The 70,095-nt window shown below is 48.2% G+C and overlaps 2 protein-coding genes and 3 long non-coding RNA genes across 6 annotated transcripts; all 5 read right to left on the minus strand.

Moving 5' to 3' along the window:
* Positions 1-342: 342 nt before the first annotated feature.
* On the minus strand, positions 343-2,942 carry LOC140897613 (uncharacterized). Its single transcript, XR_012154764.1, has 4 exons — positions 2,703-2,942; positions 1,314-1,978; positions 532-776; positions 343-427 (listed from the first exon to the last, which is right to left on the minus strand). It is a non-coding gene; the product is annotated as an uncharacterized lncRNA (long non-coding RNA).
* Positions 2,943-4,698: 1,756 nt separating this feature from the next.
* LOC140897782 (maestro heat-like repeat family member 5) lies at positions 4,699-6,801 on the minus strand. The gene is made up of 3 exons (XM_073310823.1): positions 6,730-6,801; positions 5,878-5,982; positions 4,699-5,498 (listed from the first exon to the last, which is right to left on the minus strand). The coding sequence occupies exons 1-3, from the start codon at positions 6,787-6,789 to the stop codon at positions 5,304-5,306; spliced, it is 360 nt and encodes a 119-aa protein (XP_073166924.1). The 5' UTR covers positions 6,790-6,801; the 3' UTR covers positions 4,699-5,303.
* Positions 6,802-7,262: 461 nt separating this feature from the next.
* Positions 7,263-9,960, minus strand: LOC140898122 (uncharacterized). The gene is made up of 6 exons (XM_073311570.1): positions 9,939-9,960; positions 9,317-9,634; positions 8,791-8,888; positions 8,313-8,435; positions 7,888-7,967; positions 7,263-7,449 (listed from the first exon to the last, which is right to left on the minus strand). Exons 1-6 carry the CDS (start codon positions 9,958-9,960, stop codon positions 7,263-7,265), a joined length of 828 nt encoding a protein of 275 aa, XP_073167671.1.
* Positions 9,961-10,534: 574 nt separating this feature from the next.
* LOC140898299 (uncharacterized) lies at positions 10,535-40,428 on the minus strand. 2 transcript variants are annotated; one of them, XR_012154949.1, is made up of 3 exons: positions 39,787-40,389; positions 25,914-26,126; positions 10,535-10,692 (listed from the first exon to the last, which is right to left on the minus strand). It is a non-coding gene; the product is annotated as an uncharacterized lncRNA (long non-coding RNA). The 2 variants fall into 2 exon arrangements; XR_012154948.1 differs by lacking the exon at positions 10,535-10,692 and having other exon boundaries at positions 25,772-26,126; positions 39,787-40,428.
* Positions 40,429-50,121: 9,693 nt separating this feature from the next.
* LOC140897838 (uncharacterized) lies at positions 50,122-60,415 on the minus strand. Its single transcript, XR_012154827.1, has 2 exons — positions 59,258-60,415; positions 50,122-50,664 (listed from the first exon to the last, which is right to left on the minus strand). It is a non-coding gene; the product is annotated as an uncharacterized lncRNA (long non-coding RNA).
* Positions 60,416-70,095: the final 9,680 nt, after the last annotated feature.

Below are 70,095 nucleotides of genomic sequence, written 5' to 3' on the forward strand. Positions count from 1 at the left end.
GACACTGGAACAGCAGAAGCAAAAGACCAAATTGTGTTCAGAATCTCAAGTCAGATGAGTCACCCTGAGTCCAGATGCCAGGAAATCAAGCCTGGGGAGTGGGAGCAGGAACAGCCAACACACGGTCCAGAGCCGGGGAGGATCTCGGCTGTTCAGACAGCTTCTTGTTCCTGCTGCTGGTTTAAGGAGGTCCCGGGGGCCGATTAGCTGCTCTGGGACTCTGCCAATAGGAGCCTCAAACTGGGTCTGGACTTCGTCAGTCCTAGGTAAGCAGTTTTTCGTAGGCTTCCAGGTGGCGTGCTGGAGGGTGGCTGCTCCCAGGAACCCTGCAGACCCGGGTTAATGACCCAGGGGTCAGGACAGTGAGTGATCTCTCCCTGCTCAAACCTCCTGCACGAAACAGTCTCCAGGGTCCCGGGCGCATCCTCTGAGAAGAAAAAAACACAGTCATGAGGACAAATAGGCTATGGAACAGGAGCCCCCTCTTTCTTGCAACAGCCCCAAGTGCCCAGAAGGGTGGACGGTTCTTACCTCCAGGAGATGCCTGGGATCTTCCATCTAAGCCTCAATGGGACCCTGTTGCTTGGTCCGACAGAAGGAGATCATCTGTCCCCACTGCTCCCTGCGCTGGGCTGGCTGCAGCACACATCTGTGTAAGAGGCTGGGCCAGAGAAATGTTACAATCAGGGTCCAGGCAGCCCAGAAGGAGAACAGAGGTTCTGAAACCAGAAGACGAAGCAATCAAATCAGCGGATTCGACAGAGAAGTTTTCTACCCTACAGGGACATCAAAGAAGGTCTGTTAGGAAAGCTGAGATGTTAGTCTGGAAACTGCTAAGGCAAAGATTGTGACTTGTTAAGATTCAGTTTTAGTCACTACAAAGTGTGTTGTGTTTTGTTTCTCTCTTTGAAATTTGTCTCTTTCTCTTGCTTAGTATCACTTAAATCTCTTCTTTGTTACTATACTTCCCAAACCACCTCAGTGTTGTGTGTTCGAGTGAAGTGTGATTCTCCAGCCTACCCAACAGGCTGAGCTGTGCCCTGTCTCTCTGAAGGTAGCGAATAATTTCTGAGCGGTGCTGGGCCCAGAGTCCAAGGGCAGTTTACCAGACATCTTGAGGGAAGCCCAAAGAGACCAAAGGAGCAGGAGAGATTCTGGCCCCACTGACCCATGGGAAATTCCCACAGAAGAGCTTACCCAGGGCTCTAGACACGGCCACTTTGGGTGTGTACCAGAGTTCACTCACCGCTAGATGCTGGCCAGGCCTCGTGTCATTGCTCTCTCGCTGGGCTAGCAACCCCGCTCATACTCACTCTTGCAGTTTGTTGGCTGGGAACTCAGCCCTCCAACCAGGTGACTGTCCTTTACTCCACTCCTTCCTGGGTCGTGCTCCTTGCAAACAAAGTCCCAAAATGTCTTGAACAGAAACAAGGCCTTCCACCCTCGTGGGGAGTTCTTCCTCAGCCTGATTTCGGTTCGGCCTGCCCTTCTTGGGTTTCTATGGTCTTCTATGTCCCCTTCCTTAGGGACGGTGAGAGAAGCCAGTCCTACCCTGGACTCCAGGGTTTGGCCCAAGGCTATCTCCTGAACAGCTCGCTCTGCTTCTGGACTTTTGCTGCTGTTTTCCCTTGTTTCCTCTCAGGTGGGGCTCACTTGATCATCAATTTGGCCTAGCCCCAGGCTAGGCAGCCATAGGCCAAGCCACCCTGTTAGATACCCTCCTCCTTCAAATCCGGTCCAGCCCGGCTGACAGGTTTGCTGAGGGGATGGTGAAACCCCATTGCTGATCAGAAGGAGGTCACAGTCTGTTCCCTACGAGCTGAAGGTCCGTTTGTCCTGCTGCGGCAAGTGGAGCTGGAGAGCGGAGATGTTAGGTGAAAGAGACTTCATGATGGAGTTGGAGACTGAGGGACAGGAGCCTCCTCCCAGAAACGCTCCCAGGAGAAGAGGTTTGAGGAGGAGTTCTCTGGGGAGCCTCCTGCTTGGAAAAAAACAAGGGTGGCACACTGATGAAGATGTCTCTGTCCCAGGGATGGGGGAAGCTCCCAGCCAGGCTATGCAGCAGGGATCCCATTTCTCCCCCAAGAAACCCATTTTGCCCAAAGAAGTCAATGACTCTTACCTCCAAGAGGGAGTGGGCTCTTCCCTCTAGGCCTCTTTGAGAACTACTACTGCTTGGCTTCCTAGGACAAGGGACCTGTCCCCACTGCTCCCTGAGGTGCTTCAGCTTCTGACTGCACCCATCTGGGAGGCTGTCACACACCCCAGGGCCTAGAAGACATGCGGGGAGGAGGCTCCTCTTCATGTCAGACTCTGAGAGCCCAGAGAAGGGCCAAAGGAAGAATAAAGGGCAGGAGATGAAGCTAGCCCTGAGCCTCTGTCCCATCCTCACCTCCTCAAAGGTGGAGCTTCCTGAGCTTCAGTTGGGCAGACAGTCTGTAGCCCTGACCCAAAGGTCCTTCTGCGCCATATGGGGCAGGAAGATCTCTGCCTGGGAGCACGGGAAATGGAATGGGGGTGAGATCAAGGAAAGAGGGGAGGGATATGGGTGTGAGGGAAAGAGCTCCTGCCCCAGATGAAGGTATCTGGGGGGCCGCGGGAAGGACACAGCTCCACAGAGAGGGGAGAGAGTTCCTGTGAGTGCCAGGGGCCTCCATTTCTGCTTCCACTAGTCCCCCATTTATAGTGAGACACAGCAGTACCTGCAGCAGGGAGCGGGACTTGCTGAAAAGGGAGGGGAACCTTGAAGAGCATCAGATGAGCCACAGCCCTTGCAGCGCCTCGGGCATCTGGCGCAAGTGCCGAATCATGTGAAGCTGGCCCATGACCTTGGCTGTGACATCCTCATGCTGCAGGGGAACGAGAACATGTCAGAGACTGAGACACTCCCCAGGAATCAGGGAGGATGAAGGGCACCTGGAACCAGCACCATCATTTCCACGCAGCAGCTGCTCATGTCTGAGTGGTAGATTCACCCTCCTGACCCCCAGGATGGAGGCTTGCTGTCCTCTCTAGTGACCTTCAGTGCCAACCCCCCTCCTTGTAGGGTGAGCTCCTGCCACTTCCCCATCAGTGCCCCTGACAGCTGTTCCACCTCCAACCCACCTGGGGACACCGCTCAAGTTCGGAGAACCCTCTCTTCCACCCCTACCTCCATCCCCACCCAGGTAGGGCAGGGAGGGGGCTCTAGAAGGGTGGCGGTGGGTGGGAGGGATTCTGGCAGCAGTGAAGTGGAATGGGGAGAGCTTGAGACCTTTCCCCAAGACACCCCAGTGACAAAACCTGAAACCACAGGATGGCAGCCCTGGTGAATGGAGCAGGTCAGCAGCCGCTGACGACTGAATCCTCCCAATCTCTCGAGAGCGGGTCCAGCCCTACCAGCAGCAAGACCAGCTTCCCACGCCCATGTGCCTCAGTCAGTCACCATCACCAGTCAGTCCTTGGCCTCCCAGGATGCCAGGGATGGGAGCAACTCTCGATGGTGGCTGGGGTGACATGGACACTAGGCCATGGGGAAATGGGTGCAGCTCTGTGGGGCAGGAAAGGTTCCCAGAGGGCACTTAGGGGACTCTCCTGTCCTTCCCAGGAGTGATAGCAGAGCACCACATCCTAAGAACAGAAGTCCATGAAGGCCAGAAGTCCCCATGAGGCTCCTTGCTACCAGGCCAGCAAATGGCGAGAGGATGGGAATCATAGAATCATAGAATCATAGAATATCAGGGTTGGAAGGGACCCCAGAAGGTCATCTAGTCCAACCCCCTGCTCAAAGCAGGACCAATTCCCAGTTAAATCATCCCAGCCAGGGCTTTGTCAAGCCTGACCTTAAAAACCTCTAAGGAAGGAGATTCTACCACCTCCCTAGGTAACGCATTCCAGTGTTTCACCACCCTCTTAGTGAAAAAGTTTTTCCTAATATCCAATCTAAACCTCCCCCACTGCAACTTGAGACCATTACTCCTCGTTCTGTCATCTGCTACCATTGAGAACAGTCTAGAGCCATCCTCTTTGGAACCCCCTTTCAGGTAGTTGAAAGCAGCTATCAAATCCCCCCTCATTCTTCTCTTCTGCAGGCTAAACAATCCCAGCTCCCTAAGCCTCTCCTCATAACTCAATGAGGAATGAGGCCCTGGGTCCCACCCCAAGCTTCTGAGTCGATTGCAGCTGCTTACCGTGTCCCCCATCAGTTGCTGGGCTTCCCCCAGGAGGGAGTAGACCAGCACCAGCCCAGCCTGGCTGACACGCAGCAGGGGGTCGTGGATGGCCAGCAATGCTGTCTGTACGAAGGATCTTCTCTGCCCGACGGAGAAGAATTTTTCAAAGACCTAAAACCAAGAGGACATGAGGCTCGAGTAGATTGCCCAGAGCCAGCCTCCAAGTCCTGGCGGTACAATGGCGTCTAGTGCCCCAAAGGGCGGGGAAGAGAGCTGCTGTGGCCAAGGCAGTTCATTCCCCAGGAGGCTTTCAGGGTCCCAGGGCTCACGGAAGCCCCTTTATTAAAAGGTCGCAGATGCTGAGGGACCAAAGCCTCCAGTGGCTCTTTCGGGAAGGCAATTTATGGCAGGGGCCAGGATGGGCTGGAAATGGATCTCTAATGTGGGTGAGCAGGCCCACTCTGCTGTGCAGGGCACAGAGACGACAGGGGACTCTGTCTTGCTTCCAGCAGAGAGATCTCCTGCACCTCAGCGGCTAGAGGAGTGTGCGTGTGTTGTTGAGGGGAGGAGGGGGTTGGAGCTGACAGACCAAAGGTCTCTTCCCCGCAGCTTAATGATTTCTCTCCTCGCTGGGAATGGCCTCTGCAGCTCCTTGGTTTCTTCAAGGGGAATCCAACCTGCAGCCTGACAAGAACAAGGAGACTCCTGGCCCAGTCCCAGTGTGGGACCTTTGGCACCAGCGTGTCCCACTGGTTGCTGGATGAGGAACTGTGAGCTGGAAATAAGGAGCAGGCTCTTTTCCTGTCTTCAGGAGGCCTCCACTGCAGGGAACCCAGCCAGCTACACTCCCTGAGCTGTGTCATGCCCTGGCACAGTGCCCTTACCTCCCCCACTCTGGCTGTATTCTTGTAGCCTAAGAGCCTTCTGTCCTGGTGCCAGTCATAGCACCAGAGATCCTCCACGTCATGTATGGTCAGACCTGGAAGAGAGAGAGAGAGAAAGAGAGCGACTTTTCTCCTCATTCTGGTTGCAGTTTCTGTGTCCTTCCAATCCCTTTGGTGGCTCCACAGTAGAGTGGAGAAGAACAGAGGCAGAGAGAGACTTGTCCTCCGGCTGGGGTCAGTCTGAGAGAAATGGTCTAGGGTCCCATTATCAACATATGGTCACTCTCAGTCCCCTATTGGGTTCCGTGTCCCAGCTGGGTTCCTTACCCTTCTGTTGGAGCAGCAGTTGGTAGAGCCGGTAAGTCCCCTCCCTGGCCTGCCGGCTGATGTCCTTGTCTGGATCGCTGACAAATAGAGCCAGCTGGGCCACATGGCGACCCATCTGAAGGAACTCGGCTGAGATCTAATGGAAGGGAGAGCAGAGGGGACTCCATCAGCATTTTCCTCTCAGCTCCCTGTCTGCCCTGGGCCAGAGGGCTCCTTCCCCTTAGCCCCTCTACGGGAGATGCTGGGGGAGAGGAGCTTGAGATCGAGCCTTCATTTGCTCTGCTGCCAAGGGAGCCCGGGATGCCAAGCAGGGGCTGGAGCATGGTCCCCTTAAAGGAACACTGAACCAGGACAAGAAGAACTTGACTCAAGCTAGCTCAGTCCTGCTCTGACTCTGCCTCCCCATGAAGAACCCTCCTAAGCCACAGCCCCGGCAGCAGCAGCAGATCCTGCAGCCCGCTGGAGCCAGCCCAACTCCGCCTGGAGCCAGCAAGCTGGGCTCGGAGCTCACTTACGTCAAACTCAGGGAGAGTGACTGTGTATCTCAGCAGGGCTGTGCTGCTCCTGATGGCCCTGGCTCGCTCCTGCGACACCCTGGACACGACCCAGAGGTTGACATGCTGTGGGGAAAGGAGGCAGGTCAGACTCAGTGGCCAGCTGCTCCTGCTTTACAAATGAGCTCCCCACGCCTCCAGCCCCAGGGGCCTGAGACATTCTGCGCAGGGGGGAATAGCTGAGTCCTTGATGGCAGAGCTTTAGAAGGGGATTCTTTCCCCCAGGATGCAGCTTGTACCCTTCAGGTCACAACTTCTCCGCATCTCTCTAGATTGGGACAATCTAGGGGCTGGTCCCATCCTCCCAGAATCCCTGATTCCTGAACAGTTCACCAGAAAGAAGACTGAACCCTCGGCCCTTCCTTGCTATGCAAATCCTTGGGGGGAAGTAGGGAGTGACTGAGAGCACAATCCCCCCAGGAATTTCAGAGCAGATCAGAGGGAAGGGCTGATTCCCTGGGGCCCTCCTGTTTCTCTAGGAAGGAGCATGTGCCTCTTCTCTGAGAAGTAGCTCCCTAATCTCATGGGCTCTGTGTGTTGGAGGGGAGGGGGAAGGGTGGATTTTCAGACTCTCTCTCCCCAAGACAGCCAGGAGCCCTGTGCTTAGTGCTCAGCAGAACCAGGCAGAGCTCTGGCTTGGAGTCCCAGCTCCTTCCTCTGTTCCTCAAGAAGGAAGGACCTGACACTACATTGCACTGACCCACCAACCAAGGACGGCCCACTGGGGACCCAGCTAGGAGGACAGAGTAGAAAATGGATCTTCCAGTTTCTCCTTACCAGTCCCCCAAAGAGTTACGGTGAAATGGGGCTCACCTCCAAGATGAAGTGGAGCCTGTCTGTGTCTGGGGACTCTGCCAGCAGGTTCCCCAGCATGGCATCCAGGACCTCTGCGATGACTTTCTGCAGAGTCTGCAAAGCATGGGTCAGAGTTAGGGAACCTGGGCCTACACCTGCCACAGGATGGGAAGAGGGGTCTCTGGGAAGCACTGGGGAGACTCCCAAACACATCTCCTGGCCTCTCTCCTTCACATCCCACTGCAGGCAATTTGCAAGAATTGATGACCCCTGGAGCTTTAATCCATGAGCTTAGCAGGTCTCTGCAGAAGGCCTTGTAGGCAGAAGAGTATGAAACAGCCAAGTTGCTATGGATGGAACCTGGGCTTCTGGGCCAAACACGGCTTAGGAAAGAAAGAAAGAAAGAAAGAAAGAAAGAAAGAAAGAAAGAAAGAAAGAAAGAAAGAAAGAAAGAAAGAAAGAAAGAAAAATCCCCCAGGGAGGGGTAATCTCTTCCCTGCTGGAGGGAAGGATCCAAGCCTGCAGCTTGTTCCATCTCCACTACCCCACCCCTAAAGATGGAGCTCCAGCGAATATAGGGAGTAGGGACCAAGGACTACTCTGGAAGAGGAGGAGGATGGAGGAGAAAGTACCTGGATGCCGGTGGTGTCCTTCTCTGTGCCTAGGGTGAAGACGGAGTGAAGGGCAGCTCGCAAGAGGTGGGTCTCTAGGGCTGGCTCCAGGGCAGGTTTCATGGTGCTGGCAAGAGAGAGGAGCTGCTATTAGACTGTGCAGTACTGGGTGGGACTGTCGCCAAGACAGACACCAAGCCACAGGGATAGAGGCACAGTCTGGCGAGAATGGAAACTGAGGCACTTCGCTAGGGAATGACAAGGCCAAGGTGTCCCAGACAGACAGTGGCAGGACAGGAATAGCTGCTGTTCCCTGGAGCCTGCTGCCCCTCCTGTATCGGAGCCCGGGAGTGAGCCCCTCCCCAAGGCCCCTGTCATGTTATGGGAGTGAAAAGAAGAGCCCTGCCAGGAGAGAGTGACCCTCCCCACCCCACCATCTCTGCCAGAGGCGCCACTCTTGGGAGGTGACTTGGGAGGGACAGTGACGGTGACTCCCAGCCTTGGGCCTGAGCAGCACTGTGGTGAGGGGAGCCGGCAGGGTGGGGGGGTGGGGCTGTCTCAGTACCAGAGGTAGCCCACTGCAGCCAGGGAGTGGGCGAGGACGGCGCTGGGTGACGAGTCATCGGGAAGCTCCTCGATGAGCTCCTGTGAGACGTGAAAGAGACAAAGGAGCGTGTGAGATTCAGGCCCGACTGATGCCTCCCAGTGAGGAGATGACACAGCCAGTGCCCCACATGGCCAGCAGGATCCCCCACCACCTCCCGCTCCTCCAATTCCTTCCTGCCCATCCGACTTGTCCCCCTTCTCGGATTCCTGCCCAGCTCACTCCAAATCCCCTTCTCTCCTCCTCCCTGTCAAAACTGCCCCCATTCAGCCCCATCCCGACGACTGAGCTGGGACCATGAGATTCCTTGTCCCCCACTCTCAGCTGCCCCCCAGCCCCACAATTCTCCCCCTCCCTCCAGCTGCCGTATGGCGTGTCTCACTCACCACGATCCTCTTCACCACAGCCGCCTTGCAGCAGCGCGGCTCCATCGTGTCCTCCCCTCTCTCCCGTGCAGCCAGACATGCGGGGTAGGTGGCCTGAAGGAACAGGAGCTGCTGCCCCTCATCCTGTACCCACCGGGAGTGGGGTATAGCGAGAGACAACCTGTTAATGAGGGACCTTCCTGCCCCACCCACACCAGCTCCAGGGCTCAGGCCTCAATGGGGGATTGTGGGGACCCACCTATTGTCCAAATCCCCCACCACTCCTACACAAGCAGGATCAGGAACTGGGACAGTGCCTGTGGGGGGAGATGACTTTGGCTGTTGTGGGACACCCCCATCTTGGGGGTCCCACATCATGGATGTAAAAGGGTCCCATTGGGGGTGGTGGATCAGGAGGCACAAGACCCTCGGCAGGGGGTGGGGATCCTGGGAAGGGACAGGACAATCTTGGTTCCAGCCCAGTGGGGAACATTTGTACCTTATCTCTGCACTGGAGCTGCTCTCGGATGACCTTGAGAGCAGCTTCATCTTTGGCCACGTCCACCCCTTCCTCCTGCTCCGAATCCAGGGGGGTCCCTGCACCAGGGAGGGAAGGACAGGGGCGTGGTGGGCAGAGCAGGATTCAAGACCCCCCCTTCCCACCTCAGGCACTCAGAGCAGATGGGGCCCCAAACCTCCCTCTCAGGGATGCCTTCAGCCCCCAACAGCTGCAGAAGCCCAGAGAAGAACCCCCCCTCCACTGGCCAGGACTCCAGGGGAGGTGCCGATTCCCCCGGCCCTGGAGCAGCAAGGACCAAAGTGGCAGCAGCTCTTCATGCCCCCACCCCCAGGTCCCCGTGCGGAAGGGGCAGCTGTGTGATGGCTGCTGCTGTCCGTGGGGTTCGCGGGGCTCAGGCCAGACACCTGGGCTGGGACCCCCCCCCCCGTATCCCTGGGAGAGCATCTGGGCCCAGGGTGTTCACATCCCGTCCTCAGCCCTCCCGGAGCCCAGCCCGGCTCCTCACCTGGAACAAAGCAGTGGCCTCCATTGGCCTGGCTGCTGCCAGATGCCCAGGTGCTGCCGCTGTCCCAGGCTGAGCTGCCCGTGCTGGGACAGGGACCTTCCCCCTCCTGGCCTGCAGGGGCTGGAAGGTCCTCAGAGACCGGGCAGGGCGATGCCTCCTGATGGGAACGAGGTCTGGGCTCCTGGGGCCGCTGCTGCCCACACAACAAGCCCCAGAGCCACCCTGCCCGGCGCCCCTCCTGGGCTGGGTCCTGTCTGCCAAACCGCAGCCTGGGCCAGCTCCATTGGGGCCTGGTCGGGGCCTCTCCCAGCTCGGCGCCTGCGCCGGGAGCCGGGGTCCTTTTCCAGAAGGCCGGGCACTTCCGCCGTCTGGCCTGGACGGGAGCTGCTTCCCCGCCAGCAGGGATGCAGGGGTTGCTCTGCCCCTTGGGAAGACGGCAGCTGCTTCCCTCAGGCTCTGGGGCCACCTGCAGAGCCTTCCTCCGCAACATCCGCAGGAGCCTGGCCATCCTGGAACCGAGCGGGGAGCAGGGGTGAGACTGGGCTCAAGGCAGCCTTTCACTCCTGGGCCTTTTCCGTCCCTCCTCCTCCCTCCTCCAACCACAGCCGCCCCCTCTGCCCACACAGGAGTTCAGGGAATGCCATCTACACACACGGGCAGGAGTTCATTGCATGATCCGCTCCCAACGTTCCCCCTCCTAATCCCTGCTGCTGCAATAGCCAGGAAGTCTCATCCTTTTCCAGCAATGAGGTCAGTCCCAAAGACCATCGGTTACTCTGGAGAAGCAGTCCCCTCCTGTCGTCCCAGGCCACTCTCCCACCCAGGCTAGAGAAGGAACAGAAGCCAGGAGTCCGGACTTCTCCTGGGAAATCATTCCTCACATCAAAGTCACAAAGGCCCTCGGCACAGGAAGCACAGAGCCCTCCTCATTCCCCATTGATTTCCAGGCTCAGCAGCTCACAGGGTCTGGCTCACCTCAGAGACTCTCAGCCTGGGGAAGGGTTGGGAGGGAAGGGCTGGGAGGGGAAGGGCTGGGAAGCCCCATTGCTGGAACCTTTCCAAACACACTGGAGACGGCTCTGGAGAAGCCCCTGCCTGGCCTAAGAGTGAGGGGCTCTTGGGGGCTGTTTGCAAATGAAATCCCCCTTTGGAGATAGTCTCTCCCCCAGACAGAGAGGGGAAGACACCGAGGAACCCGAATGCCACTCACGTGCTCTCAGTGATGGTACAATGGATGGCGGATGTTCAGGGTCAGCAGACGTCCCTCACCCTCCTCCTCACTCTCCAAGCCCAAGGCAGGCTGGAGAGGGTGGTGACCTCAGGAGTTACCCTGCCCAGCCAGCAGGCAGGGTGATGACACGAGGGCGATCGACTGGCTGTGAAAACAAGAGTCTGTCTGATTGCCAAGGGACGGAGAAACTCAGCCAGCAGCAGGGGGTGCAGAACACGGCCCTAGGGCGGAGGTGACAGCGCCTCCGGGATCCTGACATCCCAGCACTTTACTCACCTTCCTGGAGCCTCCCAAACCCACTGGGCTGTAGCCATGGGACCCCAACCCTACTGACGGCAAACGGGCCTCAGCTGCGACCACAGGGTCACACCGAGTGTCAGAGCCATGGATGGACCCCTTCACTGACCACTGCCGCACACTCCCTCCCACAGCTGGCAATTGCAACCAGGCCCTAATGTCTGGTCCCCCTGCCTTTGAGAGAGAGTGTCACTCCTGCTTCCATTGCTGCCTCTTGATCTGTGGGACTTTGGGCAAGTTGCTCCCCCTCTCTATGGCTCTCTGGGACTCACATTCCTGAATGGGCTTTATAAAAGACAATGGTTAAAGTTTGGCCCCAACTAGTTCTTGTTTCTCGAGACTATCCATTTTAGCAAAGTTTAGAGTTCTTGACATTCAACACCTGGAAACATCCCTTTCTCCTTCGCAGATGGCCTTAACATCCCTTATCTCACCCAGGCTTCCTGCTGCCTGGAGTTAGAGAATTGACCCTGTTCCCATTGGACCTACCCAAGGTGTCACACAGCGAAGCGGTGACGGAGCCAGAAAGAGAAGACAACTGTCCTGATTCCTGTTCTAACTAACAGACAACAACCCCCCAGAGGCAGGGATAAGGCCCAGGAAATAAGGTGTGAACATTTTCATGGAAACCTTTTTCTGTCAGAAAATCCATTCAAACGAAACCACTTTGTTTCTTGAAATCATAACAAGTAGGATGAAAATTCTTTGCAAAAATATCTGTTTGCAAAACAAGAGCATCTCCTGTCCGTCACAGTGCATTCAACTGTCTCGTCATACACAAAGGGGAGACACTATGCTCTAGAAAATTGGATGAGATGCTTCACTCTGAGCTAAGTAGTTGCTGCTTTTCACAATTTCAAAACAATAAAATACAAATCAAATTGAATATCAGGTTATAATCTGATATGGCTCAGTGTGATAGGACACCCCCTAGTCTGCACTGCTCCGAGTGACACTGTTCAGTGGATCCCCAGCATCCACCCATGGTGAGGTAGGTGGGAGTGGATTGTTATTCATTCTTGACAGAAGGAGAAACGAAGGCTGAGAAAGGAGCAGGGACTTGTCTTAGCTGATGCAGCCAGTCAGTAGCAGAATTGCTCTCAAATGAGCTACAGACCAACAATTGTTCATAGTAATTATTCAGCAATTATTTCAGAAGAACTGGAATGTTCGAGAGGATCATGAACTGCTCCGAGACAATGAATGGAGAGCAGCATCCACATTGGTCAAACGTATAACTGATTGTGACTTATTTGCTTGGTCATAAAAGAGAACAACAAAGACCAGAGTTTCCTCCCTGTCAATAGCCCCCTCCTCAGCCAATCAAGGTTGAGACTTTGAGGGGTGGGAGGCTAAGGGTTCTCATTAAATAGCCCAAAGAATGGCCCCGGTCACCACCGAGGGGATCACTCTCGGAGCACTAGTCCAGTCTCCACTCTCTGTGAGGGCCTCCCACAACCCCCCCGGACCCCGCTCCACACACAGAGCTCCTGGTGGTGGGAGGAGAGCAGAGGAAAAGGACAAAGAAAGCAAGAAGAGAAAGGTAGGAGGGACAGAGGAAAAGGGAAAACAAAAAGGAGAAACCCCAATGTCCCCAGTAATTCTAAGGGACAAAATCCTAGGTCGGAAATAAAATACTGCCCCCACAATCTAATGTTTTCCTTTCCTAAAAATCAGCCAGCACCTGATGGATCAGACTGAACAGGTTCCAAACCTCTCCGAGGCTCTTACCTTCTATACAGGAACGTCTGTTTTCGAGCAAATCCACTAAAAGAAAAGGAGAAAACTCCAAAGAGGGTCCTCCTTGCGCTCACGTACGTGCAAGTGAATGCTCTCTCAGTCCTCCAGGAGAGACCTCGAGAAGGAGACGTGCTGAAGCAAAGCCACAGGGATCTCCGAGCTTGCCCCTGTCCTGCACCCCTGTCCTGCCTGGCTGATGTCAAGTTCTCTCTGTGAGGTCATCGCCTCCCTACCACCTTTGTCCAATAGGCTGAGGTCCTGCCAAAGGCTCTTGTGATGTCACTGCCACACCCACCACTCCCCTGCAGTGCTGATGTCCTGCCCCTGTCCAGCTACATTGGATGTTTCAGCCGCTTCCCCTGGATCACCCCACTCAATGTCACTTCCTTGTGAGGTGACACCGACTACATAGTAGAACACAGAAGTTCTTACCCAGGCCGCAATTAGGTTTTCACAAGTTAGTTGACTTTATGGCCAGAAGGAACCATTCGAGCATTTAATCTGATCCCCTGCGTATCCTAAGGCCTCCTGTATGTCAGAAGAGCTGGGCTTTTCTTTTACTCAAACATTTTCCAGAAAGGCATCTAGTCTTTATTCGAAGAGATCAAGAGATGGAGAAGCCATCATTTCTCTTGGTACTTTGTGCCAATGACAAACCACCTGTTAGGATATAGATATTCAGGCCTGTCTGTAAAGGCCTATACTCTAAGAATTTAGGTGTATTCTTATCACTTGGCTAGTGATAGAGGTATAAAAGAAAGAATCAAAATCACTGTCTGCTGGTGTAAGGGCCTTCTCTTACTGTCACAGTCTGAGGCCCTGTTCTTAGGCTAAGGCCTTTGGCTAAGCAGCAGAGGCAGCCATAAACTGGGAAGCGAACGGTCACATCCTCACATTCCAAACTAGTCACATTGAAATAAGGTGCTTTTGGGCTGTTAGGCAGTATCAGGACAGGATTGTATTCCTATCACCTCCAGAGAAAGGGAAGTGCCTAGAAAATGTGAAAGGAAACTTAGTTTGATAGCATCCTGTCTGGCAAGAACTCACTTATCAATAGCTGGGATGTGAAATCCTCACTTCTGTATTGTTTTGTCATTATAGTTCCCACTTTGCTGTTGTTTGTCTGTATAATCTCTGTCTGGTTCTGTGATTGTTCCTGTCTGCTGTATAATTAATTTTGCTAGGTGTAAACTAATTGAGGTGGTGGGATATAATTGGTTACATAATCATGTTACAATATGTTAGGATTGGTTAGTTAAATTTCAGGAAAATGATTGGTTAAGGTATAGCTAAGCAGAACTCAAGTTTTACTATATAATCTGTAGTCAATGGGGGGTGGAGGTGTGGGTGGGGGTGGGCATGTGGGTGTGTGAGATGGGAACAGGGAATGAGGGTAAGAAAATTGGAATCATGTTTTGCTAAAGGGGGAGATGGGAACAGGGAATGGGGGTAAGAAAATTGGAATCATGTTTTGCTAAAGGGGGAAATGGGAACAGGGAATGGGAGTAAGGAAGTTGGAATCATGCTTGGCTAAGGGCAGGAATCGGAACAGGGACATAGGTGTAAGACTCTGTGGTGTCAGAGCTGGGAAGGAGGATACTAAGGAAGGAAACTGGAATCATGCTTGCTGGAAGTTCACCCCAATAAACATCGAATTGTTTGCACCTTTGGACTTCGGGTATTGTTGCTCTCTGTTCATGTGAGAAGGACCAGGGAAGTAAGTGGGTGAAGGAATAAGCCCCCTAACACCACCCTCTTACAAATCTGGGTCTTATTGTCATTATCCTTTTTCTGATTTCTGCTTCCATAATGGGGTTTTGTCATGCCTTTCTCTGAGACATAAAAGAGCCCTTTTATACTCAACATTTTCTCTCCATGAAGTCAAGCAACTCACTTCTCATTCTTCTCTTGTATATACTAAGCAGATTGAGCTTTTTCAATGTCTCATAATAGGGCATCATCCCCATCACTCAGTTATGAATCTTTTCTGCACCCTCTCCAATTGTTTTAACATAATATTCAAAATGTGGAAACAAGAACTGGATTCAACATTCCAACATCAGTCTCACCAATGCTCTTTCACTTCCCTTTCCATCCTCACTACTCTATCCAGCCAAGAATGGCTTTAACCTTTTTTAACACAGTTTCACATTGACAGCTCATGTTGAACAGCTTGTCCACTATGACCCCAAAATCCTTTTCAGGGTCACTGCTTTCCAGCGGATTGTCCCCAATTCTGTAGGGTGCCGCCTGACTCCTTTGTTACTGGAGGTATGGGGTTGCATTTGGCTTTATTAAAACCTAATTCTTTAGTAAGTATTTTAGAAGAACTAGCCCATTAGAGAGAGAATCGTGAATTACTCCAAGACAATGAATGGAGAAAAGCGGCAAGAGCAATCAAATACATGTTTGGTTACGCCCTATTTCCTTGGTCTTAAAAGAGGGTCACAAGGACCTGAGCCTCCTCCCTCACAATAGCCCCAAACTCCCCCAATCAGCATTGAGACTCTGAGAAGCAGAAAGCTGAGAGTTCTCACCAGATGTCCCGGGTCACCACCGGAGGGAGTCACTCTTCGAGAACTATTCCAGCCACATGTCTTTGGGAGGGCCTCCCGCAATGAGAGTTGGAGTGCAACCCCCCCTCCCTCCCTCCGTCCCCAACTCCACACGCACAGACAGGTCCTGGTGGTGAAAGGAAAGCAGGGGAAAAGGACAAAGATGCAAGAGAAGACGAGAAAGGAGGGAGAGACAGGAAAAGGGAAAACAAAAAGGAGAAACCCCAATGTCCCCAGTAATTCTAAGGGACAAAGTCTTAGGTCGGAAATAAAATGCTTCCCCCGCAATCTAGTGTTTTCCATTCCTAAAAATCAGCCGACACCTGATGGATCAGACTGAACAGGTTCCAAACCTCTCCGAGGCTCTTACCTTCTATACAGGGACGTCTGTTTTCGAGCAAAACCACTAAAAGAAAAGGAGAAAACTCCGAAGAGGGTCCTCCTTGCGCTCACGAATGTGAAAGTGAATGCTCTCTCAGTCCTCTAGGAGAGACCTCGAGAAGGAGACGTGCTGAAGCAAAGCCACAGGGATCTCCGAGGTGGCCCCTGTCCTGCACCCCTGTCCTGCCTGGCTGATGTCAAGATCTCTCTGTGAGGTCATCGCCTCCCTACCACCTTTGTCCAATAGGCTGAGGTCCTGCCAAAGGCCCTTGTGATGTCACTGCCACACCCACCCCTCCCCTGCAGTGCTGATGTCCTGCCCCTGTCCAGCCACATTGGATGTTTGAGCTGCTTCCCCTGGATCACCCCTCTCAATGAGCGTTCATTGTGGGCTCAAGCCGAACACAGTAAAACATCAGAGGCTTCTCCCCATGCTACGCTCATTTTTCATCAATTAGCAGACTTTATGGACAGAAGAGACCATTAGAGCGTGTCATCTGACCCCCTGCATATCACATGCTTTCTGTAGAGCATAGGAGCTAATTTTTGACTACACACGTTCCAGAAAGGCATCTAGTCTTCATTAGGAATTCCCACCTCTTCCCTTTCTAGTTTCTTCCTTTGGTGATTCGTCCTCACTGTTGAATATGTGTGCCCTCTTTCTAATACGAATTGGTCTCTTTTGAGTTTCCAGCCACTGGGTCTTGTTATGCTTTTCTCTGATAGATTAATGAGCCCTTTAATACCCAATATTTTCTCTCCATGAAGTCACTTCAACACTTCAATGATGTCACCACCCAATCTTTTTTATAATCTAAACAGGCTGAGCTCTTTCAATAGCTCACTAGCATCTGCCAGGAAGGGAGTCCCCACAGAGGGACACCATAATCTCCCAGGGAGGGAAAAGGCTCTCACTGCCATTTCTTAACCTCATGGGGTGTTCTCCTGCTCTGCCAACCCCACCCCTTTTTCAGTATCTCCAGGTGCCTGAGGGAGCAGGAACCAGAGGCCATCCTGCAGCTGGGACAGAGATGGAGGTTGATGACCTACCTGCCCGTGGTGACCATGGTGCAGGACAGCCCTCAGGACATGCGAATGCAGCTCCAGATCTGGGAGCAGCTTCCCTTTGCTGGCATGAGACCTTGCAGGTTGCGGTGGGTGAGACAGGCATTAACTTTTGGAAACCCTCAGTGGGATCAGAGGGTAATGGTTTGTAGAAAGTGGTGTTGGAGAGCTTTACAAAAACTAGACAAGAACGGTGCATGTTGCAGGGCAGCTCCAGCCCCGGTGCTGTCAGTGAGACGTGTCCTCCCAGCCCTGCCTGACGGGTCTTTCTGTTTCAGACCCTCCTTGGAACTGCAAGAAAAGTCCAACCTGTAGAGTTGTGGTTGCAGTGATAGTTGTATGGTCTGCGTTGATTGCTGCCATCATTGCTCTGGCAGGTGAGTTCCCAGCTTCCGCCCCGCTCCCTTCCCCTCCATCTATGATCTCCGCGCATCCCATTCCCCCGTGACCTGCCACACTCACTCTCTCCTCCCGGCCTGTCCGGCTTCTGCCCCTGGGGCAGAGGATTCCTGGGGGATCTTCCTCCCAGACCCCTGCACCTGGGCACTCTCTGTGTCAGGACGATCTGACTGACATTAGCCCCCCCAGCCCATCTCTGAGCACTTTGGACCCAAGTCACCTTTGCCAGGCGCCATGAAGCAGTCCCTGACCAGGGTGTCCAGTGGGACAGGATGCAGTGCAACCCTGAGCCCTTTGCCTTCCCTGTGTTGCTCTGAGGTTACCAGCTTGGCCTTCCTGGATCTTCAGGTCACGCCTGTGGCCGGACGGCAGGTGCTGCCGTGTTATTGAAATGAGCCATAGAATTAAGTCAAGACCCCTCCACCAGCGCAGTGTGGAAACCCCCCAATCGCTGAGCTTGGCCATGAAGGGTCCCTTAGCAGCATTCACTCCCCCGGGCTGCCCAGACAGCGTGTGCTCATGCAGAGGGTGTCTGTTTGCGATGAACATGAACCCTGTTGTATCCCCCCGTTGTCAGGGGCAGGGCGTGCTGGGGAATGTCGGGGGTGGGATTTCTCTATTGTCCTGGTATCCGATCACTGGGCCCCAGGAGGGTTTAGCAGCTGGCAGAGGGGATTGAATCCAGCTCCGTCTGCATTAGGAATCCTCTGTGCCGATGTCATGACGTCCGTGTAGTTGAATTGGTGCAAACCGCTAAAGCAGACGCACTGCACTGGTGCACAAAGGAGCTTGCCTTGGTGCAGTTCGCTGCAGGAAGTTACCAGAGCGAGCCGCACTGCTCCAGCGCATCTCCAGGAGGTGTTTGCCCTGATGTCACTGTGTCACTGTGATTATACTGGTGCAGATTGCTCGGATACAGATGCGCCCTGAATCCCAGCTCCCTGCTGTAATGGCAGGCTGTTGCAATGGGCAGCATTGGTTCTCGCTGTGTAAGGTGGGAATCTGTGAGCTTAGGGTTGGTTACACACCTGCAGGTGCAGGGAGCTCTGCAGAACATGTGGCATCTGAGCTGGAGATGGATGGTGGAGACAGCCTGTGCCATCAACTGTTCGTCACTGACTTCTCTGCTCAGTTCAGTAGGGCAGGGGTGTGGGCTACCGTGCACTGGACAGTGAAATCTACAGGGTCAGACATGCCTTGTGAGTGAGGTGAACACATGCTCGCTTTCTGATCACCGCTGCCATGTTTCCTAACTCTTCCCAACTTAGAGTGTCTGTTCCTCGCTGAGCGCCAGCCACATGGGAAGGCTTGAAAACCAGCTACCGAGTTACTGTGGTGCAAACAAAAGTGACGTGCTCGAAAACATCTGGAGGGGTTTGAGTCCAACTCCTCTCAACTAGACAGGCCTTTCAAATCCTCTTTGGTGTCACTTATGGGTGACCCCACTGCTGCTCTTTCATGGCTCTGAAAGGGTTACACTGCCATGAGGGCTTCCAGAAAGTGCCTTTCTTGCTGCTGTGTTTGGGGAGAGAAAAGTCTGCAGGTAGGAGGTGAATTAAGTTCCATCATTCCTGGCCCACAGTGCAACAGGTCACTTCCCGTGGCTGTGGTTTCTGGCGCCCCCTTGTGGCTTTCATGTCCCTGAGTGAAAGTTCCCACATTCTTCTCAGTTGTTCACCTGCTGTTTGTTGCTAGGTTGAACGTCCAGCTGTTGATCTTGTGCCTGGGGTGAAATGCTCTGAGCTGTGTCAGTCCCTCGCAGGCTGGGAGTGTCCCTGGAATCCTTCTTGCCAGGCAAATTTACAGTGACAAACGTCTCCGTCCCCCTGCATCTGATTGCAGTGGACCAGCCCCAGCTGGGGGTCCCAATGGGCTTGGCAAGCCGGTCAATTGACTGCCTGTTTGGCCGCAGTCAAATGCTCCAGCGAGAGCCCTGGGGGTAGGAGGCAGCCTGCCTTTCGGATTGCGTCTTGGAGCCTCACTGGTGTTTTCCAGAACTTGGTTTCATTGTTTTGCCTTTTTTTTCTGAGCTAAAATAACTCAGTGAAGTACATTTTTTAAAAAATTAGGTAGATCCATATCTATCGAAAGCTAAACCTACTGGAGACAATGACGTCTTGCTCTTTTTTCTTCCTGGCGGGAGGTAACCAATTCTGATAAATTGGTATTTTAAAATATCTGACCACTCTTTGACAGATTTGACTGGTCAGTTGACCAATTTTTGTACCAGTCAAATGCCCAATTCTCGTTGCAATTCTTACCCTCCATGTGACTGTCTCATTCTCAGCGCTGACCTCTCAGCTTTCATCAGCTGATCTGTGCCCCCCTGCGAGCCCCTCGTGCCCGGACGGCTGGATGGGATACCGAGGGAAATGCTACTATTTCTCAGAGACGGAAGGGAGCTGGACCGACAGCCGAAGCCGCTGCTCTGCCCCGGGTGCCTCCCTGGCTGGGATCGACAGTGAGCAGGAAACAGTGAGAGACTCTCGAGTTGCCAGACACTAATCTGGGCACAGGGATGGCTGCTGCAGCAGGACCTGGGCTCTGCCCCGTGGGGTGAGGAGCAGCTGTGAGCCCTCCCGTGCTGGGAGGCCGGAGTGAATGAACTTCCAGCCGCTGAACGCCAGCCCTGGCTGGGCCCAGGGCCCTACTGTCTGTGTGTGATCACAGGGATTGCCCATTCTCCGCTGCCCCCCTCCCCAAATAGGGAGACAGCTTCTGTCTAGGGCAGGGCTGGCTCAAGCATCTCCTGGCCTGCTGGCTGCTGGAGTGGGACTGAGAACCCAGTCAGTGCTCCTGTTGCGGGGATGGGAAAGGAGCAGCCAGCTGAGGAGGCGGGGGAGGAGGGGATCCTTTCACATTGACCCCTCCCACTTCAGCTTGCCTCCCTCCCTCCTCCTGCCTTGCTGGGGTGAGCGGTGGCTGCTCTGTGAGAAGAGACGTCTCTGCAGAGAGCTCAGACCCAACAGCTGCCCCCAGCTCAGGGGGACTTGGGGTGTGGGTGACTGGGAGCACTGGGGTGGGCCTGCTGTGTGCGGTGGGAGGGTTAAGACTGCCCGGGGGATCTTGTGCTTTGCAAGAGGGAGGGGAAAATCCCCCCTGAAAATAAACTGAGCACCCTTCAATATGTGACTGGGATTCTCTGCAGCACAGAGCCCTGGAGGGGCGGTGGGGGGGAGCATGGGAGGTGGGGATGATACCTGCTGTCCCTCAGCTTTCTTTAAGGCGTTCCTGCTGCGCCATAAGGGTGTCTATGACCACTGGATCGGCCTCTGGAGGGAGCAGGGTCAGCCCTGGAAATGGGCCAATGGCACCAAATTCAACCACCTGTGAGTCTCTCTCACCCCTCTGGACTAATTCCCTGGGCTTGGGGATTCTGGTGTCTGAGCGGTTTGAGCTCAGGTAGATCCACCATTCAGTGCTAGTGAAACCACCAGACACGACCCTGGTCCGTTCGCGTCCTGCGTGTATCGGAGACCGATGGGAGCCGGCGTGTCCCTGAACTCTCGGCTCCTCCCCGCAGCACGGTGCTGGGCCGGAGACAGAGCCCGCCATAGCCAGAGATGCCCTCGCAGCGCGCTGGGATTTCAGCTGGGACACTCGCTGTTCTCCCCCAGCCCTCTTCAGCAAGGTCCCTGGGGTGTCTGACCCCCCCTGGGGAAAGGAGGCAGCAGGGAGCTCAGGTTAACAGTGGCTGCTAGAGAGGGCAGCATGCCGAGCACTGCATGGCAGGTGCAGGTCCCGCTGGGGATTGCAGCCGGCAGGTTTGAGTGACTTGGCTGGTGAGGCCTCTGAATCCGCAACAAGGCACCGATGTTAAAGGAGCCTGCGGTTCACAGGTGCTGGACGCCTGGGGCTCCCACGGGAACGGGGTACAGTAGTGATGGCTGCCCAACACCCCGCGATGGGTTTCAGTGGGCTCCAAGTGTGATCACAAAACCAGCGCTGCTTGAACCCTGGGACTTCAGCAGTAGAAGCATGAGCCTCTGCCATAGGAGCGAAAGAATCCACTTCTTTAACTGAAACTCCCCCCCGGTTGATAAAGCTCTTTTGCAGGCCAGCCATTAGAGGGGGATGGAGACCCCCCCACACACTTCTCTGGTCTGGGTTACTTCAGTACTTTGAAAAATCAGGCTCTTTTGGCGCTGGGTCAGGGCTCCCCAATGGACAGTCCCCATTCTGCTGTATTGGACCCAACCTTTGGATCCCACCTGCTTCCAGCCTCACTGGGTCTGAAGAGCTACCAGACACTGTCCTGAGTTCGAGCCTCTGTGGCATTCTCCTGGGGTACAGACTCCCTGTCTGGTATGCTCCTTAGGATGTGGGACCCTGCAGATCAGCTGCTGTAGGATCCAAAACCAGTGCTGAACCCTCCCAAATCTCCCGAGAGGCATGTTGTCCCTAGAGCTCCACCCTCCACACCAGATGAACTCTGGGAGACTTACGTGAGGGTTACAAACAAGGAACACATGCTTTCACAAAGGAACTTCTTCAACACTCTCTTTTTCCCCCATGCCCAATGGAAAGCTCAAGAGTTATAGATCAACCGAGAAGGAAACCCCTGAATGCAATTTCTTCTTTCAGTGTCATCTTGGTTCTGCTCCATGTGTTTCAAGGAGGCGAGATCCTTCCTGTCCCCCGCTTTTCCTGCTCAGTCGTCTGGTTCTGGTGATGGTCTGCCCCTCTTGTTAGAGGGCCGGTCCCTTTTGACAATCAGTCTAACAAATTCTCTCTGTCCTGCTGGGGACTGTCCATTCTTCAGCACCCCTGTGGGCTGCTCAGCATAGAGGGTCAGGAACAGTCAGCGGTTCTGCAAAGCCCCTGCTGTCCTGAGCTCTGCTCCTGAGGGGCTGGGAGAGTAGCTGCTCCGCACTCAGGCCTGCACTGTGGAGAACGGCTCCCCTGGCTGGGACTGGTGTGAAATGCCCAGCCTCTGCCTGACTGCAGCTCCCTGGCTTCTGTGTGGCAGGTTTCACTTAAGAGGAGGAGGTGACTGTGCGTATCTGAACGACGAGAAAGGGGTCAGCAGCTCACGGTGCTACATGGGAAGACGGTGGATCTGTAGCAAACCTGAGGTGTATGTGATGGTGTCATAAATATAAAGGGAAGGGTACACACCTTTAAAATCCCTCCTGGCCAGAGGAAAAATCCTTTCACCTGTAAAGGGTTAAGAAGCTAGGATAACCTCGCTGGCACCTGACCAAAATGACCAATGAGGAGACAAGATACTTTCAAAAGCTGGAAAGAGGGAGAACATCAAAGGGGTCTGTGTCTGTCTGGGTGAGGCTTTTGCCAGGGACAGAACAGGAATGGAGTCTTAGAACTTAGTAAGTAATCTAGCTAGATATGCGTTAGCTTATGATTTCTTTAAATGGCTGATAAAATATGTTGAGCTGAATAGAATGAATATTCCTGTCCGTGTGTCTTTTTGTAACCTAAGGTTTTGCCTAGAGGGATTCTCTATGTTTTGAATCTAATTACCCTGTAAGGTATTTACCGTCCTGATCTTACAGAGGTGATCCTTTTCTTTTTACTGTTTCTTCTATTAAAATGTTTCTTTTCAAGAACTGAATCCTTTTGTCATTGTTCTAAGATCCAAGGGCTTGGGTCTGTGGTCACCTATGCAAATTGGTGAGGATTTTTACCAAACGTTCCCCAGGAAGTGGGGTGCAAGGTTTTGGGGAGGATTTTGGGGGGAAAGACGTTTCCAAACAACACTTTCCCAGAAAGCCGGTTAAACGTTTGGTGGTGGCAGTGGAAGTCCAAGGGTCAAATAGTTTGTACCTTGGGGAAGTTTTAACCTAAGCTGGTAAAGTAAGCTTAGGAGGTTTTCATGCAGGTCCCCACATTTGTACCTTAGAGTTCAAAGTGGGGAAGAAACCTTGACAGATGGGAAAAGAGACCGCACTCGAAAGGGGCTCAAAATGAGACTCCTAGAAGTGACACTTATACAACTCACACCTACTTGAACAAGCCAAGATCTCAAAATCAGGCAGTGGGGCCCTCAAGCAATAAGTGTGTCTCGTTTAAACTCCGTATGTGCCATCTGCTTTTGAACCTTTTAAACTCAGGGTTATGTTGTCAAGCTTTTCTCTGCAGCTGAGAGGGAGTGATCTCATGAGAAGGAGTCTTACCTCATTTCCCCTGCATGTGGCTAAGGGAAGGCCTTGTTCATTTAGACTCCAGAACAGCATTTCTCAAATGCAGCCAGCAGCTGATTGTTTTGCAGCCACAAGAGCCTCCAAAGTGCCCCAACAATCGCTCAGATGTTAAGTATTAAAGGTGTCTTCTAAATGCCATAAATCCTCATGCGTGCTCCCTTTTAAATAGTACCATGCCGGCAGAGCTGAGCTACATAGGTGTGGTTTTCTTTCAAGTCACAAAGTGTATTCTTTGGCTAAGAACATAAGAACGGCCATACTGGGTCAGAGCAAAGGTCCATCCAGCCCAGTATCCTGTCTGCCAACAGCGGCCAACGCCAGGTGCCCCAGAGGGAGTGAACCTAACAGGCAATGATCAAGTGATCTGTCTCCCGCCATCCATCTCCACCCTCTGACAAACAGAGGCTAGGGACACCATTCCTTACCCATCCTAGCTAATAGCCATTCATGGACTTAACTTCCATGAATTTATCCAGTTCTCTTTTAAACCCTGTTATAGTCCTAGCCTTCACAACCTCCTCAGGCAAGGAGTTCCACAGGTTGACTGTGCGCTGTGTGAGGAAGAACTTCCTTTTATTTGTTTTAAACCTGGTGCCCATTAATTTCATTTGGTGGCCCCTAATTCTTGTGTTATGGGAACAAGTAAATAGCTTTTCCTTAGTCACTTTCTCTGCACTACTCATGATTTTATAGACCTCTAACCACTGTGTTTACATCTCATGTTATTGTAGCTCTGTAAGTGGCTATGGGCCATCTCACTGCGTGGTGTTTGGGTAGGTTGCGATTGTTCATGGGGGTGGGGAGGGAGAGGTGAAAGTGTTATAAATGTGACTGGGTATCAGAAAGTATTTCAGGTAATCTAGTGCCAGAAAATGACCTTGAATGTGACAGCAGGTGGCTCCTCTGGGACCTTCTGCTAAGAAAAGCAAAACATAGAAAGAAAAAGAAACACTTCAGCACCAGGGGGAAAGGCAGTTTCCTGTGTTTCCGAAGCCATCTGACTCCATTTCTGAACAAGTTGAAGTGTGAGAGAGAAATTCATCAAATTGAAATGTATGTCGTGCAACGTCCCTTCAGCACTTGTGCAAGGGAAGTTGAACCAAATTACTACGGTGAGCTTCAGAGGCGCAAGCTGTTAAATGATGCAAAAACCAAGCTGAAAAGACAACAGCAACGGCTCAGATTTTGTTGTTACTGTTATCATTATTATTACTGGGCTATGTTGACTATGTTTTTTTTTGTGTGAAAGAAACTTTGGACATATTGGCAGATACATTCTTTCGTTATTAGTCATTATCCTTTCTATTATGTAAAGCATTTTTAAATTTAGTTCAGAATTGTTGTACAGCCGTCCACCTTTGACCAAAAAAGCAAAAGAACAACAAAAAAGACAAGACTGTGCAAAGCACTGGTTTGTTCTGTGTTTAGGTCCAGTAAAGATAAGACACAACTGTACCTTATATTTATTATTGAGTCTGCAAAAAGTCCCTATGTAAATATGCACATGTAATTTATTTGTTTGTTTTTCCTACAGTTAGTTAAGTATTGTCAGAGCCTCATTCTGAGGCTGCCAAAAATTTGTGAGAACCCCGGCTCTAGAAAGTGTTAGAAAACAAAATCCTATGTTACCCATTACTTTCCAGTATTTGCAAAAAGAAAAGGAGGACTTGTGGCACCTTAGAGACTAACCAATTTATTTGAGCATAAGCTTTCGTGAGCTCCAGCTCACTTCATCGGATGCATTCAGTGGAAAATACAATGGGGAGATTTATATACACACAGAACATGAAACAATGGGTGTTACCAGTATTTATTCACCCTCGCTTGCATCTCTGTTCTTTGATAATAAACTCATTCCTGTTTTCTGTATATCTAATTGCTGTGTTCTCAATAGAGTGGTTGGCCTGAATTGAATCTTACAAGCTGCTGTGGACCGCGCCTGTGGGATTAGAGTCACAGTTCTGCATGTGCTCCGGGGAATGGGCTGAGCACTCCCGAGGGACGCTCAGAGGTTTTGGGAGTGTCGATCGCTAACCTGTACACAGAGAGCGAGGCCTGCAGGGGGCTGGAAGGTCAGGCTTGCGCTGCCAGGGGTGGTGGTTTGAGAGAGCTGACCCATGGCAGGCCTGGACAAGGCTCCCCCAAAAGTGCCTCGTATGCCTGCTATGGATCACTCAAACGGGCAGACGTCCCCGGCTCATTCCACCCCTGCACCCCCCAGGTACAACCCACACAAGGCATTCGACCAGGGTGAGGAGAACACCTGCAATGCCCTGTCACCTGACGTGCTGAATTTGCCTCTGAGCCCATTTTCCCTTCCAGCTTGGGACTCCAGAACCCTGCCTTGTTGAGCCAGACATGCTTGCCAGCTGCAAACACAGACCCAGGTCTGGGCCACACCCCCAACGCTGCAGACTTTAACCCAAAACTGCTCAATAGGTCACCTGTCTCCAGCAACTAGCTCCCAATGGGATCCAAACCCCAAATAAATCCGTTTTACTCTGTATAAAGTTTATATAGGGTAAACTCAAATTGTCCACCCTCTATAACACTGATAGGGAGAGATGCCCAGCTGTTTGCTCCCCCAGGTATTAATCACTTACTCTGGGTTAATTAATAAACAAAAGTGATTTCATTAAATATAAAAAGTAGGATTTAAATGGTTTCAAGTAATAACAGACAGAACAAATAAGTTACCAGGAAAAATAAAACAAAACACGTAAGTCGAAGCCTAATACATTAAGAAACGGAATACTGATAAATCTCACCCTGAGAGATGTTCCAATAAGCTTCTTTCCCAGACTGGACTCCCTCCAGTCTGGGCCCAATCCTTTCCCCTGGTACAGCCTTGTTCCAGCTCAGGTGGTAACTCGGGGATTTCTTATGACTGGCAGCCTCCTTTGTTCTGTTCCACTCCCTTTGATATCTTTGGCACAAGGCGGGAATCCTCTCACGGTCTCTCTGGGTTTCCACTCCTCCTTCTAAATGGAAAAGCACCAGGTTAAAGACGGATTCAAGTATCATGTGACATGTTCACATGTCCTGTGAGCCCCCCTCCATTCTTTCAGGACTGGCCCGCACGTATGCGGTGAAGGCTTGCAGGTGAACAGAGCCATCTACAGTCAGTTGTCCTAGCTAATGGGAGCCATCAAGATTCTAAGCCACCATTAATGGCCCACACTTTGCATAACTACAGTAGGACCTCAGAGTGATATCTCATATTCCTAATTTCAGATACAAGAATGACACATTCATCCAGATAGGATGAACACACTCAGTAGATTTGTAAGGTCTCATTACAAAACTTATAGAGACCTTTTGCATAAAGCATATTCCAGTTACATCGTATTCACACTTAAACATTTTTATAAGGCTTATGAAGTGCAATGTCACAGGGTCAATACCCTCAGAGGATACCTGCAGATAGAGGCTTCCCTGGCTGGTGGAAAGGCCTCAACTGCCCTGCTTCCCATGGCCAGAAGGCATTGTAGTACAGCTATTCTCAGCTTACCCGGGCCTATGTGGAGCAGAATGTACATTAGAGCAGCCCCAAGGCTGCTCTGACTTAGACCTGGTCAGCACAAAGCCTGACGATCATTTGTCTACTCTGCGATCAGCACTGGCTGCCAGTGAGTTGGCCACCCAGGAAGCGTAGCCCTTGGCCCTTCCCCTTGTGCCTGAGGTCCCGCCACTCCCCTTCTGCCCCCCTCCCTCCCCTTCTACCTACCTCTCCCCCGCAGGAGCCCAAAGCACCCTCACCACAGCCCACAGCCCCAGCACTGGATGGCAGAGGTCGGGGGGCGAGACCCCAGCCCCGGGGCACTGCAACCTCAGTGCCCACAGCCCCATGACACCTGCTGCCCATGCTGATCACGCTGTCTGGATTGAAGAGATTTGATGCACGTTACCCTACTGTTCCCGTATCGTGTCCGAATCCCAGAGCTGTTGGCACCACTGGAAACGGAACATTTATTCATTCCTAAATCTGCTCAAAGTGTGTAAGTGCAAAGAAGAAAGGAATAATAAAATATATATAAGAGAACCCCTGAGATGCCTAGCTCTGTAAACAGTGAGAGGTGAGGAAGCCCCTCTCGTGTGGGTGCATCGTATGGTGCCATATGCACACCCAGCACTTCTCAAATCCGAGATGTTCTAATCCACATCCATCTCCTCGCCCTCCCATTCTCCCATCTCCTCCACCTCCATCTCCTCCATGTCGCTGCTGTCAGGGTCGTGTTGGGGCTCCATCGGAGCCCTGGCTTTTGTGAGGATTTTGTTTTCTATGTAACCATTACTTTCCAGTATTTATTCACTCTCGCTTGCATCTCTGTTCTTTGATAATAAACTCATTCCTGTTTTCTGTATATCTAAGTGCTGTGTTCTCAATAGAGTGGTTGGCCTGAATTGAATCTTACAAGCTGCTGTGGACCGCGCCTCGGGGGTTAGAGTCACAGTTCTGCATGTGCTCCGTGGAACGGGCTGAGCACTCCAGAGGGACGCTCAGAGGCTTTGGGGGTGTCTATCGCTAACCTGTACACAGAGAGCGAGGCCTGCAGGGGGCTGGAAGGTCGGGCTTGCGCTGCCAGGAGTGGCCATTAGCCTCTTAAGTCCCCTTGTGAATCCAGCCCTACCGTTCATTGGGACAAGTCCTCAGCTCCCTGAAGCTGTCCCGTTACCCAGGTCGCACGGTGCAGGTTTCCTCTCACCCATCAGACTTCGTTTTTAAAGGAAAGCTGAGATGCAGGAGATCAAGGTGGCGCTTCCAATGAACAAGTACCAGGTCACCCACCCCATGGGATTCAGCCTCGTATGGTCCTTGCTCCAGACCCCCAACTCTGTGGGTCTCAAGCAGGGGTACACGTATCCCTGGGGTACACAGAGCTCTTCCGAGGAGTAGGTCAACTCATCTAGATATTGGCCTAGTTTTACAACGGGCTACATAAAAAGCACTAGCGAAGTCAGTGCAAACTAAAATTTCAGACAGACACTGACTTGTTTACACTGTTCTATATGCAATACACTGACATGTAAGTACAATACTTATTTCCAATGGATTTATTTTATAATTGAATGGTAAAAATGAGAGTCAGCCATTTTTCAGCAATAGTGGCTGTGGCAACATTTGTATTTTCATGTCGGATTTTCAAAGCAAGTCATTTTTAAGCCACGTAAAACTTGGGGTACGCAAGAGAAATCAGACTCCTGAAAGGGGTGCAGTGGTCTGGAAAGGTTGAGAGCCACTGCCCTAACTCATCTCACAGCCTGGGACGTCTTCTCGACTGACGCTCCGCAGGAAAGCTAGAGATGAAAGACAACACCAGAGCCCAGCTTCCCAGTACAGGGAGGGGGAGGAAAGACTCACCCCTGGGCCTTTCCTTGTTACAGGGACCCACAGTGACACGGACTCTCTCTCACTCTGCAGCTTCTCAGGCTCTGCAGATGGGAACAGCTACGGGTGGATAAAAGGCAGCCAGGTTCTGTCTGAGACGTGTGCCGCGGAGCTCAAATGGATCTACCAGAAAGAAGCGGCCATGATATAAACAGCGCAACTGAGGATCCACATTTGTGTATCTGTAATGTGAATTACCCCCCTGTGAAGACTCCTGGGTAGGGCCCTACCAAATTCACCCATCCAGTTTGGTAAATTTCACGATCATGAGATTTTTAAAAGTCTTTTAAATTTCACAGTTTTAGCTCTTTCAATCTGAAATGTCACCCTGTTGTAACTGTGTGGATCCCATCCCAGAAGAGAGTCATGGGGGGTCTCAAGGCTATTGGGGGAGGGGTGTCACGGTATTGCGACCCTGACTTCGGCACTGCTCCTGGCAGTGGTGCTACCTTCAGAGCTGGGCTCCCGGTCGGCGGCCACAGAGCTTTCTGCTGCTGGGGGAGGTTCCTGGAGGTGGCTCTGATCTGGCCCTGGGAGCAGCCCATGCAGGGGACGAGGTCCTGTTCCTCCCCAGCCCAGCCCGAACTTGCAGCTAGTTCCTGGCACACGATAGGAGCCCCTGCCCGGGACGCTCCCAGCCCTGCCCCTCCCCCGTTCCAGGGTCCAGCCCTGCCACTAGGATAGTCCACTAGGATGCTGGCAGGGGGGTAAGCCTTGGGCAACAGGGTCAAAAGTGGCAGAGAAATAAGCCACTGGGCGTTTCTTTTCTCCGTGCATCTGAGTGAGAACTCCAAGTGCACACCTAGATTGTACGTGGCAGAAAAGGGTAAAAGGCTTAGAATAGTCAGGCAGCCCTAAGGCAGGGGCAGAAGCCAAACCCTGTTTGAGGGAAACAAAGACTATCCTAGCTCTGTATCTAGTTAATGTTCACCTGAATTTCCCCCAAATCGAGCATTTGATTCTTGACAATGTTTCATACAGAGAAACTCCAGGCAGGGAGTGAGAGTCCTATGATGAGCACATTTCCAATGCCCACCCTGGTAGCTTACTAGCTCTCTCCATTGCTTTCTATGCCATTGTGTAATGTCCTACAAGGCTTCCTCAGGGCTTCAAGGTTTCCTTCTTGAAACTTGAAACTTGATCAGGTAACAGGCCCCTGATCTGATTACCCAAAACCCCCAACCAGAACCTACCTACCTGTCTACTTACTTATTTTTTAATGAATTAACCCTGAAATTCTTACCATGCTGTATCTTTGGTCTGGGTTTGTTGCTAGAAGGAGCTTCTCAGTAATATGAAGATGGAATAAAAACATACCAGATTGATGACAAAGTTCAAACATGTTGGCCTTGTCTTGACACAGAATGTAATATGGGGTGATTATTTCTTCCCTGCATGGGGGGCAATGTTTAAATGTCCATGGCAATGCCATAAAATTATGAAAAAAGGTACCAAGTGGTAATATTGCACAAAATTACCCCCTCCACACAAAAAATTAATAGTAAATTATAAAAATACTGTAAAGGCACATCTGTCTCCAACATGTGTCTTAACCACAAAATACAGGTTGTGTGTCAATGCTCATAAAAATTAAAAAAACTTACACATATAAAAAAATTGGGATCCCTTTAGTTTCCAGGAAACGCAAACCCATAAAAAAAGGTTAACACTTTCATAAACATGCACAAAATGTAGGTATCAACAAAATCACATTATTTAAAAAAAATGCCCAACATGTAAAAATTGAGCTCCCTATGGAAGACTCCAGCAGAAACCATCCCTCTACTAATAATCAAGCCATAAAAGACCCATTCAATCCCTAACACTCTTAAGAAAGTATAACTATATTTGTAACTTGTGCAGAGGTCTGTATAAAGTTTCTGTATGCTTGGGTAATTATAACTTTAATAAAACTTATAAAATAAAATAAACCTTGCATTGGTAAATGTATGTGTGGTCACTACCTTTGGTCTTTGTGTTCCTAAAAACTCTAAATCTAAAGCAAGTAGCAAAGGTAACTTTCACTGTGTTAAGCTTAAAACTGTAGCTGCCAGAGCCGAACCCACGGTGGTGTAATACCACATTGCAAAATTCACTTTAAATAAAATTAAAGGCTACCCCCTGATAGCTGCAGCCCTCAATACCAGCTCCAGCACCACCTTCAGCACCATCCCCACTGCCTGCAGACCGACTTCCATGCTACCACGTCCAGCAGCCACTGGAAAACTCTGGGGTTGGGTGGGCTCTGAGCAATGCATGGAGTGAAATGGGCAGATGTACCATGTGCATTCCACCCCCATAAAACAGCATTCAATAAGATCAACATTTTGACTAGGGGGAAGGAGAACTGGAGGTGCCCTTCTGACTTCCAGTTCCACTATTAGTGAGCCCATGGAGCTTGGACTTTAGCTATTGGTCCCCTTTTGCACAGGAAGAAAAGGAGGACTTGTGCATGGGGATAGTGAAAATGGGGATAGTAAAATGGGGATAGTGAAATTTATGTCCATTGTAAAATACTTGAGGTCCAATGATGAAAAGACAGAAGCTGACAGGCATGAGATTGTTTTTCAACATGAGTGACTGGATCAGTTTCAGAGGAAGAAGAAGGATTGCAAGTGCTTTGGAGAATAGGATTAAAATTCAAAATGATTTGGACAAACTGGAGAAAGGTCTGAAGTAAATCAGATGAAATTCAATAAGGACAAATGCAAAATACTACACTTAGGAAGGAACAATCATTGCACGCATACAAAATGGGAAATGACTGCCTAGGAAGGAGTATTGTGGAAAGGGATTGGGGGTCATAGTGGATTGCAAGCTAAATATGAGTCAACACTGTAACGCTGTTGCAAAAAAACCAAACATCATTCTGGGATGTATTAGCAGGAATGTTGTAAGCAAGACATGCAAAAAAAAAAAAGGAGGACTTGTGGCACCTCAGAAACTAACAAATTTATTTGAGCATAAGCTTTCGTGAGCTATAGCTTACTTCATTGGATGCATTCAGTGGAAAATATAGTGAGGAGATATATACAGAGAACATGAAACAATGGGTGTTACCATACGCTCTGTAACGAGAGTGATCAGGTAAGGTGAGCTATTACCAACAGGAGAGTGTGGGGGGGGGGACTTTTGTAGTGATAATCAAGGTGAGCCATTTTCAGCAGTTTACAAGAACATCTGAGGAACGGGGGGGAGGGGGGAACATGGGGAAATAGTTTTACTTTGTGTAATGACCCATCCACTCCCAGTCTTTATTCAAGCCTAAGTTAATTGTATCCAGTTTGCAAATTAATTCCAATTCAGCAGTCTCTTCTTGGAGTCTGTTTTTGAAGTTTTTTTGTTGAAGAATTGCCACTTTTAGGTTTGTAATCAAGTGACCAAAGAGATTGAAGTGTTCTCCGACTGGTTTTTGAATGTTGTAATTCTTGACGTCTGATTTGTGTCCATTTATTCTTTTACATAGAGACTGTCCAGTTTGGCCAATGTACATGGCAGAGGGGAATTGCTATCACATTGGTAGATGTGCAGACATGAGAAGTAATTCTTCCGCTCTACTCTGTGCTGATTAGGCCTCAGCTGGAGTATTGTGTCCAGTTTTGAGCGCCACATTTCCGGAAAGATGTGGACAAATTGGAGAAAGTCCGGAGAAGAGCAACAAAAATGATTAAAGGGCTAGAAAATGTGACCTATGAGGGAGGATTGAAAAAAATTGGGTTTGTTTAGTCTGGAGAAGAGAAGACTGAGGGGGGGCATGATAACAGCCTTCAAGATATAAGGTTGTTATGAGGAGGAGGGAGAAAAATTGTTCTCCTTAACCTCTGAGGATAAGACAAGAAGCAATGGGCTTAAATTGCAGCAAGGGCGGTTTAGGTTGGACATTAGGAAAAACTTCCTAACTGTCAGAGTGGTTGTCAAGGTTCCTCCCCCACTCTGAACTCTAGGGTACAGATGTGGAGACCTGCATGAAAGACCCCTAAGCTTATTCTTACCAGCTTAGGTTAAAAACTTCCCCAAGGTACAAGGTTTGCCTTGTCCTTGAACAATATGCTGCCACCACCAAGCGTTTTAAACAAAGAACAGGGAAAGAGACCTCTTGGAGTCATCTTCCCCCAGAATATCCCCCTCCCCCCCAAGCTCTACACCCTGTTTCCTGGGAAAGGCTTGATAAGAATCCTCACCAACTGGTACAGGTGAACACAGACCCAAACCCTTGGATCTTAAGAACAATGAAAAATCAATCAGGTTCTTAAAAGAAGAATTTTGATTAAAGAAAAGGTAAAAGAATCACCTGTGTAAAATCAGGATGGTAAATACCTTACAGGGCAATCAGATTCAAAACATAGAGAATCCCTCTAGGCAAAACCTTAAGTTACAAAAAGATACAAAAAGAGGAATACACATTCCCGCCATCACAGCTTATTTTACAGGCCATTAAACAAAAGAAAATCTAACGCATTTTCTAGCTAGATTACTTACTAACTTTACAGGAATTGTAAGGCTTGCATTCCTGGTCTGTTCCCAGCAAAAGCATCACACAGACAGACCAATCCCTTTATCCCCCCCTCCAGATTTGAAAGTATCTTGTCCCCTCATTGGTCATTTTGGGTCAGGTGCCAGCGAGGGTACCTTAGCTTCTCAACCCTTTACAGGTGAAAGGGTTTTGCCTCTGGCCAGGAGGGATTTTATAGCACTGTACACAGACAGGTGGTTACCCTTCCCTTTATATTTATGACAGTGGTTAAGCACTGGAATAAATTGCCTAGGGAGGTGGTGGAATCTCCATCATTGGGGATTTTTAAGAACAGGTTGGACAAACATCTGTCAGGGATGGTCTAGATAATACTTAGTCTTGCCTTGAGTGCAGGGGACTGGACTAGATGACCTCTCAAGGTCCCTTCCAGTTCTAGGATTTCTATGATTCTATGATTCTAATTTCTGCTAGCTGGACTGGGGAAACTGGAAAGGGAGACTGTGAAGAAATGAGGTGAAAATGCCACCAAATTTTCCAAAGAAATTTCCCATCTTAACAAGATGATCAGTGAGATGGAAGGGAAGTGCCAGCAGCCAACAGCCAGCAAGTGAATTCCTGCAGGGGAAGAAGCTTATCTAAGAAATGCAGGTGGAGAAGCTTATCTAAGAAATGCAAACAGACCTGGAGAAAGGAGGGGCTGTGGGCAGCTGGGTTAAAAAGCTGAGCACAGAAAGCGTGCATTCAGAGGCAGCCTGAACCTTTTCGAGCAGGCCTGAAAAATGACACATTTTCACCCCTATGACATATACTCAATTCCTGTCCACCATTATCTCCTGACTCTGCACAGGACTGGCCTAGTGAGCAGGGCTAGGGTCAGTGAGATGATCTTAGAAAGACTTTACTGACTTAGTGTGTGCGTGTGCGTGTGCATCTGTGCATGCATCCTCTTTTACGCGGCTCCTGCTGCAGAGAAAATGATAGTCCAGTAGTTCAGGTGTTGGTTAACCTGAGAGACCCAGGCTTAATTCCTGCTCTGTGTGAACTCAGACAAGTCATTTCTTCTGCCTGTGCCTGACTTTTCCTCTTCTAAAGTAGGAATAAAAACCCTTCCCCACCTTCCAGAGGTGTTGTGAGACTGAACGTATCAAAGCTTGGGAGGTGCTCAGATAGTGCAGGGATGAGAGCCGGAGAAGCACCTGCAGTAGCTAGAAGTGGAGGCATTCCTTCCCACATCAAAGCACTAACAAATCACATTGGGTTGTCTCCAACTTTCCTGATTTCACCCTGACTCTTTCAATAGCTGGCATTTCTCTTAATGCCCCAGCTCTTGCAATCCTATGGTGAGAGGAGAATCTCAGCTCTCATTCTAACAACAGTCAGTTTCTTGCTCTTGTGGTGAAGTAGAAAAACTTGAGAACACAACTAGAAGAAAATCTCAGTGCTCAGAAAACCAAAAAGTCCAAAATGTATTTTTTTAGAAAATAAATCTCATGTTTCCTTTAGTTAATCTCATGATTTTTGAACACTTGGTGCTTGCAAAATTGCATTGGCATTGATCAGTTTATGTTTTCCGGTCTTTCTTTCTTTCTTTCTTTCTTTCTTTCTTTCTTTCTTTCTTTCTTTCTTTCTTTCTTTCTTTCTTTCTTTCTTTCTTTCTTTCTTTCTTTCTTTCTTTCTTTCTTTCCAAATAGTGCAAATATATCAAAATACCAGATTTATCATAACACACAAAGTAAATAAAGAGGGTTAGACTAAAGGGAGGGGAGGAGAAGCAACTTACCTACGTTAAGGGTCTACATTAATATAGACCTCTAAAAAGTGAGCCCAAATGTCTTTGAATTTTTCAGGCCTTCCCCCTGTACAGAATGCTGGTCATTCATTAGGTGTGAGCTCAGCCATATCACTGAGCTGGGCATAAATGTTTGGTGTGGACTGAGTTGTCCATTTTTGCAGGACTAATTTTCCAGTAACCAAAGCTGCACACTGGAACCACACCCCCTTCTTACCAAATATTCCTGATACATGGAGGTTATGTCCAAGAATAAAACATAAGAGGGAGGGCTCCAACTTAGCATCCAATATCAATTTGGTCCTTTTACCCACCTCATCCCAGAATTTCCCAAAGCATATGAGCTATTGTAGCACCAAGACAGTTAAATTTCTAATAGTGATCAACATTTAGGAAGCCCTCTACCATTAGCCTATGTGGGGACCAGTTTATTTGAAAGGTGGTCTGCAGTTGCTTTCTTTAACAGTAGATACAATTGTATTCCATTGCGTCGGAGATATCTGTGTATCCAAATCTCTATTCCAAGCAGCTCTTGAGTTATCAGTCTTTGACTGAGCTTTTTAGGCCAGAAAACCGTAAAAGGATAAAACCGCTGGCTGAATAAATCCAGGAAGTTTCCTACAAAATAATAAACGTTCTGGAGGTTCTGGAGCTCCCAATACATCCAGTCCAAATACATTGGTAAACCAATGTTTTAACTGTTATTTAAATGTTCCAGAACAGGGCAAGGCAAATTGTTACTGTAGGTCTACAAATGGTTTAAACTGATTACTGTCAATTAGCCAAGACACAGTCATAATTCCTCTCTCCATCCAATCCCTCCACATCAAAGTTTTGCCATTGATTTAAAATACAGGATTACACCATAGAACCGCTTCTACATGGAAGGAAGAATGGAAGCAGAACTTTCTAACTACATTTGACCAGGCTTGTTCTGCAGCAACTCTTGTAGGAGCTCATGAGCCAATAAATCTATAATAATTTGAACCTACAATCATAGGCGCAGACTTTCACTGTTCCCGGTGGGTGGTTGACCCCACCCCCGCCCCTGGCCCTGCCTCTGCACAGCCCTCACCCCACCCCCATCCCATCCCTTTCCCAAAATCCCCGTTCCATTCCACCCCCTTCCCAGAAGACCCAGCCCCTGCCCCCCCTCTTCTCTGCCTCCTCCCCTGAGCCCACCGTGTCCCCGCTCCTCCCTGCTCCCTCCTGGAAAGTCCTAAGTGCCGCCAAACAGCACTGGGAGGTAGGCAGAGGAGTGGAGACATGGCTTGTTTGTGGGGGGGAAGGAGTTGAGGTGGGATGGGGTGAGGGGAGCTTGGCTGCCAGTGGGTGCAGAGTGCTCACTAATTTTTCCCTGTGGGTGCTCCAGCCCCGGAGCACCGGTGGAGTCGGTGCCTATGCCTACAATGCATGAAAAGGGGAGAGAGAGTACTAATTCTCGTTCAATGTAAATTCACGGTGGGGTTAGTACAGTTATATGTAACAGCCCCAAAGATGACTTAACAAAAAGGAGGTAGAATAATTAAGGCTAAGATGTGTAATAAACTTGTTGGATCATATTAAAGAAGTTTTGTATTAAAATCACAAATGAGTTTGATTCCCCATAGTTCAAATTCCAGGGTATTACTAATTAAGAGGTCTCTTGGTTTTTGGTACTGTTTCTCTCCCTCTATGTGTGAAACTTGCAAGCTGCTAACTGTGTTAGTACATTCTAAGACAGAGTCTGTTCTCAAAGCAATTCACAGAGAGAGAGACTCAAAACAATACTCTAACAACAGAAACAGCACCCAGAGACTCCCCGCCCTTTTGTTGTATTAACAATTGTCATTAAAATAGAGATAGAGGATGTATGTGGATGGATGCTTGGTGTGGATAATAACTGAATGATCAGGGAGGTGCCAGCCTAAGAATCCAGTGTCCATCGGCTGAAGAAGGTGTCAAGTGGAAATAACCAGAGGACCCCCCGGAGGGCAGACTGGAATCCACCCAACAGCCTCAAGAATGGGAGAACCAAAGAACAAGATAACATCTTGGAGCCGTCAGGAATGTGCTATCTGCTGATTGATTCAGCAACAGCATGATGAAGCAATTCCCATAGACTGGCATAGGAAGAAATTCCTATAAAAATAGACTCTAAAAAGTGAGAACTTTGGGGTCTGATTCTGCAAACTAACTTCCAGGAGCATCAGATGAGCATCTGACAAGGCCCTGCTCCCTCCTCATGTCCAGGCCACCTGGCCAGTGGCTTGGCATGAGCAACTCTAAGGCTGGTAACTATGATAACAACCTTGCAGAACCTGTGTGTGTGTGTTTGTATGAATGAATGTGTGAATAAATATGAGACTGAATGGAATGTTATAGCTATAACTAACTGCTTACTATGATTCTTTCTGTATTCACAATAAATGTGGTATTTTGCCTTTTTCCCTTTAATAAGATCCTGCTGGTTTTTATTTTATGGGTATAACAAACTAAAATTCATGGAAGCCGTGACCTGTCTGTGACTTTTGCTGCCGCAGCTTCATGGTTTCTCCTGCCACCATGGTGGCTGGGAGCTGCGGGGGTTCCCCCTGCCCCTCCCCGTGTGCAAGGCTGTCATGCATGTGCATCGCTGGAATCTTGCCAGGGCCCTGCTGGTTGCCTTGGCCCCAGGGCCTGAAGCAGAAAAGGTCACAGAGGATTCCTTGACTTCTGTGACCTCCATGACATAAACATAGCATTAAGGACAATTAGTCAAGTAGGGGAAATGAAATCCCCACAGAGATAGGGGGACGGGGGAGCTGTAATTTGTTCAGAGCCAAGCTAGGTTTCCTGAAAGAAATATTCTAAAAATATTATTGAATTTCTTAAAATAAATGAGGAATGGAAACAGGGAGACAGCTCAGGACTTATGACATTCTGGGAACAACGGTCATTTCCAAAGCAGCCTTAGTGTCAATGAGCATCAGACTTTTAAAACACTGATTCCAGTTTAAGTAAGTTTTTAGCATGTAAAAAGAAAAGGAGGACTTGTGGGACCTTAGAGACTAACAAATTTATTAGAGCATAAGCTTTCGTGAGCTATAGCTCATTTCATCGGATGTAGCTCACGAAAGCTTATGCTCTAATAAATTTGTTAGTCTCTAAGGTGCCACAAGTCCTCCTTTTCTTTTTACGGATACAAACACGGCTGCTACTCCGAAACCTGTTTTTAGCATGTGAATTTCACTTCACTCCTTAGACATATAGCCCCAGCTCCTGCAAGCTCATCATCACAGGCAGATGCTAATGCCCATATGAAGCCCCCGTGACTCTCCACACCAGCACAGGGGGCTGACTGCAGGATCAGAATCCTAATGGTATTGTTTTCACAAAAGCCTCCAGGGCTGTAATGTTACCAGCTTTCCTGCTTTTTCAATTCTCAATCAGTTTCTCAACTTTCAATGAACTAGTCATTGAACTAAACTAGTTGAATAAACTCTAAAGAAGAAAATATTCTCTCTTCACCTGCATAAGAGAACACTGCTCTCTAAAGCCGGTTTAGCATTTCAACAAACTCTGGTTCCAGGTTCCTAGCCTGTGACTTCCACCAGTTCAGTGGTTTGCCTTTCTTTAAAACTTCTCCGGGACATGTGTACTGCTTGAATATTATTTTATGTATATCTAATTTAAATGCTTTTAGTAGATTAGAGATCGAGTTTAGGCCATAACATATGTTGTCATAATTTTCAATTTAAGTTTCATTTGATACATTTTGATCCCTCAGGGAGCACTCAGGCCATAGTCTTAAACTTTTCTCTGGAACCACGAGGGCTAGAAATGTAATTCTACTTTAAATGAAATCTGAAATTTGCACAATCTCAAAACTAGAGATGCCAGGCTTCAGAAAAATCACCAAATATTGTGAGACAAAATAAAATCCCCAAACTCACACGAATATTATGTGAGCTGACAATACTGTAGCTGGACAAAAAAAGTTCAACAAAAATGATTTTTCACATGATTTTTAGGAAAATATTCAAAATGATTTTTCTGATCATTTCAATGAAATTATGCTAAATGAAAAAATATTTCACATTGATTCAAAATGAGACATTGTAATTAAATGGAATAAAAGATTTTATTAACCAGTTCTCCTATCCTTTCTAAAAAGAAACACAGAGGGGGAAATGATAGTTGAAGAAAAAGAAAAACTAAAAACAAAATTTTGTTTTAATAATATTTGATTAAAAATTGAAAAATCCATAAAATATTTCAAATAAAATAGAAATAATTTTAAAATACATTTTCACAATAATAATTCCATTTTTCCCAACTAGCTTTACTTCTATGGATTTCTTTATGAAATCTCACCTCCAATGGATTTTCACACAAAAGGAGCTTATCTGTCACACAATATATAAATTTGCCTCTTTTTTATTATGTTATGAAATCCCCTATTCAGCAACACTCTCAAACACAGGATCAAACTTAGACACATGCTTAATTCCCATGATTTAATCAGGAGAAAAGGATGCAATTTTCTATTTTGATTGATTCTGGAAATAATTTTCCTTTTTTCCCTTGAAAGTATCAGAAGCAAAAGGATTCAGCCCCACAGTCAGCTCTAGAAAACTGAAATGACAACAGGCAGAAAAATAGACTGATAACCACTGGATTTGGCGCAGTAACTTTCTTCCTGTATTCTAAATACTGGAAGTTATTTTTTTACAAATCTTTTCCCTGACATCACTGAGAACAGAATGAGGCCCAGGGTTCTTCAATAAAACAAAATAGCAAAATAAACAAATTATTAATTCAACCTGCTGTACAAATCTCATGGTACACTGCTACGAAAATGAGCAATGCATTTGAATGTTAATCAATTTGAATGTACATGTATTGTAGTGTTAATAAAGAGTGAAACAAATTATCAGAGGATTATTTAATCTTCAAATTGTCCAAGCAACAAGCAGTGTATATTAGGAGTTGGTTACAAAGAGTCATTCTGAAGCAAAATTAACCTACCTGATTGTAAAACTTCTCAGAAGGAGCAATCTTCAGGACGTGGTCAGACGTCACTGGTTTTGTTGAGATAATTGCGTTTTGAGTCAGTAGTCCAGTTTATCAAATTTTACAGCTAATTCTGGTAATAAAATAGCTACAGAGTTTTCTCATTGCTTTTCCTTACACTTGTTTAAATAAATGTGTTTGTGTTCCAGACCAATAAATGTGCTTTCCTCCTCTCGCAGCATTTGCAGAGTTTGAAAGAGAAAGTAAAACGGTAACTGGAAAGTTGCAGTAATTTCACATCCTGTCACAAGGGGCGATTAGATAGATTAAAGAAACAACTCCACAGTCCTGCTGAGCTGGAAGCAAATGCACAGGCAGAGTCAAGCATCCAGGTGGCCCAAGTTACCTGAATCCATTAATGATTTCAAAGAGACTCTTCCTGCTTTTTTGTGAACTACAATAAATGGAATGGGGGGAAAAAACCCACCTTTGTTATCATAGAGTTAAGGTTTCCCAAAGAAGCTCATACCCTTCCAGAACATCAAGTGCATCAAAAGTCGTTTGCAATGTTGTTGTAGCCATGTTGGTCACAGGATATTAGACAGACAAAGTGGATGAGGTAATCTCTCTATTGGACCAAGTTCTATTGGTAATAAAGACAAGTTTTTGAGCCATAAAGACCTGAAGAAGAGCTCTGTGTAGCTTGAAAATGTGTCTCTTTCACCAACAGAAGTTGGTCCAATAAAAGATATTACCTTACCCACCAGGTGTCTCTAAGTTCATCAAAACTCAGACTTCTGAAAACCAGGACATACAGAGTTAATGCAGAGTTGACTCTGCTCCACTGGAGCTGGCAATACTTACGATGAATTTTCTGCATACACTCCAACGGCCTTCACTGTGTTAGGTACACCTGTGTTGAGTGGTGGATGAATTAGGTGGAGCACCTTGGGAGATCTCTGAGTCTGATATGAGGAGAGTGGGGGGGTTAGTTTGAGAAGTGTCTCAGAGCTCTGATTGTGATATGAAATCTGAGTCTGCACACACCCACCCACACTCCATATACGCTATCAAAGGAAAGAGGGGCATCTTTAAAAATCTAGCCATTAGAGCCCAGTTCTGCTTCCTCGTATCTCACATATTCTCATTGGCTTTGTTGGGAGTTCTGGTGGTGCAAAAAGTGGAATTGCTGGACCTCAAATTATCAGCATTACAGTAACTCGTCACCTAACACTGTAATTATGTTCCTGAAAAATGTGAATTTATGCAAAATGATATTAAGCAAATCCAATTTCCCCATAAGAATTAATGTAAATAGGGGGAGTTAGGTTTCAGGGAAATTTTTTTCACCAGACAAAAGACATTATATACATATACAGTATAAATTTTAAACAATTTTAAATGAACAGTTTAATATTGTACACAGCAATAAATGATTGTGAAGCTTGGTTGAGGTGGTGGAATAGGAGGGTGGAATATTTCCCAGGGAATGCCTTGCTGCTAAATGATGAACTAGCACTCAGCTGAGCCCTCAAGGGTTAATAGGCTGTTGTTAATGTAGCCTTACACTCTACAAGGCAGCATGGACTGAGGCAGAAGGGAGGAAACACAATAGATGCAGGGCAGTAGCTGCAAACACTTCCCTGCAAAAACTGAACATGATGATGAGCCCACGCTATCCAGCTGGAGTGCACCACTCCCTCCTCCTGACAGCACATGCACAGCTGCACAGGTGCTGACTTTCCAAAGTGCTGGGGGGTGCATGCATGAGTGAGAGAGACGTGCATTGCCCCTTTAAGTATGCTGAGCCCAGTTCAGGTATGTTGCCCTTTTAAGCAGGTCCCCCAGTTCAGACAGGAAGCAACAGCTTCCAGGAAGCTCCCTCCTTTCTGTCCCTGAGCCCAGTCTCCCTCCTCTGCTTTGTGGAGAGGGGGTATGGAGCGAGGGGGGGCAGGAGCAGGGGGACATCCTGATATCAGCACCCCTCTCCCCCACTTCCCCATCAAGCAGGAAACTCCTGAGAGCAGCTCCAAGGCAGAAGGCAGGGCAGGAGCAGCAGGGCAGTGTGGGGAGGGCCACCTGAAATGCTGCTGGGCAGCTGCTGAGCCACATACCTTACAGAGAATTTAGGGGAGCTGATGGGGGGGGGGCTGTGAGCCCCCCTTGGTTCTAATCCCCACAAGGAGGGGCTGCTCTTCTGGAGAATCCTGCAAGCAGTGGACAAAGCAGGCAGCTGCCAAACGACTTATAAGGGAGCATTTTGCAACTTTAAACGAGCTTGTTCCCTAATAGATCAGCAACGAAACAATGTTAACAGAACAACATTAAGTGAAGAGTTACCGTATTGTTTTAGTGATATGACTTGTGCATTCAGTGCTTGATCCTAGACTCACTGAAGTCAATAGCTAACTGATGTTAGTGCAGTATCAGGGCTTTAATCTTCTTCTGGTTAAAAAACTTCACTCAAAAAAGTACATAAATAAATAATCAAACACCCTTATCAGGAGACAAATTTGTACACAACTTTTATTTGTTGGAGGAAAAAGCATAACACTTACCAATTTCTGTATCATGTTTCCCTAAAAAAGAAACAAAAATAAATATAAATTATTATTAGAAACATAAGGTTTCGTTTTGTGAAAGGTGAACACTGATTATATAATTCATGAGTCTTTGATGGATTTCACTTTCACAACACCAAGAGAAAAAGGTTTTCCTTCCTCCATCTCTTACCTGTTGTTTCTCACTATTGTCAGAACTGAGGTTAAGGCTGAGAGCCCATGTTTATTCAGACCCCTATTTTCTACTGTGTATATTTTTTTCATACTAATTGTTGGGGTGAAATTTATCAAGCTTAGTGTCATCCCAATTTCTTTTTAGCAATAAATGAAATTCCTAAAGTCCATCAGGACTGAGGGGAGAATAACTGCACAGGTTGGGGGGAAGTGGACTGAAAGAGTGAGGAGTGGACAGTGGTTTGATCTCACACACACCCTTTCCCAAGTGCTCCAGTCAGCTTGAGGCAGTACTGGGGAGACGTTCTCTCTGCCTGGTAAAGGGCTTATGCAGATCACTGCCCCCTGAAGCAAAGGGGAACATTTGTAACATTTCTTTCCCTGTGCTGCTGGGGACGGGGACTTGGCCCAGGGTAGAATTTCATTCTTCACCTTTTTCATTTATTAGAAGACAATTTCATGCTAAATACATTACATTTGCCACTGACTTTTACCTTTTATTTTAAGTAGACAAAGAAGCAAGGCCAATAGAAACAAACAAAACCACCAGGATCACACTCAAAGCCATCATCCAGGGATTCACCCCAGGGAAAAGGAACCTTCTTCAATGCTTACCCAGACAGTAGGCCATAGCGATCGTTCGCCATTTGGTCCGTTCCTGCACAACGGGAAAGGCTTGACAGCCTGAGAGTCCAACATCGGAACAGCCTTGATGAACCCATGGAATAGGGGGTCTACCTCTGGGCCGCCTTCACCCCTTGTTGGTGGAATTTTATCTTGGAAAAAGGAACCTGAGAAATAAAACTCCCAGGACTTGCATTAGTTTGGAAGCAGGGACAAAACTAATTTTTTTCTATTGTATGTGTGCAATAAGAGTGGAAGCATGGCCTCATCTACACTACATAAAAGTCCAGATACTGATTTTAAAAATGGCTCTAGGCAACACAGCTTTAGCATTGATTTATCTGTGAATGAACAGGACTAGTTTGATTCATTGGCATTCAGAGGTTCATAGAGCTCAGGGGCAAATTCTCTGCTCATAAGACCACATTGACTTCAGTGGAGTTATGTCTGCAAATATTTTGGCCTGCAGTGTTCAGCGACATTCAGGAATTGCCAAATTAATTAGAATATTTTTGCAACTCACTAGTTCCCCACAATATTTGGATGAATCATTATCACAATTAATCCAAACATTAAGTGAAGCAAATTAATCAGTCTTCACTTGCTGTTCTTGTGTTTTCAATGTTTAGGTCGCCGAGGCAGGGTGGGCATTTCAGACATGCCTACAGCATTCTCCATATGTGGCTTGTGCTCTGGTTTTGTGAAACTTGTGTAAGTCAGCTTAATAGTGACCTATATTCATTAGCATAAATCCATCAAGAACTGACTTAAACTAAATATATAGGCAACTCTGAAACTGAAATAAGAGTGTTCAGACAAGAGGTATTATCAGTAACTAAATAGATAGTCAGTGCAACTTTTGTGAGTAGACAAAAGCAAAGTGAGCGATGAGCCCAAGTTCCATGGAATGTCAACAGAAAGAGCACCACACAATTTGCATGACATTTCATAGGGTGAAAAGATAGCAAACAAACCACAGCATCAGAATTACTACATTCTAGAAATCATTGAGAGGAAGATAGGTATGCAGGAATAAGCTGTTTCTATGCAGTGCTTAATCTGTAATGAAAGAGCTGCTGGGGCTCAAGCAATTGGAGAAATAGAGCTTCAGAATAGGTTTGTAGAGTTGGAAAATGAAGAAGGGGCTCAGCAGGTAGTCACTGAAGGTGACAGGGCAAGGAAGAAGAGAAGAGCGGTTAGTCCTATAGGAAAAGGGGAAGAGTTAATGGAGATTACACCAAATATGAGCCCCAGGAGGATACAGGATGGGTTAAAAAGGATTACAAGGGAGAATGGGAATGGAAAAAACTTGCAGCCAGAGGGAACAGGGGATAGACTGGAGAATAGCACCGTCACTAGGAAAAGGCAGGTCTATGTGATTGGGGACTCTTTACTGAGAAGAATAGATAGGCCTGTAACCAGAGCTGATCCAGAAAATAGGAGGGTGTGCTGTCTTCCAGGTGCTAAGATACGGGATGTAGACCTGAGGTTAAAAAGGATTCTAAAGGGAGCGGGAAAGAATCCCCTAATTATCCTTCATGTGGGAACAAATGATACGGCTAGATTCTCGCTGGAAAGTATTAAGGGAGACTATGCTAGGCTGGGGAGGACGCTTAAGGAAATTGAGGCTCAGGTGATCTTTAGTGGGATTCTGCCTGTTCCTAGAGAAGGGCAACAAAGGTGTGACAAGATTATGACTATCAATAGATGGCTTAGGCAGTGGTGCTATAAGGAGGGCTTTGGGATGTATGGCCATTGGGAGGCATTCATGGATAGAGGACAGTTCTCTCGGGATGGACTTCATCTGAGTAGGGAAGGAAATAGACTTCTAGGATGGAGGCTGGCACAACTGATTAAGAGAGCTTTAAGCTAGGAATTTGGGGGAGATGGTTGGGAGATGTCCAGGTAATCTCCACGCCAGAATTTAGCATAGAGTGGAAAGAAAATGAAGTAAGAGTGGATACAGCTGTAGGTAGGAGGAAGGGCAGTGTAGATACAAGTCTAATAGGTTATACTGGTAGTAAAATAACCGTGCCTAATAGGGTACAGAATGAGAGTGAGGCCAAACAGCAAAAATTAAGATGTTTGTACACTAATGCAAGGAGCCTAGGTAACAAAATGGAGGAACTAGAGTTACTGGTGCAGGAAGTGAAACTAGATATTATAGGTATAACAGAGACCTGGTGGAATAGTAGTCATGACTGGGCTACAGGTATTGAAGGGTATGTGCTGTTTAGGAAAGACCGAAATAAAGGTAAAGGTGGTGGAGTAGCACTGTATATCAATGATGAGATAGAATGTAAAGAAATAAGAAGCGATGAAATGGATATGACTGAGTCTGTCTGGGCAACAATTAAATTGGGGAAGAAAACTATTAGAGCCTCCCCTGGGATAGTGCTTGGGGTGTGCTATAGACCGCCGGGATCTAATTTGGATATGGATAGAGCCCTTTTTAATGTTTTTAATAAAGTAAATACTGATGGAAACTGTGTGATCATGGGAGACTTTAACTTCCCAGATATAGACTGGAGGACGAGTGCTAGTAATAATAATAGGGCTCAGATTTTCCTAGATGTGATAGCTGATGGATTCCTTCAGCAAGTAGTTGCTGAACCGACTAGAGGGAATGCCATTTTAGATTTGGTCTTGGTGAGTAATGAGGACCTCATAGAGGAAATGGTTGTAGGGGATAATCTTGGCTCAAGTGATCATGAGCTAATTCAGTTCAAATTAAATGGAAGGATTAACAAAAATAAATCTGCAACTAGGGTTTTTGATTTCAAAAGGGCTGACTTTCAAAAATTAAGGAAATTAGTTAGGGAAGTGGATTGGACTGAAGAATTTATGGGTTTAAAGGTAGAGGAGGCCTGGGATTATTTTAAATTAAAGCTGCAGAAACTATCGGAAGCCTGCATCCCAAGAAAGGGGAAAAAATTCATAGGCAGGAGTTGTAGACCAAGCTGGATGAGCAAGCATCTTAAAGAGGTAATTAAGAAAAAGCAGAAAGCATATAGGGAGTGGAAGAAGGGAGGGATCAGTAAGGAAAGCTACCTTATTGAGGTCAGAATATGTAGGGATAAAGTGAGACAGGCTAAAAGTCAAGTAGAGTTGGACCTTGCAAAGGGAATTAAAACCAATAGTAAAAGGTTCTATAGTCATATAAATAGGAAGAAAACAAAGAAAGAAGAAGTGGGACCGCTAAAAACTGAGGATGGAGTGGAGGTCAAGGATAATCTAGGCATGGCCCAATATCTAAACAAATATTTTGCCTCAGTCTTTAATAAGACTAAAGAGGATCTTAGGGATAATGGTAGCATGATAAATGGGAATGAGGATATGGAGGTAGACATCACCATATCTGAGGTAGAAGCGAAACTCAAACAGCTTAATGGGACTAAATCGGGGGGCCCAGATAATCTTCATCCAAGAATATTAAAAGAATTGGCACAAGAAATTGCAAGCCCATTAGCAAGAATTTTTAATGAATCTGTAAACTCAGGGGTTGTACCGTATGATTGGAGAATTGCTAACATAGTTCCTATTTTTAAGAAAGGGAAAAAAAGTGATCCAAGTAATTATAGGCCTGTTAGTTTGACATCTGTAGTATGCAAGGTCTTGGAAAACATTTTGAAGGAGAAGGTAGTTAAGGACATTGAAGTCAATGGTAAATGGGACAAAATACAACATGGTTTCACAAAAGGTAGATCGTGCCAAACCAACCTGATCTCCTTCTTTGAGAGAGTAACAGATTTTTTAGATAAAGGAAACGCAGTGGATCTAATTTACTTAGATTTTAGTAAGGCGTTTGATACTGTGCCACATGGGGAATTATTAGTTAAATTGGATAAGATGGGCATCAATAGGAAAATTGAAAGGTGGATAGGGAATTGGTTAAAGGGGAGACTACAACGGGTCCTACTGAAAGGTGAACTGTCAAGTTGGAGGGAGGTTACCAGTGGAGTTCCTCAAGGATCAGTTTTGGGACCAATCTTATTTAATCTTTTTATTACTGACCTGGGCACAAAAAGTGGGAGTGTGCTAATAAAGTTTGCAGATGATACAAAGCTGGGAGGTATTGCTAATTTAGAGAAGGACAGGGATACCCTACAGGAGGATCTGGATGACCTTGTAAACTGGAGTAATAGGAATAGGATGAAATTTAATAGTGAGAAGTGTAAGGTGATGCATTTAGGGATTAATAACAAGAATTTTAGTTATAAGCTAGGGACGCATCAACTAGAAGTAACGGAGGAGGAAAAGGACCTTGGAGTATTGGTTGATCATAGGATGACTATGAGCTGCCAATGTGATATGGCTGTGAAAAAAGCTAATGTCGTCTTGGGATGCATCAGGAGAGGTATTTCCAGTAGGGATAAGGAGGTTTTAGTACCGTTATATAAGGCACTGGTGAGACCTCACCTGGAATACTGTGTGCAGTTCTGGTCTCCCATGTTTAAGAAGGATGAATTCAAACTGGAACAGGTACAGAGAAGGGCTACTAGGATGATCCGAGGAATGGAAAATTTGTCTTATGAAAGGAGACTCAGGGAGCTTGGCTTGTTTAGCCTAACTAAAAGAAGGTTGAGGGGAGATATGATTGCTCTCTATAAATATATCAGAGGGATAAATACCAGAGAGGGAGAGGAATTATTTAAACTCAGTACCAATGTGGACACAAGAACAAATGGATATAAACTGGCCACTAGGAAATTTAGATTAGAAATTAGACGAAGGTTTCTAACCATCAGAGGAGTGAAGTTTTGGAATAGCCTTCCGAGGGAAGTAGTGGGGGCAAAAGATCTATCTTGCTTTAAGATTAAACTCGATAAGTTTATGGAGGAGATGGTATGATGGGATAACATGGTTTTGGTAATTAAATATTCATGGTAAATAGGCCCAATGGCCTGTGATGGGGTTTTTAGATGAGGTAAGATCCAAGTTACCCGGGAAAGAATTTTCTGTAGTATCTGGCTGATGAATCTTGCCCATATGCTCAGGGTTTAGCTGATCGCCATATTTGGGGTCGGGAAGGAATTTTCCTCCAGGGCAGATTGGAAGGCCCTGGAGGTTTTTCGCCTTCCTCTGTAGCATGGGGCACGGGTCACTTGCTGGAGGATTCTCTGCTCCTTGAGGTCTTCAAACTACAATTTGAGGACTTCAATAGCACAGAGATAGGTGTGAGGTCTTTTTTAGGAGTGGTGGGTGAAATTCTGTGGCCTGCATTGTGCAGGAGGTCAGACTAGATGATCATAATGGTCCCTTCTGACCTAAATATCTATGAATCTATGAATTTTTTTACTTTCATAACTGATGCAGCGAGGCCAGAGGACTATGAACCGTCAAGCCTAGAGGTGCCGGGGCTCAGCCCTGCCAAGCCCTGGCACACATTAAGCACTGGTTTTATGGTTCTGTGATTTGGGTGAATATTTATTCTCAAAATTATGGGAGAGGATTTTTGTTTGTTTGCTTTTTGGGTGGGGGAGTAAGAGTTTCAGGACATTCAGAGTTAGATTAAATTTACATGAAACTCAAAACTCTGGTACACTGAATATTCAAAATTCAGGTAATCAGACTGCCTGAACTGTGACCCTGTTAAGATACCACTCTGCCATTTTCTTTGCTTGTATGCAGATTGTAAAATGTGCACCACGGATTCTTCAGTTCTTTGTTTCCTGTATTTTGTTTTGTTTCTGGTGGTGGTAATTTCAGTGTGGGGTTTGACTGGTAATTGACCTGCTACGTAAATTGTTGATTCCTTTTCTTGATTGAGAAAGGTATTACTGATCCAACAGTTTGAATGTTCTCTCATAATAACAGAATTTTCTGTTTCAAACAGGCCGTTATGCCCCAGGGATTTTGCTTCATAGATTGATGGTAAATGTTGCCCACTGAGATCACTCCCTAGCACCTTGGGCTCTGGGTACCACCCAGATGACTGACAAACCACCCGGATCCCTCCACCCTGGTGATGCTCAATAGAGATGAGAGGGTTGAAGCCCAAACCTGTGTATATATACATACTATACATGTGGATATCCATGGGCATTTCATCAACATCAAACTGGGATGGTCAAGGAAGGTGCATGATGCATGCATCTTTAGGAACACTGGCCTGTACAGAAATCTGCAAGCAGGGACTTTCTTTCCAGAGCAGAAGATTCCAGTGGGGGATGGTGAAATGCCAATAGCAATCCTGGGAGACCCAGTGTACCCTTTATTCCAAAGGCTCATGAAACCTTAGATGGGAAATCTGCACAGCAGCAAAGAGTGCTTCAACAATAGGTTGAGCAGGTGCAGAATGACTGTACAATGTGCCTTTGGCAGATTAAAAGCATGCTGGTGCTGCCTTTATGGAATGCTAGACCTAAATGAGGAAACTATTCCCATGGTGATAGCAGCTGGGGGCATGCTCTATAATAGCTGTGAGGCTAAGGGTGAAATGGGGGAGTGGGAGAGGTTTAGGTTGGATATTAGGAAAAACTTTTTCACTAGGAGGGTGGTGAAACACTGGAATGCGTTACCTAGGGAGGTGGTAGGATCTCCTTCCTTAGAGGTTTTTAAGGCCAGGCTTGACAAAGCCCTGGCTGGGATGATTTAACTGGGAATTGGTCCTGCTTCGAGCAGGGGGTTGGACTAGATGACCTTCTGGGGTCCCTTCCAACCCTAATATTCTAGGATTCTAGGATTCGATGATAAATGTTTCCCACCGTGTGGAGCACGGAAGCGGATCACCTGGTGGCTTATTTTAAGCAGCCAGATACCAGGACTACTAGAGGAACATAACGGGAGGCTGTTGGAGTCAGGGAGGCTTTGAGACAACATTTTGACAATGAACCCCAGTCATGTGTATTTCTACACAGCACTCTGCCACGCTTTGTTAACTTGCTGCTTTGCATTAAAATTTTGATGATTCCTGACCAGGATTTGCAGTCAGCAAGTGTATAACTGTCAGCAGCGACCACCATGTGTCGGCGACAAATAAAGATTGGTATCTTTCAGAGTTTGTTTTTATTAAATAACAATTAACAACACACACAAAAGGATTGGTGGGAAGGGAGAAAAAAGCGTATGGCAGTACGCTCTCATAACTGTGTGTAAATCCAGCTATCGTTTGGGAAAGTGTCCAAAGGGATGGATGGAACGGCACACAGAGATGTTCTGGGATGTTGCAAGGAATGCGGGGGAGGAGTTTGGGGAAGGCATGGAAAGCAGTTCTGTAATGGCTGGTGAGGGAGCACTCATGTGTTCTGCCTGGAGCATGATTAGGGACCTCAACATTGCTGTTTGCTCCTCCATCATTTTTATCATCCACTCCTGGCCCTTTACAATGTGTTCCTTGCTCTCCTTTCTGGCCTCCCTGTGAGTTTGAATTATTTTTCCTTTAAAGTCTTTGTCCACTCCCTGTATCCTCTTTTTTCAGCCTCAGAGGATTGGAGCACTTCTCAGAACATGTCCTCCTTGCTGCACCTTGGTCACTTCCTTATTTGGTGGAGGTGCTCCCCCAGTGTGTAGGAAGATCCCCTGAAGGCCAAATCTATAGAAACACAAGAAACAATTCACAGAAGCATGATTTTTAGTTCACGCACAGCACTGAACTAGGTGTTTTTTTAAAGGGATCACTGCAGGTGTCTAGGGACAATATTGCTAATTCAGCCACCATTTTCCACAGGTGGGGGTCATAGAAGCCAATATCTCACTCCTGAGGGTAAGCAAGGATGCAAGGGTGCATCTCCTACAGGCATGGGATTCCAGACCCACTCGGCTGGGCCTGATGCTCACGGGGAGGGAGCTTGAGAGGGAGGTGAGGACCTTGTATTCCCCATCCTTCAGACACATTGTCCAGTATCCATTCCCAGGTGTGAGTCTGACTGGCCCCTTCCTGCTCACAGATTCTCTACAAACCCCCAGAGTCCAGCCTGTCTTGTCTCCCACCTCCACCTCCCAGTAACACCTCCCGTCCATAAATCCCTCAGCACCCAGGACAATGGGGAAAGTATCAAATCTCTTAGGATTATCGGGAAGATCCTGTGGGGTATGTCCATCTCTCACATGTTTAAGATCCTCAGACCAGGATGAGCCAGGGATTTGATGTGTCTGGATCCAGGGTCATGTTCACTGGGGAGAGAGTCACAGAATCAGTGCCAGGGTCAGGGGCTGGTCACTAGGATGAAAGGGAAATTAACCTTCATTCCCATTAATCACTGTGTCATGGGGCCCCCATGCAATGCCAGGAGGAAGGATATGCCCCAGGGGTGGGAGGGGAACCAGAGAGTTGTGGGGAGGAGCAAGTGTGAGGGGGTTGGGATCAAAGGCTGGGAGATGGTTGGGCAAGGGAAAGGGTTTCCACCCACAGGAAGGAGGGACAAGCACCAAAGGGACAGAGAGGATTGAGGGATGGTGCGGGTGTCAGGGGGGCTATAGGGGACAAGGGGAGATGTAGTCACTGCGGGGCAAAGAGCAGGAGAGGGAAGGTGCCTGAGGAAGAGGAGGTGAGGTAACGGGGAGGCACCAGAGGGACAGAGAATGTTGAGGGGAGGGGCCTTCATGGGGAAGAAAGTGGTTGAAGGAAGAGCCAGGTATCAAGACGGCAGAGGGAAGGGGCTTGCATCAGTGAGGCAGAGGGGGTGAGCAGAGAGCCAGATGTTGGGGGTGAGGGAAGATGTAGGTATCAGAGGGTGTGGTGGGGCAAGCGGAAGAACAGGCATCAAAAGGTGGAAAAGGCAGGTATCAGTAGTAAGAGGGGGGAAGAGGGAAGGGACAGGCCACATGGGAATAGAGGCAGAGAAGAGAGGAGTGGGACAGTCACCTGGGGAGAAAATGGGGGCAAGGGGAGCCCTGGGCACCAGAGGATAAAGGAGTGGTGAGGAAAGAGGTGGGCACCCAGGGTTAGAGGGGGGCAAAGGAGAAGGGTGGGCACCAAGTGGGCAGATAGGGAGAAAGAGAGGGGCAGGCCCAGTGGGGCCTGAGGGGGGACAAGGGAAGGGGTGGGAACCACTGAGGCAGAGGGCAGCGAGAGGATGTAGCTGATCTGCAACTGCTAGCAGCCAATATCTCTGATGATGGGACACTAGATGGGGAGGACTTTGAGTTACTACAGAGAATTCTTTCCCAGGTATCTGGCTGGTGGGTCTTGCCCACATACTCAAGGTCTAACTGATCCCCATACTTGGGGTCAGGAAGGAATTTTCCCCTGGGTCAGACTGGCGGAGATCTGAGGGATTTTCACCTTCCTCTGCAACATGGGGCATAGGTCACTTGCAGGTTTAAACTAGTGTAAATGGTGGATTCTCTGTAAACTTGAAATCTTTAAATCATGATTTGAGGACTTTAGTAACTCTTCCAGAGGTTAGAGGTCTATTTCTGGAGTGGGTGGGTGAGGCTCTGTGGTCTGCAATGTGCAGGAAGTCTGACTAGATGATCATGATGGTCCCTTCTGACCTTTGAGTTTATGAGTAAAGTAGATCCCAGCAAGGGACTTTTGTTTCAGATTTTTCAGATTACATGGAGTTATTTAAGTAGTGCCGAAGAGGGTAAACTGAGGCAAGGTACTTGCAGGGCCACCCTGAGGCAGCTGAGTGGAGTACTTAAATGTGCTTCCCCTGACTATATGGTATCAGAAGTGGAATCTGAGATCCCATTCCACCAAGAACGGATGACCAAGCAGCATGGCACAAGCACTTCCATGACGGTGGGACATTCACTCTCTCAAGGTAGTGTCAGGAGGGCAGCAACAACTATGGGAGTTCCAGCTCCCATATTTCGAAGGAACTAAGCAACCACAGTGGTGCCTCAAAGAAGGTCAGTGATTTGAAAGAGTCAGCCACCACAGACAACCACAAGAGAAGAAAGCACAGGACTGGTCCAATATTAGGTACCGACCGTGGGCAAGATGGGCAAATAAGATGGGGTTGGCCCCCAGAAACCAGGATGCTGAGACTGGCCTGGTTTCCCAGAAGAGTCAGAGAAGAGGGGAGTTCCAGGTTATTAAATACGTCCTGCCATGGGGAAGTCATGCCATCCTGCCATGGGGAAGTCAGGCCTAGCTACTGTCATGTCAAAACTGACGACTGTAGGAATCCCTTTTTGCTCCAGGAAGAGTGACCCCTTCATGGGTTTGTTTCAAATGTAGGGAAAGGGACATGTAAAATACTGCTTTCCTACAAGAACTCTGGATTTTGGAAAGAAGGGGTGTTGCTATGGGGCAGTAAGAATTTCTAATACTGGGCAAAATGAATAGCTAAGAAAGTAGGTCCTGGGGTATAAGCTTCAGGGGAAGAGGCCAGCCAAGGGTTTCAGACTTCGCTCCGCTTACCAGGGGTATCTTAAGTTCACTCCCAGATTCAAAGTTTGGGAGTTTGGGGAGACTGAGTAGCTCCCTCCAGAAGTCTGAAAGGACTCCAGTAGAAAAAGGTGCAACAAGAAGCTCTAGAGAACAGCAGGCTCTCTGGCCCAGGGCAGCTGGGGAGAAGGCTAAATGTGATTCAAAAGTTTTGGTGGTCTCGAGAGATGGGTGTTATAAGAACTCTGAGAGGGATATTTAACAGGTATGTAATTAGCAGGCCCACGTGTGGACTTTCTCATAGAAACTGGCCAAGCAATGGGAGCAAACCCAGTAACCAGTGGACAGGCAGAAGGAGCTACTCACAGGGCAGGAGAGAAGCCATCTGGTTGTGAGTAAGAAGAGTAAATGAGTCAAGGCTCTGAAGAAGGAACATGGCATTCAGCAGAAGAAATTCTGCTCTAGCTTCCAGAAGCCCAGCAGTTGAAGATAAAGCTCCAACACCCGTGTGAGCCAAGTACCGGGGAGATTATTCAAATGTAGGAGAAACTCACAGCTGCTGAATGTACCAAGTGCCAGGCACCACACCACAGGGATGAAGTGGCAAATGCAATTGTCAATACCCCTTGTCAAGGATCCCTGGTCCTAAACAAGAAGAAACACCTGGAGCCCTGAATAGTTCAGCCAAGAGAGGAGCAAAGCAACAGGGAGACGGCAAACAAGAGTCTCAAGACAGCCAAACTGCAGGCTGCCAAGGTAGAAAATGAGCCATGCAAGGGGAAAGCTACTCAGGAGCCAAAACTGAAAGAGCTTGAACAAGCCCTAGGCCTTGTGAATGAGATGCTCCAGAAAGGGCTACAGAACAGGAGTAGTGTGGCTGGAAAACTAGAAGAGTGTTTGCTGGGATATATGAGCCTGCTACGCTGGTTAGATGGTAGTAACCAGGAGACCTTGAAACTGAGGATATGTCTGCATTTGAGATAGGAGGTGTGATTCCCAGCTTCTGTAGACATACCCTCCCTAGCTCTGCTCAATTTAGTGTGCTAGCTGGGGAAGTACAGGCACATTGGGCCACCCATTTGAATACATACCAAAGAGGTCCAGGTGAGTTTGTACTTAGGTGGCTAGGTCAATCTGCCACCTGTACTACCCTGGCCACATGGCTATCTTTAGGTGCTAGCCTGGGTACATCTACGTGAGCTGGGAATCACCTCCCAGCTCAAATGTAGATGTATCCTGAGACAAAAGAAGGAACAGCTCCTAGAACAAGTTAAAGAACTAGAAAGGCTAAAGCCAATGGCTCAGGAGATGGCAAAGATGCATGAAGAGGGCTCTGGTATGTGCGATAACACAGAAAGTCCAACAATAAATTACCAGGAGGCTGCATGTACACAGGGGAGAGGAGTGATGCTGTGGGTGTCCTAGAGGACTTTTTGGGGGAACAAGTTGATCACCCACAGAAGGACTGGATGTCGATGGGCACAAAGACAGAGGTGGGGGCTACAAGGGAAGCTACACTAGTGGCCATGTCCTCTATAGCTACCCAGCAAAGCCATCCACTAATGAACTGAAGACAGCTAGAAGAAAAGGTTGCTGCAGCTGAAGGGAGTAGGGCAGAAGGCCTTGCACAACTAAACACCCTCCAGGCCCAAAGGCTGAGGTCTGGCAGGCGCGAGAGGAGATGCAAAGCTCAAGGGACTGGATCTCAGCCCAAGCCATCCAGCAGGAGCAGGAGCTGGCCTGTCTTAGCACTGAGAAAGTGACCAGGGAACAGCAATCTTTGTTGTTGCAAAAAGAGATGACAAAGCTCCAGAACCAGTTTAAGATTGAGGGTGGAATGAAGCCCAACTCTGAGACACATCCGATGTTGGAGATCCCAGAGGCTGAGGTGATGGCCTTGTGGCAAGAGCTGAAATTATGCCAGAGAGAGAAAGCATGGCTTCTCCAGAAAACTGATCAGTTGGGCAGTGAGGTATACCAGCCGGCTGGAGAAAAGAACAGCGCTGAGGTGGGTTTAGAGGTACAGGACCATTGAGTGGAAGATGGGCTGTCTGAGGAGGGGATTCCACATGCTGAAAGGAAAAGCCACCATGTTAATTACTTTAAAACACACGTTCAAGAGGAATCTGAAATAATAAGGGACAAGACAGGGGACCTCTCCCCCAGAGGCCTGAAATAGCAACACAAAGCCTGAACCAGAGCAGGTCTAAAAAGAAGTCCATCCTAAAGGAAAGGCTGTCCACCCCAGGGGAGGAGCAGAAAGGTACTTTTCCAGCTGATAACATTGCACATGGTCATGTGGGCTGACGAGGATCTGAAATGGACTCCCCTAGCTCCTTTATTGAAGGCTTCAGGAAAAAAAGATTCAGTGTTTAATAATTAGAAACATTAACAAGAAGATAGTCTGAGTAAAAGATTACCTTGACTCCAAAGGGTGCATGTGAGTCTACTGGGGGATGCTGCTGTCCCAGAGACCATGAGGCAGCCTTATGCTGATTGGGCCAGTAGGCTTGACTGACAAAGAGTACAGTAATTAATTGTAGTGTAGACATGCCCTTACAAGGAGTACAAGTTGTTGTGAGCTACTCCATGCTGAAGACTATGGGGGATTTTACCCATCACATGAGCTACATAGAATGTTGGGGACACAACTCCTGGTCTCTTCATACTTTGGAATAAGGGCCTTGCAGATTTCCTTGTGGCAGCAGGGCAGGAAGTATCCCCTGTAGAATATAACCGACATTACCCATGGTCAAGTCTACCTTTGGGTACAGGGGGGATATGTCACGGGGACTAGCCCTTTAAGGGGAATCAGTGCCCAGGCTACCTGTGACATGCTCACAAAAAGGAAAACCAGCCATCCCAGACCCAAATGGAAGTAACTAAATCCTTAGATGGGTTACCAGAGCTCAGCTGAAGGGACCCCAGAAAGAGGAAGTTGCTGAGGAGAGGGGCTCCCAGGAGAGCTCACTAGAGCAGAGAGCCTAGAGAGAGGAGCTCCCAGAGATGACTATTACAGCAGCAGCAGCTGTAGCAGGACAGAACCCTGCAGGTGAGGGTTGTAGGGAAATATGTGCAGTCTGAACGGAAGCCAGCTCCAGGAAGAAGGGCTGCAGGTTCCTGACTCAAGGAGTGTGAGGAGTTTGAGGGAGAGCCAGGGGCTGGAGCAGAGTGAATGAGATTTTATTTTTGATGGTTTACTTGGACTCAAAATAGGGGACTTTTACTGAGATCTTTCAGACAGTGCGCAGTGCCATTGACCAATCAGGGGATGGTGGGGTGGAAGGAAAGGGTTAATCCCAGTGTGGTGGCACATTGCTGCCCAGCCCTGGCTGGTCTCTGCCCTCCGAGTGCAGCACAGGGCGTGTGTCTCTGAGCAGATCCCTGCCCACTCGGCCAGGCCATTTGTCCCAGGCAAGTTAGATGTCTTCAAGTCACCAGAGCCTGATGAAATGCATCCTAGAATACTCAAGGAGCTGACTGAGGAGATATCTGAGCCATAAGTGATTATCTTTGAAAAGTCATGAGAGATGGGAGAGATTCCAGAAGACTGGAAAAGGGCAAATAGAGTGCCAACCTATAAAAAGGAAATAAGGACAAACCATGGAATTAAAAATTAGACAGCTTAACTTCTGTACCCGGAAAGATAATGGAGCAAATAATTAAGCAATCAATTTGCAAACATCTAGAAGATAATAAGGTGATAAGTAACAGTCAGCATGGATTTGTCAAGAACAAATCATGTCAAACTAACCTGATAGCTTTCTTTGACAGGATAACAAGCCTTGTGGATGGGGGGAAGCGGTAGAACGTGGTATATCTTGACTTTAGTAATAAAGCTCTTGATACTGTCTCACCTGAGCTGCTCATAAATAAAGTGGGGAAATGCAACCTAGATGGAGCTATTTTAAGGTGGGTGCAAAACTGGTTGGAAAACCGTTCCCAGAGAGTAGTTATCAGTGGTTCACAGTCAAGCTGGAGGGGCATATCAAGTGGAGTCCTGCAGGAATCAGTTCTCGGTCCAGTTCTGTTCAATATCTTTATCAATGATTTATACAATGACATTGAGAGTACACTTATAAGGTTTGCAGATGATAGCAAGCAAGTGCTTTGGAGGATAGGATAAAAATTCAAAATGATCTGGACAAACTGGAGCAATGCTCTGAACTAAATAGGATGAAATTCAATAAGGGCAAATGCAGAGTACTCCATTTAGGAAGAAACAATCAGTTGCACACATACAAAATGGGAAATGACTGCCCAGGAAGGAGTACTGTGGAAAGGGATCTGGAGGTCATAGTAGACCATAAGCTAAATATGAGTCAACAGTGTAAAACTGTTGCCAAAAAAAAACAATCATTCTGGGATGTATAGCAGGAGTATTGTAAGCAAGACATGAGAAGTAATTCTTCCTCTCTACTCAGTACTGATTAGGCCTCAACTGGGTTATTGTGTCCAGTTCTGGGTGCGACATTTCAGGAAAGTTTTGGACAAATTGGAGAGAGTCCAGAGAAGAGCAGCAAAAATGATTAAACATCTAGAAAACATGACCTATGAGGGAAGACTGAAAAAACTGGGTTTGTTTAGTCTGGAAAAGAGAAGACTGAGAGGGGACATGATAACAGTTTTCATGTACGTAAAAGGTTGTTACAAGGAAGAGGGAGAAAATTGTTTTTCTCAACCTCTGACGATAGGATAAGAAGCAATGGGCTTAAATTGCAGCAAGGGAGGTTTAGATTGGACATTAGGAAAAACTTTCTAACTGTCAGAGTGGTTAAGCACTGGAATAGATTGCCTAGGGATGTTGTGGAATCTCCATCACTGGAGATTTTTAAGAACAGGTTAGACAAACACCTGTCAGGGATGGTCTAGATAATACTTGGTCCTGTCATGAGTGCAGGGGACTGGACTAGATGACCTCTCGAGGTCCCTTCCAGTCCTATGATTCTATGATTCTCTAATGGAGCTGCGCCATGCCCCATCCCTGATATTCCCCTTTTCAGCAATTAACCATGTTCAGCCACCAGATTATTGCTTGGACTTTCAATGGCTTAATAATAAAGCACAGAGGAGCCACATCTCACCATGTATTTCCTGTGAGATTCTTTTAATCCTGTGGGAGGATGTGTGTTGGACCAGAGCAGAGCACATCATCAATTCTCAGGGACCACAGCCAACTGGAGTACATTAGAGCAGCCCCTAGGACAGCTTGATAATCAGGGAGCCAACACCAGTTCCCTCACTGTCCTCATCCCCCTCCCTGAGCAGATCTTGGCACCGCAGAGAATCTGGGCCTCCAGTTCAAAGAACTCTTCCTGTATAAGTGTCTCCATAATCTGGATGATGCTGGCCTGACTCCAAGGGGTGCTGAGTGCCTGCAACTCCTGCCGGCTTCAGTGGGTCAGACCCATGTGCCTGATTCTACAGCTGTGGTATGTGGAAGCCACACAGGACTCAGCAGGCCCAATCCTCCTCCAAGGAAACCAACATCTGCGGAGAGCTCACAGGGCTGGGCCCTATTTGTATAAAACAATTCTTGTTCTTGTTACACTGTCTCTCTGGTCAGTAAGTGAAGTTTGTTTTTACAAGTATTTTCAAGGGTTAATATGAAAAATAAAACTGATAATATGCATATTTCAATGCCACAGATTTTCTATTTATTATTTCTGGGTAATATCTGTATATTTGTTTCTTATCACTCCTTCCTCTGGATTTTCCCTTGTCTTGTAAATTAACTGTTACAGTAACATGCTTCAGTTTTTTACACTAACATTTCTTTTGCACACACAGCTCTGAGTGTTCACTTTCCAAGTTTGAGCTTAATCAAAACTAGTAAAAATGCACGTACCTTTCACTGCCTCATATTCCGCTGGAAGGTAAAAGACACCTTCAGTTAATGTTGAGTCACCAAAATTAATGGGCAATAGTCGAACTAAGAGTGATGTCTCCGGCACTGATGATACGAATGTTCTGAAAGATCTGTCAATAGGACGCTAAGCAGAGAAGAGCGCAGAGCAGAGCTTCTTATGGGGACAGGGACCCAAGCTGTCCTGTCCCAGCTGTTACATGTACTATCTTATACACCTCAGATACTGCACACATAAACCTGGACCAGAGAGCAGGGCTTGCTGGCTCCAAGTCACCGTTCCACGTCCCTCCCACACTGATCCCTGCAACCTCCTCCCCACCTGCCACTCTTCATCCCCCATCCTCTGCACAGACACACATGCCTTTAAGCCCCACCCCAGGCCATATCTCCACATCCCATGCTGGTCTGCTGCTCCCACTGCACATTATTATTTACATTCCAGTAGCATCTAGAGGTCGCACTCAGGGCTGGGCCCCACTGCGCTAGGTCCTGTACACACACGCTCAGGGCTGGGGCCCACCATACTAGGTCCTGTACACATACACTCAGGGCTGGGCCCCCACTGCACTTGGTTCTGTACACACACACACTCCAGACTATAAAAAGACACAGTCCCTGCTCCAAAGAGTTTACAATCTAGGGTCCTGACCATGCAAAAGCCCAGGTATAATTTTACTCACAAACCTGCTTCTCTTCCCCACACCTCTCCAACTACTGCCCCATCTTCCCTTCCGGGTTGTTTCTGCTACCACATCCCCCACCGTCTTATTGTCCCTTCACTAAGACCCTCTGCCCCACCCAGCACCACACCAGCACAAGCTAATAGTCTTTGCCATTAGTCCCTTCACCATTCAGCCCTTCCCTGTCTGTCAAATCCACCAGCTTTACTGAGCTGTCAACACTGTCTTCCCATTGCATAGAAAACATTTTTTGCCCTCTTGGGCAAAATGGTAAGGGCTGCTCCTGGCAGGCTGGGTCACCCACCTGTCTGCTTCTCCCTCAAGCACCTCAGTGTTTTCTCCCCTTCCGTGCATGGAGAAAATGCCCCATCAATATTTGTAAAGCTGCTCCCTTATTCTCTCTTAAATCCCTCCTCCAAACACATATATGCTGTGGCCCCAGTAATCTCTCTTGTCTGGAACTGGCTGGGCAAGTGATGAGCTGAACTTTGGTTTCTTTTTATCATTACCTCGCTGCTTGCCCTCCCAACCCCTCACGTCCCTTGTGTTTTTCATCCCTCTGTTATAGCCTGTCTGTCATGCAAAGGGTGAGCTCCCTGGGGCAGGTATCTCTTTGTTATATGGAGTTTGTATGGACTGAAGGGAGACAGTGGGTGTGTCTGGGAGGCCATAGAAGAGGCTGAGCTGGGAACATCACAGAGGTCATTAGAGATTTTGGTGAGAGTGGTTTCAGGGGAGTGAATGGGGAAGAAGTCCTAGGTCTAGGACAGGAGCGGCAGAAGAATCCTAAAAGTGCGGGGCCCACCATCACCCCAACCATGGACCCTCCCCCTCACAGCTCTCATTCCCCCAAGGCCCCTCCCTCACAGCACCCATTCTCCCATGGCCCCGCCTTCGCACCGCCCCTTCTTCCTGAGCCCCTGCGCTGCCTCTTCCTCCCAAGACCCCGCTCCCCGCTTGCTCCTTTGTGCCCCCTCACCCCATTACTTGTTCTTATGGCAGGTAAAAAGTGGAGCTCCATGGCCCCTTGGTGCCCCCTATTCCAGCACCCCTGTCTAGGATGGAACAGGAGGAGAGAAACTCCAGACTGTGATTGTAGACAGAGCGTTCATTGAGCTTAGCGGGAGAAGGGAGAAGGGACAGTAGGTAGAGAGGCAATTAGGATCAGGGATGGAAAGTTTTAGGATGGGAGAGACTAAGTGTCACAAGGTGGCTGGTCTTTTAAGGAGAGTTGGGGCCCAGTTCCACCCTGAGATTAATCAGCTGATGCTGAGGCCAGGGATCAAGTGATGGCTTGAAGATCTTCTGGTCCTAATAAAAGCCTGGCCAGCAAGTTCTTCAGCTAAGGGAGAGCTTCAGGGAGCAGGAAGACTCCAGGAGGAGACCCTGAGGCAGGGAAAAGAGCCAGTTCCTGTATGATTCTCAGGCAGACAGCTGGTGGGGTGCAATCTTGCAGGGAGGGGCTAGGCCCATGCAGAAGATCCCGGCTCAGGGGAAATGATGTCTGTTGTGCTGGGGAGCGGGGTGAGGTGGTTATAGAGTGATTCTCAATTAATATTTGATTAAAGTTGAACACCTTAAACAAAACAGACAGAGTGAGCCTCATACCAGAATATCCCATAGCCCAGTAGTTAGAGCACTGTCCTGAGAGTTGGGAGACCCCTGTTCAAATCCTTTCTCCTCATCAGCAGAGAGAGGGGACATCAACCAGAGTCTCCCACATTTTGGGTGGGTACCCTAACCCCTAGGCTAAAGGTTATAAGAGAGTTTTGCCTCCTCCCAGTCTCCCACCTCTGTTCTTTGTGTCATTGGGTGACCTCTGAGCATGTCTACAGGATCAGTCTTCATAGGTGAGACAGGTGCTCCTTCCTCCAGTTTGTGGCTCACTTTGGGGCTCAGGTGGGAGATAGGTGCCTAAACGTCTAGAGCAAGGCAGCCATGTATATGCCCAGAGGCAGAAACTTAGACACTGAGAGAATTTTTACAGCAGAGATTTCTGTCCCGAGTGAGTTTAGGCACCCACACAGTTATGCATCAGCCAAGAGGGGTCTTGTGGATCACGGTGCCTAAAACTAGGATTGAGATGCCTGTCTCTGGGTTTAGGTGCCTAAGTCTCTTTGCAGTTCTGTGCCATAATGCACAATGCAATTCCCCTTAATATGGAGTTAAAACTGAGAGGACATGTACTTGTAACTTAAGGGTAAAAGTCATTACAAGAATCTTGTAATTATCCCCAAACCAAATGTTATATACCCAGACAATACAGAATTATGGTTATATTTAAAAGAAATCCAAACATTCCATGGTCTCGAAATGCAGCTAAGGCACCTAAACAACCTTAACTCTGCCCTGTAGTAACATCATGAGGGGGGAAATTGGAAAAAAACCCTTAAAACATTGTGTTCCTATAAAATCAGTTTCATTTAATGTAGAACCACAGACACTGTTCTGCACTGATCAGACCTGTATGGTTAATGCATAGAGTCGCTGCAGAGTGGAGCTGAGGTTGTGGGTGTACATGCTCACTGCAGGTGAAATCCTGCCCTCTCCCTCATTACATGTGTATGGAAGAGCCACAACACAGGGGGATCCTGAGTGAGGGATCCTGTTAAATATTGGACAAGTCTCTCAGGGTTCATCTACATTGCAAAAAAACCCCCAAAACAAAACACAACAGTGGGGCCCAGAGACTAGGCCAACTGACTCAGGCTTGGGGAGCCCATGCTACAGGGCTAAAAATAGCAGTACAGACATTCCTGCTTGGGCTAGCACCTGTGTTCCGAAACCCAGTGAGGGGGAGGGCCTCAGAGCCTGGGTTCCAGCCCAAGCCGGAATGTCTACAATATTAATATTTAGCCATGCAGTTCAAGCCCCAGGCTCTGAGATTTGCTGCCGTGGGTGGGTTTTTTGCAGTATAGACGTACCCAGTCTCCAGCAATGACACCGGCCCAGGATGGCAAGTGTTATTCAGGGCCCTGGATTCAGAGAACCATTTCTATAATTCCCATGGGCTTTATTATTCGCCTTCAGAGCCCATTTGTGTGAGCATGAGCAGCCCCTGAGCTCACAGCTTGGGCCCTGGTGCCAATATGGAGACGTTCCCCATCACTCATTAAAACAGGCTGTAACTCCATCAGCTAAAACTGAGCTAAAGGTGGTAAACTGTGACTACTCTGCATCAAATGTGTCTTTCAATCGAGTTAAGTTGGCTTCACTGAGCTAACTCGACTATCATGACATGAAATCTTCAACCCATCCCATTGGTCCCAGACACTGACATTTCTGCCTCTCCATCGCAGATTGCAGAGTCTCTAGAGCGGCGGAGAACCAGCTGAGCAGCGGGGACAGCAGAGCAGCACACAGCAGGAGTTTGCCTGGGAGTTCGCCTGGAGGGAGCCCAGTGAGGCTTACTTCGTGCAAACTGCTCTGAGGAAGCTCATAGTAGGAAGGTGATATGGAAGGGGGGGGTTCAGCTGTTGTGACCTGCACTGGATGTGCCATGTTTGTCTTTCTTCCACAGGACAGAAGCGACTTTGTCTGTACAAAGTGCAAGCTGGTCTCCATATTGGAAGAGAAGATTGAAGGTCTGGAGCAACAGATAACAACCCTGCGTTGCATACGGGAAACTGAGGATTTCCTGGACGAAACTCAGGATAGGCTTCTAGGGGCACAAAGCTCTACAGATATAGAGCAGGTTGCACAGAGGAGCCAAGAGACCAGTGAAGAAGCTTGGCAACATGTGACCTCCAGAAGAGGTAAGCGGAATGTCCGGGTTCCAGTAACACAGACACAGGTAACTAACCGCTTTCATGTTCTCTCCACAGGTATCGTTGCGGAGAGTGGACCAGATGATATGTCTGGGGCGAGAAAGCAGAAGGAGACTCCGCTGGTTGGAAGGCATGAGATGCGCTGTCCTGAGGTTGGGGGTTCCACGACCACCACCCCCAAGAGGAGAAGGCGGGTGGTGGTGGTCGGGGACTCTCTCCTCCGGGGGACTGAGTCATCTATCTGCCGCCCTGACCGGGAAAACCGAGAAGTCTGCTGCTTGCCAGGGGCTAAGATTCGTGATGTGACGGAGAGACTGCCGAGACTCATCAAGCCCTTGGATCGCTACCCCTTCCTGCTTCTCCACGTGGGCACCAATGATACTGCCAAGAATGACCTTGAGCGGATCACTGCGGAATATGTGGCTCTAGGAAGAAGAATAAAGGAGTTGGAGGCACAAGTGGTGTTCTCGTCCATCCTCCCCGTGGAAGGAAAAGGCCTAGGTAGGGAGCGTCGAATCGTGGAAGTCAACGAATGGCTACGCAGATGGTGTCGGAGAGAAGGCTTTGGTTTCTTTGACCATGGGATGGTGTTCCATGAAGGAGGAGTGCTGGGTAGAGACGGGCTCCATCTTACGAAGAGAGGGAAGAGCATCTTTGCCAGCAGGCTGGCTAACCTAGTGAGGAGGGCTTTAAACTAGGTTCACCGGGGGAAGGAGACCAAAGCCCTGAGGTAAGTGGGAAAGCGGGATACCGGGAGGAAGCACAGGCAGGAATGTCTGTGAGGGGAGGGCTCCTGCCTCATACTGGCAATGAGGGGCGATCAACAGGTTATCTCAAGTGCTTATATACAAATGCACAAAGCCTTGGAAACAAGCAGGGAGAACTGGAGGTCCTGGTGATGTCAAGGAACTATGACGTGATCGGAATAACAGAGACTTGGTGGGATAACTCATATGACTGGAGTACTGTCATGGATGGTTATAAACTGTTCAGGAAGGACAGGCAGGGCAGAAAAGGTGGGGGAGTAGCACTGTATGTAAGGGAGCAGTATGACTGCTCAGAGCTCCGGTACGAAACTGCAGAAAAACCTGAGTGTCTCTGGATTAAGTTTAGAAGTGTGTGCAACAAGAGTGATGTAGTGGTGGGAGTCTGCTATAGACCACCGGACCAGGGGGATGAGGTGGATGAGGCTTTCTTCCGGCAGCTCACGGAAGCTACTAGATCGCATGCCCTGATTCTCATGGGTGACTTTAATTTTCCTGATATCTGCTGGGAGAGCAATACAGCGGTGCATAGACAATCCAGGAAGTTTTTGGAAAGCGTAGGGGACAATTTCCTGGCGCAAGTGCTAGAGGAGCCAACTAGGGGGGGTGCTTTTCTTGACCTGCTGCTCACAAACCGGGTAGAATTAGTGGGGGAAGCAAAAGTGGATGGGAATCTGGGAGGCAGTGACCATGAGTTGGTTGAGTTCAGGATCCTGACGCAGGGAACAAAGGTAAGCAGCAGGATACGGACCCTGGACTTCAGGAAAGCAGACTTCGACTCCCTCAGGGAACGGATGGCCAGGATCCCCTGGGGGACTAACTTGAAGGGGAAAGGAGTCCAGGAGAGCTGGCTGTATTTCAAGGAATCCCTGTTGAGGTTACAGGGACAAACCATCCCGATGAGTCGAAAGAATAGTAAATATGGCAGGCGACCAACTTGGCTTAATGGTGAAATCCTAGCGGATCTTAAACATAAAAAAGAAGCTTACAAGAAGTGGAAGGTTGGACATATGGCCAGGGAAGAGTATAAAAATATTGCTCGGGCATGTAGGAATGTTATCAGGAGGGCCAAATCGCACCTGGAGCTGCAGCTAGCCAGAGATGTCAAGAGTAACAAGAAGGGTTTCTTCAGGTATGTTGGCAACAAGAAGAAAGCCAAGGAATGTGTGGGCCCCTTACTGAATGAGGGAGGCAACCTAGTGACAGAGGATGTGGAAAAAGCTAATGTACTCAATGCTTTTTTTGCCTCTGTTTTCACTAACAAGGTCAGCTCCCAGACTGCTGCGCTGGGCATCACAAAATGCGGAAGAGATGGCCAGCCCTCTGTGGAGATAGAGGCGGTTAGGGACTATTTAGAAAAGCTGGACGTGCACAAGTCCCTGGGGCCGGACGAGTTGCATCCGAGAGTGCTGAAGGAATTGGCGGCTGTGATTGCAGAGCCACTGGCCATTATCTTTGAAAACTCGTGGCGAACCGGGGAAGTCCCGGATGACTGGAAAAAGGCTAATGTAGTGCCAATCTTTAAAAAAGGGAAGAAGGAAGATCCTGGGAACTACAGGCCAGTCAGCCTCACCTCAGTCCCTGGAAAAATCATGGAGCAGGTCCTCAAAGAATCAATCCTGAAGCACTTGCATGAGAGGAAAGTGATCAGGAACAGCCAGCATGGATTCACCAAGGGGAGGTCATGCCTGACTAATCTAATCGCCTTTTATGATGAGATTACTGGTTCTGTGGATGAAGGGAAAGCAGTGGATGTATTGTTTCTTGACTTTAGCAAAGCTTTTGACACGGTCTCCCATAGTATTCTTGTCAGCAAGTTAAGGAAGTATGGGCTGGATGAATGCACTATAAGGTGGGTAGAAAGCTGGCTAAATTGTCGGGCTCAACGGGTAGTGATCAATGGCTCCATGTCTAGTTGGCAGCCGGTATCAAGTGGAGTGCCCCAAGGGTCGGTCCTGGGGCCGGTTTTATTCAATATCTTCATAAATGATCTGGAAGATGGTGTGGATTGCACTCTCAGCAAATTTGCGGATGATACTAAACTGGGAGGAGTGGTAGATACGCTGGAGGGGAGGGATAGGATACAGAAGGACCTAGACCAATTGGAAGATTGGGCCAAAAGGAATCTGATGAGGTTCAATAAGGATAAGTGCAGGGTCCTGCACTTAGGACAGAAGAACCCAATGCACAGCTACAGACTAGGGACAGAATGGCTAGGCAGCAGTTCTGCAGAAAAGGACCTAGGGGTGACAGTGGACGAGAAGCTGGATATGAGTCAGCAGTGTGCCCTTGTTGCCAAGAAGGCCAATGGCATTTTGGGATGTATAAGTAGGGGCATAGCGAGCAGATTGAGGGACGTGATCGTTCCCCTCTATTCGACATTGGTGAGGCCTCATCTGGAGTACTGTGTCCAGTTTTGGGCCCCACACTTCAAGAAGGATGTGGATAAATTGGAGAGAGTCCAGCGAAGGGCAACAAAAATGATTAGGGGACTGGAACACATGAGTTATGAGGAGAGGCTGAGGGAGCTGGGATTGTTTAGCCTGCAGAAGAGAAGAATGAGGGGGGATTTGATAGCTGCTTTCAACTACCTGAAAGGGGGTTCCAAAGAGGATGGCTCTAGACTGTTCTCAATGGTAGCAGATGACAGAACGAGGAGTAATGGTCTCAAGTTGCAGTGGGGGAGGTTTAGATTGGATATTAGGAAAAACTTTTTCACTAAGAGGGTGGTGAAACACTGGAATGCGTTACCTAGGGAGGTGGTAGAATCTCCTTCCTTAGAGGTTTTTAAGGTCAGGCTTGACAAAGCTCTGGCTGGGATGATTTAACTGGGAATTGGTCCTGCTTTGAGCAGGGGGTTGGACTAGATGACCTTCTGGGGTCCCTTCCAACCCTGATATTCTATGATTCTATGATTCTATGAGGAGGGGCCGTTTGTGGAGGGTCACTTTCCTGGGGGCTCCGGCTCAGGAAGTCATTCAGGGATCCAGGGATCTGCCTGTGCCTGAAACACCAGGAGCAGGGACAGCAAACCCTACACCACCCATGACAAATAGAGAGTGACAAACACACGTCAGGGGCAGGGACAGGAAAACACAGAGGCCTCATGCAAATCAGGAGTTACTCACTGGAGTCACTGGGCCTGATTCCCCGCATTGCAGAGGTGGCAGTGCAGATTCTCTCTCTCCTTCCCAGGAGCCAGTGATGGGGGATGCAGCCCCATGCACTCTAAGAGTAGGGCCGGGGTTAATGCCAGCCCAAGGAGAGACAGATGCTCTCACGCGGCACTGGGTTCAGTGGAACCCTGTTTGGGGTCAGGCTAGGGATAAGTGATACCCATAAGAGCTATGAATTTTTGTGGAAGTTGTTTTTCCTGGGACTGGCTCATTGTGAGTAAAGCTCAGGGGATTCAGACTGATCATAGAATCATAGAATATCAGGGTTGGAAGGGACCTCAGGAGGTCATCTAGTCCAACCCCCTGCTCAAAGCAGGACCAATCCCCAATTAAATCATCCCAGCCAGGGCTTTGTCAAGCCTGACCTTAAAAACTTCTAAGGAAGGAGATTCTACCACCTCCCTAGGTAACGCATTCCAGTATTTCACCACCCTCCTAGTGAAAAAGTTTTTCCTAATATCCAACCTAAACCTCCCCCACTGCAACTTGAGACCATTACTCCTTGTCCTGTCCTCTTCTACCACTGAGAATAGTCTAGAACCATCCTCTCTGGAACCACCTCTCAGGTAGTTGAAAGCAGCTATCAAATCCCCCCCTCATTCTTCTCTTCTGCAGACTAAACAATCCCAGTTCTCTCAGCCTCTCCTCATAAGCCATGTGTTCCAGACCCCTAATCATTTTTGTTGCCCTTCGCTGGACTCTCTCCAATTTATCCATATCCTTCTTGTAGTGTGGGGCCCAAAACTGGACACAGTACTCCAGATGAGGCCTCACCAATGTCGAATAGAGGGGGATGATCACATCCCTCGATCTGCTTGCTATGCCCCTACTTATACATCCCAAAATGCCATTAGCCTTCTTGGCAACAAGGGCACACTGCCGACTCATATCCAGCTTCTCGTCCACTGTCACCCTAGGTCCTTTTCCGCAGAACTGCTGCCGAGCCATTCGGTCCCTAGTCTGTAGCTGTGCATTGGGTTCTTCTGTCCTAAGTGCAGGACCCTGCACTTATCCTTATTGAACCTCATCAGATTTCTTTTGGCCCAATCCTCCAATTTGTCTAGGTCCCTCTGTATCCTATCCCTGCCCTCCAGCGTACCTACCACTCCTCCCAGTTTAGTATCATCCGCAAATTTGCTGAGACCAGTCTGAGTCTTCAGATGTGGGGCAGGAGTTCACAACCCCCTTTTCTGTCCCAGCACCTGAGATGTGCTGAGTGGCCCCAGTTCCCACTGAAACCAATGTGAACTGCAGGTTCATGTCCCGGGGAGATGGAAGCTCCCTAAAAGTGGGGGGACCCTCAGTACCCAAATGTGGCCCCACCCCACACTGCCCATTTCCCCCAAGGCCCTGCCCCTGCCTCATCTCTTCTCCGCGAGCCCCCATCCTCATGCTGCCCATTCCCCCCAAGGCCCTGTGCTTGTATGCCCCTTCTCCTGAGGCCCTGCCCCCAAGCTGCCCCTTCCCCCAAGACCCCGCCCCTGCTTGCTCCTCTCCCCCCTGTCCGGCTCCCCTGTCTCAGCCTCTCTCAAAAATCATGCAATGAACCATCCCTGTTAGGAGGTGCTGGGGGCCTCTGCTCCAAAATCTGTGCTTGGATCCATGCCCAGTGAAAGCCAGTATGGAAGGAAGCTGCCACTGGCTCCCAGAGGAGGGCAGGGACTGGGGTCAGTGGTGTGGCTTCAGTTTAAGAATCCCTCCCTTGGTGCTGACAATCTTGCTGATTCCATCCAATATCTAATCTTCTGTTTCTGGTTTCCTCCACTGGGTAACAGCACTCTACAGATAAGGTTGAGACAAGCTTATATTTAACAGCTGGTCTTTTAAGTGCTATATAATTTAAATCAGGGGTAGGCAACCTATGGCACAAGTGCCAAAGGCCAGGTCCTGGCCACACATCCGGGGGGGCTCTGCATTTTAATTTAATTGAAGCTTCTTAAACATTTTAAAAACCTTATTTACTTTACATATAACAATAGTTTAGTTATATATTATAGACTTATAGAAAAAGACCTTCTAAAAACTGTATTACTTTAGACCTTTTAAAATGTATTACTGGTACGCGAAACCTTAAATTAGAGTGAATAAATGAAGATTTTCACACCACTTCTGAAAGGTTGCCGACCCCTGATCTAAATGCTGCTGTGGGTTGTCTTGAAAACTGCTGTGCCTTTTGCAGGTCTGGGCTAGAGTTCATTGTTCAAATTTAAAATGATCTGAGTAAGGGCTTTCCAGGAGGCAGGGCCCCACCCCCTCAAAAAAGTGACAGTAACATTTTCTGGTTTAAATATTTTTGCACAAACTTGGGGCTCAGCCTATTGCTCTGATTCTACCCAAACTGATACCAGCTGCTGAGGACTGATCTCAGCTAATGCCTGGCACCACTGCCCCTTTGGGGAAGCAATACTGTAAAAGTTAATAATTGTTAAA

The sequence above is a fragment of the Lepidochelys kempii genome, chromosome 14 (genome assembly GCF_965140265.1).
Source record: "Lepidochelys kempii isolate rLepKem1 chromosome 14, rLepKem1.hap2, whole genome shotgun sequence".
Lineage (NCBI taxonomy): Eukaryota > Metazoa > Chordata > Testudines > Cheloniidae > Lepidochelys > Lepidochelys kempii.

Coding starts and splice junctions, on each gene's coding strand:
- LOC140897782 (XM_073310823.1), bottom strand. CDS start 6,789: ATGCTGGGGAACCTGCTGGCAGAGTCCCCAGACACAGACAGGCTCCAC. Junction 5,983..6,729: donor GGCTCCACTTCATCTTGGAG/GTGAGCCCCATT, acceptor CTTTCCCCACAG/CATGTCAACCTCTGGGTCGT. Junction 5,499..5,877: donor TCACTCTCCCTGAGTTTGAC/GTAAGTGAGCTC, acceptor CCCTTCCATTAG/ATCTCAGCCGAGTTCCTTCA.
- LOC140898122 (XM_073311570.1), bottom strand. CDS start 9,960: ATGGCATTCCCTGAACTCCTGT. Junction 7,968..8,312: donor CTGTGGTGAAGAGGATCGTG/GTGAGTGAGACA, acceptor CACGTCTCACAG/GAGCTCATCGAGGAGCTTCC. Junction 7,450..7,887: donor GCTGCAGTGGGCTACCTCTG/GTACTGAGACAG, acceptor CTCTCTTGCCAG/CACCATGAAACCTGCCCTGG.